The following is a 72,089-nucleotide window of genomic DNA, read 5'->3' as shown; positions in this document are numbered from 1 at the left end:
CACAGTTCGGAGTGTCCTGCACTGTAAAACGAGTGTGTGGAACAACTGTAAGAGATCAGCTGCTGCTGGATCCGAGGGAGTTACATTCCATTGGAAGAGGTATGTCTGTCAGTGCAAGAGAGACAATAAACTATATATTTTCATGCTACAGTCTAGTACCATAATCTGAGGCTACCCTATATAATAGTCAGAAAGGCAACGTTACCCTTAGGTTCGAATATGATTGCACGAAGAGCCACAGACACTTATTCCTCTCTTTTTCCATTTGCATGATATGGGTAGAGTGCCCTGGATACAGAATCTGAGAGCAAAATGGAACAATAGAGGGAACGTGTTTTTCTGCTAAATCTTTCTTGCTGAGTATAGAGGATTGGGGAAGTAGATACGTCTTTGTGCATTGAAAATAAACACAGTGTGGACAGACAAGAACATATAAATGAATCAAATTGCACGTAAATATGTTTTAAAATAGTCTTTTTCATAAACGGGATGTCACTTTTATCTGCACTATGATGTTAAAGGATACAGAAGCATGGAGAACTTTTCCATATTCATCCATTTCATTCATCTCTGAAATGGACAGTTAAAAAGGGCATAAAGAAGAAGAGCTGGCTTAGATGCTGAATTATATATTTATTTTCAAAAAGAAAGATGTAGCTGAAATCAGGCCTAAAGTGTCTAATAAAAACACTTGGTTTCTCAACTTTTAGATGGGGCACTTTGATCACATGCTTGACAATGAAGATCGTTCTGTGGAGGTAAAGAACAATTTGCTGATTTAAGTGTATTCATTTTTCTCATATCGTTAAGTGTAATCTTATAATCATGAAGAGTGAATTTCTAGGTGTCCTTTGTCTCTTCCCTTCTTTTTCATCTGCTGTAAAACAATATGAAAAAAAGAGAAAAGAATAAGAAAAGATGGTACACGGATTGAACTAAAGGAAACCAATTTATTTATTTCCTTAGAAAATAAGGCTGCTGCTTAGGATGACATTTTTAGTTTTGACAAAATTGTCAAAAGGGATTTAACTCCTCTGTTTCCAGATCATAAGATTTCTGTAAAAGCAAGAGTGCCCAGCAAAGGAATTCCTCTGACTGTTATTAAAGACAGATCGGATTTAGCTAACTCTGTGTTATTTTGAGATAAGAAAATTGCACAGAAATAAACAACTTGACATTTTACTTCCTCTTTACACTCTGCCTAAGATGGAAACCACATGAGTGTAGGCATATTGGTTTGGGAATATGAAACATGACAAATCTTTGTTTTGCTTTGTTTTCAAACTTGAAACCAAAGAAATTGTACACTTCCCAGTGAATTACAGTCAGGTTTCCCTGGGTAACCTATGATTCTTCAGAACCTATTTATGTGATTTAGAAAACTGTTAAGCCAAGCTAGTAATTGTTTATTAATTCTCAGTGTACAGTTCAAGGCAAATAATTACAAACATACCCATTCTTATATCATCTTAAAACTACTGATCCTGAAGGGAATCTGTTTCCCTTTAGAGAAAAAGGCATACTTTCTTATTGAATGGGACAATGAGTGATAGAAAGGGTGACTCCATTACAGTCAGTGGAAGGTTTGCCCCTGACTTAGTGGAACACAGTTACATCCACCTGGCTTATATATCCATTTCTGGACAGTGCCAGTTCACTGCACCACTTGCTGGAAGCAGGACATTAGGGCTGAGGATATCAAGACATCACACACTGAGAGTCCCAGTCCCTAAATGTGCCCGTTTTCCCTTTTGAAGTAAGATTTTGAAGGATGAGAAGAAGTAAATTATGATGGAAAGATCAAAAAAAACCTCTGTCATTGAGGTGCATGTGTTTTTATGAGTTATCTACCTTAAAACTTTACTGTCCACCAGCTGATTTTTGCACAATTAAATCAAGCTACTAGCTATTCCATTGGCAGGATTTTCTACCAGGGTAAAACATTTCTGGAAACTAATCAGTAAATCAGATATTACTTCATTATGTGCTGGAAAAGTATATGTAAACTATATTTTGGGAGAGTTCCCAGCCTTTCTTTAATTCGTTATTGCTTGATAATGCTGCTCAGTGTTTGTAAGCAGTTTTGAAGGTTTCCTACACTTGCATTACCAAAGACTGCTTATTTCCAAGAGGATCTAAATAGTTTCTTGAAAAGCTAGGAAAGAAGTGTGAATGAAGTAGGTGTTAGGCCTGAAAATGCTGCAGACAGCTCAGGCTTGGGTTGTACTGCCACTACGGGTAAAACTACAGATCACCCCTGAGCCTAGGCTTTGGAATCACTTTAAAGTTGACATAACCCATATGCTTTACCTAATTCATTACACCAAGCCCCTATGAATTTCATCTTCTAGTCCTCATTTCTGATATTAGCCCTTTTGTATTCTTTTCTGCATATGAAAAATTGAGATAAGTTAATTCCCAGCCAGAGGATGGATTAGTTAATATTCAAATTACATTTTGCAAATACTGAGTATAATACCATGGAAAAGTATGGATAAATACAATTTAAGAACCTAAAAAACATCTGCTTGATGTGGAGAACTATTTCAAGACATATAGGAACAAAACCAAACTAAACTTACTGTATTTTTTATGATGTAAAAGTTAACTTTGTGAATAACTGAAGATAATAGTTCTAAGATTAGAATATTTTGTGTCTTGGATAAAATGAGAAGGACTAGTATTTGTAGGCCATTACTAGCCATGATAGTATTGGCAGAAAGAATGTGGCATGTGAAATCAGAGAGATATGATGGACTAAACTTTTCAGGAAGTCGGCAGAGTGATTTTGAAAAATGTAAAAATGCAATTATTTTGGCCTTTAAATTTTTAAAGTATTGGGGTTTATCTTCTTTATTATCCATATTACAGTGAATCTTCACCTTCTGTAATAGCCAATCATTATGTTATAAAGGGAACATGCCTTATATTAGAAACCTGCCTGGAAATGCTGAACAATATGATGTTCTGTTGGATAGCTCACTGACTTGCAAGCCTGAAATTTCATTTAGGAAACTTTCAGGAAAATTTTTCTGATGCCAGAATATTTTTTATCTAACCATTTTCATTTTAGTTGTAAATTTGACCCAAGTTAATTAAGTATTAAGCTACATTCTTGATAAGAATTGTAAATTAGGTCTGCAGTTTGTCCCATAGACTTGTTTTTGGAGACTGCCCTGCTCTTCCTATAGTTCAATCATGATTCTTTTTTACTTCGTTCAGTTATACGTCATGAGTGTCACAACTCTGAAAGCCAAGAAGAACATATACCCTGGACAGGAAACCAGGTCTATAGGAGAGAATGAATATGTTACACATCTAACTCTAACTGCTATGAAATAACCCATGAGAATGCAATGAGTTTTAGTTTCAGAGCTGGCCACCAGTGAAGCACTTCAGATTGATTCCTTAAAATGCATGACATGCTTGGGTAGAAGAAATGCTCAAATGATTGCTTTAAGTTAAAAAGAAATATCGAAATGGATGTTACTGCTCTTTCCAAATCTTTTTTCTTGACTTATGTTCCATGGTTTGTAACTCTTAATTTCTGAAAGTTTGCCACTTCCAGCTAAAATGAGAAGAAAGATGTAGAAATTGCAGTTGATCATGCTCTGAATTCTGCATTTTGCACACCTTTTCTACAAAAAAGTTTGTAGTCCTCCACATATTGCTTCATATAATGTAAGCAGTCCTTACTGACTCCTGTGGCGATTGACTGGGTGATAAATACTCTATCCACAATCCAGCCAAGCCTCCAGATTAGTGATAATGTTTGACTTTGACATCTACATGAGTTGCTAGAAGTGTGCTAGAGGCTTAGCTGTGTTTAAATGGGAAGGATGGTCTTTTCATCCCTGGTTGTCTGCACACTTTGCTATTTTATATTGGGTTGTCAATAGAGAAGGGACTGGACTGCAGCTTCAGCTATCCCAACTGAAACCCTTCCTCATTGAAGTATACCTTTGTAGATCTAGACCAATGACCCCTATTTGTTTTTTTCATCTGCTACACAGGATAATAGTGCTTTTCTTTTCACAGCATTGCTCTAAAGGTACATTCAGTCTCTTTGTGTTCAATACCATATGATTGCAATCTGTAGAGTGAAACAATTTAACAATCCATTTTTTTATAATCAAGACATCTCATGTAAGTGTGTAATGCAGTGTGTTAAGCAAATGCTGACTGTATTAGCAAACTCAGATATCTGAGCATGCATGAGCTGTCTGTTAGAATATGCACAGCAGACAGAACCCAACCCTGTTTTCCCATTAAAAAAAGCAAAATTTTGCCATTGACTGTAATGGGAGCAAGGTCTTTCTTCCTGGCGCTGTGTGAAGGGTGGAAAAAGACTTTTAGTGGTAATGGACCAAGACACAATGAATTAATTATAGTAAGAAATCACTGCTGGGCCTAGTTAGTATCTTCTGCATCCTAACCATGCACTCTCAAGAGAAAGAGACAAACTTGCATGTTAATCATTTATTGTGTCTGATGGCAAAAGCAAAGCGGAAAGTACTGGCAATACTGTATTTCTTCCAGATTTATGATTTCTTCCCTTTTCTGTAAAGTTTCTATTTACGCTATCGCCTCCATTTTCCTCATGTTCTGCCATCATTTACTAAGTTAGGAGACAAATTCCACTCTTTTAACTACTTTATGAAGCTGACGAATTTTTAAAAGACATAGTGCAACTTATCATACTATTCTGGAAGCTGAGCTTTTCCCATGCATTCCAATGGTGATCTCCATTTCCTCTGCTCTAATCAACACCATCAGCAGAGGAAAAAAGAATCTGCTTCCTATTTGGTTTTAAAGTCTACATTTTTATATATCTAAAACACTTTGAAAGCAGTTTTTTAATGCCCAGCCATCAAACAAACCTTTGGTTCTGTGGATGAGCCTTTTCAGAGAAATTGTTCCATTGAATTGAGTTTTGCTCTGAGATGGGAATAAGTGTGATGGAGGGGCGGAAATTGTTCCATCAGCAAGAGTCAGATCAAACCCAAGAGTGAGATCAGACCCAAGAGTTGCTCATCTGGTGCAGCATGTCAGGGTTAAAGCACCCCTATGAGTTTCAGTCAGGTTTTTCTAAATAAGTAGCGTTTATTTTCTTGAGATCTGATCTCTGGACTTTAGTATCCTGAATACAAGTCCTTTTTATTTGGGAAGGGGTCCTGTGAAGTGCCAAAACATCAGTACCTGATTAAGGATGACTGGCAACTCTCATGAGCTGTGGCATTTTATCGAATCAATTCAATAGGCCTAAATTAGAGGGATATTCCACTAGAAACACATGCATAAATAGAGATTACTTATGTGAGTAGTGTGAACTGGCTTTTCCTTTTTTTTTTTGTCAGGAAGAACACTTGATCTTATTCAATTGCCTAGCGTACTGTGGTAGAATTGAAATAGAATAGAGTGTCATTGCAGAATCATAGCAAGGTATTATGGTCACGATCTCTCCTCTGACTATTTGCAAATTAGCATTTTACTAACAGGGGAAACATATGCTAGATTAAAACAGGGAGGGTTTTTCTTTTTACTTTTTTTAAAAAGAAAAAACAGAAATGGCAAAAATTATGCTCTTCAATTTCGTTGTGAAATATCTCTCCTTTTCATGGAAATATGTTTTCTGGATGGATTGCCACCTGCAGAGTATACTATACATCTTTGTTAAATTATTTTCTGTCTCTGCAGAAATAGCAGTTTAGTTTTGTAGTATTTTTTAAACAAAATGACTGAGCATTTAGCACAATTATGTTCAGCGCTATAATCTTTTTTTTTTTCTTCTTTTGTCAAGCCATCCTTTAACAGGGAATAAAAAATGAGACACACTGTAAGCTATTTTGCATAAATGAATAATTATGATTGCCACATATTGCCAATTGTAATTAGAGATAATAATGCTAGGTTTTGGAGCTTTTACTCATGCATTGCTTTTCCAAACAAAACAGAACTTTTGTAACGTTCATCCACTTAAGTGAACAGATTGGGTTTTCTTCTCTCACCAAGGATGCATACATTTGTGGGGGGGGGGGGGTTTCCTGCATTTTTTTTTTAATGATAGCTTTAATTACTTGAAGGTAAATAAGTAAATAAATGGCACACTATAAATAGTAGGCTCTTAGCAAAATTAGAGGCACATTAAAGATAACACACTTTTGGGACTTGCAGATCAGTTAGCAAGTCATCTGAGCATTAGAGGGAAATTGGCAGCTGCTTACAGTTAACAACCAAAAATACTGTAGGTAGTGTATGCATGTGCAGATGATTTAAAGGCTCAGTTTACCTTATTTACATTCCAGCACCTCTGGGATTTGAGTACGGGTTGCATTGCTTTTGTGGGGAGACAAGGTTGATTTCTGAAAACTGCCGAATTAAAACCCAGTGTTAGGCATACTTTCTTGCAAAGCAAGTTGCTCACTGCGGCAGTGGTAAAGCCTGCAGTTTATGCAGTTCTCAGATACTGTGCATCCACTTTGACATGAGAACTTGGCGTGGTGCTAGACTAAAAAATAATGCTGTTTAATCAGGTGTGGACTGCCGGCTTGTTACTTTTGCCGGCAGCTTTGTTTTACTTGGCCTGCATAGCCTTGTAAGAATTCAAAGCCATTGCAATATTGCTGAAGAAGCTTTCTGAGATGTGTAGCTAACCATAATGCTGTATCTCCAGGGTACTGAATGAATGCGGCAAACAAACTGTACTTCGCAACTGTCTCTTTTTCCTAGGAAAAATGGACCAAATTCTGGAATTGTTGTTCAGCTCCCAGTCTCAGTGGGAGTTCTGTCTGAGCACAGACAGGCTAAAGCCTAAACAATGAGCATTAAATTTGGTCCCTTCATCTCAGGATCTCACAATTCTTTTGGAAATGTTAACAAATTAAGGTTCACAACCCCCACCCTGTAAAATAATACTGTTCCTCTTTTACAGATGGGCAAAGAGGGTCATGAATCAGGGATGACAAGAGCTACAGATGAGAAATCTGACTCTAGAGCAGGCTGCTCCATTGTCTTGATTATTTTTCATAGCTCTGTAAGATCCCCGCTCTCTCATTACGCTTCTCAAGAGTTTTCGTAACTGGAATTGACGGTGTTTGGACATGATTTTCCACATGGATTATTCAGTGCATTTTCCTCACTCTACATATCCTGACTTGATTTTGTCACTTAAACCCTAATTGGAAGGGTGCTGCAGCCATTACAGGTTACAAATCCTGCTGTTTTTCCTACCATGGAATGATTTAAAAGTGAACATAATCTCCGTTCCTTGCCCTGCAGAAGATTTCATGTGGCGGCACATCTCACAATTAGGCCACACCTAGCTGAAATCTCCCAAAGGAGTGCTGCAGAAACTATTACCCTCTTTAGGGATTGGTAACCTGGCATAGATAAAAGTAGGGGGAAAAAAAGACCCAATGCTCTCTTAAAATATGCACTGATATTTTTATTTAACGTTTTTTTTAATGGGATTTGAAAATGATTGTACTGTTGCTGCTGCTTTCCTTCCTAGACAAGTGATGTATCAAAATGTTTTCCAGGTAGTTTGTTCTTACAAATCGCAGAGCTTAATTTTCTTCTCTTAGAGCACAAATGCTGTGGTACCTTCCTATACTAGATAGCATTTTAACAGAGTTTTACAGGCATATGTATTACCACCTTCTCACTATTTAAGATCTAACAGAAAGGTTGTGGTAAAAGCAACCACAGCTTTTGAAGAAAGTAGTATTAGAAAAATACTTTCTGTATTTGATTTGCTTTGATGTAGTGTGTTTACCGTCTACATGAATTCCTTGTTGCCTTTTCTATTTCTCTCCTACTAGCTGTTCTCCATTCCCCTTGCTCCCTAGTCATCTTCTTCTTCCCTGAGCACACACTTCCTGAAACCTCATTCAATTCTTTTTCTCTTAGCTGAATATTCTGTATTCAGCTGTATCATTCCTTTCTTTGGCTTACTCCTTTGTAAGCAGATTCACCGCATGGTCATCTTCTTTCACTTGATTTTCTCTCTCCAAGGTCCTCCTCAAAGATATAAGTTTGCTAATTTTCTCAATATAACAGCTCAAAATCATGTGCTTTCCTTTTGTGAAGCTATTAACTCTTGTCTGTGCTGTCATCATGTGATGATTCAGTAGCTTTTTCTCTTTTTGCTTCTGGATAAATATGCTTCTGTGCTGCTACAACTTTTCAAGATAATGCTGCAAATACTGATTTTCTATCAATTCAGTTAAACCATGGCACCCCTTTTATTTGCATTGCTTGAACAAGTATGTTCACTGTCAAGGTTTCTTAACTTAAGTTCCACTGCTTTTATGCTAATTTTCAAACTATTCCTATACCTTCTTTAGCTCTCCCTTCCTCTGGAGGAATAATTCAAAGAAACTTTCAGGGCCAGCCCATTTCCTACCTTTCGAAGCATCCTTTAAAATTCTCCTTGCCTTTCTATATTTCCCCAAGTTTCACATACATAAGTCTATTGTCCACTGCGATCCTTCTTACTAATATTTTGTCCTTATTTCCTTTTACTTTCTGGATATAGATTCATAGAATCATAGAATAATAGTTAGGGTTGGAAAGGCCTTGAACACTGCATTCACAGCTTCCCTCGGCAACCCATTCCAGTGCCTCACCACCCTCAAAGTAAACAACTTCTTCCTTATATCCAATCTAAACTTCCCCTGTTCAAGTTTTACCCGTTACCCCTTGTCCTGTCACTACAGTCCCCAATGAAGAGTCCCTCCCCAGCATCCCTATAGCCCCCCTTCAGATACTGGAAGGCTGCTATGAGGTCTCCATGCAGCCTTCTCTTCTCCAGGCTGAACAGCCCCAACTTCCTCAGCCTGTCTTCATACGGGAGGTGCTCCAGTCCCCTGATCATCCTTGTGGCCCTTCTCTGGACTTGTTCCAACAGTTCCATGTCCTTTTTATGTTGAGGACACCAGAACTGCACACAATACTGCAGGTGAGGTCCATTTGTTAACCATTTGTTATCCATTTAATATCCACTTGCTAACCATTAATAACTTTCTTTATATTGAATTTTTTTTCTTTATATTGCAGTTTTAACCATCATATTAATCTTTGTATGATGCTGAATGCCATGGAGATCTCAGTCCCAAACTGGCTGTCAAACATCATGGTAACACAAGTAAAATGTTAATGCCACTGTGTCTGTTATTCTTTGCTGCAGTTCTCATGATCTGGAACCAAATATCTGCATATCCAGAAACCTCATTATAGAGTTTGTTTAACTACTTTTTACTCCTCACTTGCAGCATGACAGAGCCATGCAAGGTTGTCTAAATAAACTGCAGTCTTACTTAGTTAAGCTAACACTTTACATTTATTATAACTTTTACATGCAAAGGTCCCTGGCAAATAATTCATAATGATTCTGAGGATTGTATGTGTGAGGAGCAGGGTGAAGGGAATACAGCACCACAGTGATCACTGGTTCCTGTCATTCATTTTAGGCCACTCTGTGCTGCCAAGTCACATATACTAAAGCTCAGGTAAATGAATTGCTTTATGTATATATTCAAGGATGAAGACATGGAAGGGCAGGCAGAAAAGAGGACAATGGGTCAAATAGGGGGTTCACTAATTTCAATTATTTTAGGGAACATTTCAAAAGGAAAACCAAACCAGGAATGGAACCAGATTACAGTCTGGTAACCAGATTACAGTCTTTTTCCCAGGAAAGAGGGGAAAATGACTCAGGTCAACCCAAATGAAAAAATGTTTCCTCACTCAAACAAAAGATATTTTATTTTATTTTAATGACATCTTTCAAATGCTGAATCACAGAATTACATACTGGTGGAGGTTGGAAGAGATCTCTGAAGATCATCTGTTTCAGCCCCTCTGCTTAAGTAGGGTCATACAGAACAAGCTGCCCAGAACCATGTTCACAGGCTTTTGAATATCTCCAAGAATGGAGACTCCACCACCTCTCTGGGTGACCTGTGCCAGTGCTTGGTCACCCCCGCAATGAAACTGTTTCCTGCTCTTCAGAGGGAATCTCCTGTGTTTCAGTTTGTACCGTTTCCTCTGGTCCTGTCATTGGGCACCACTGAAAAGAGCCTGGCTTCATCTTCTTTATACCTTCCCTTCAGGTATTTACGTAATACCCCCCTGAGTCTTCTGTGCTCCAGATAAAAACAGCCCTAGCTGTCTCAGCCTTTCCTCATAGGAGAGATGTGTTAGTCCAGTCATAATTTCAGTGGCCCTTTGCCAGACTCTCTCTGGTTGGCTCCATATCTCCACTGTCCTGGAACTGTTGTGAAACACTTAGCCTTTCCTCTTTTAAAAAATATATTTCCAGATGAAAACATCTGACTACTTCATCACAAATGTGTAAATAGCTTTTGTCAACTCAAATAATTTTCCAAATGACAAAATATTGATTTTGGTTTTTTTTTTTTTATAGTTCAAATTACATCAGTGGATTTTTTATTTGTTTTTTACAGACTGAAGATTTCACAGGTCAGCCTTTTTGTGATATACTGGTAAGATCCTTAGATAACTTCGATAAATTAATACAATCACTCCGGGTTTACAGAAGTACAAATCTACTGAGATTTTAAAGTTTATTATATTATCATGTAAATAGATTGGGTTTCTTCTTATCTGGAATTGAATTTAAGCTCTCATAATAATTTATTTTTCTTGGTGTCATTAATGAATTTGAGGCTCCTAGTATTTATAATATTAATAATTACTATTAATTATTAGCACTGTTGAGGAAAAAGCATTATGATTTTGTAAAGCATGGAAAATGCAAATAAGCACCATAGGAAGAGAAAAAACTTTAGCTCACTAATGTTGGTGCATCTTTTAATTAAAATATGCGCCCCATCCTCAGTTTCTTGCTGCCTCAATAAACATACGAGTAAGAGATCATGTTTGATGGGAAGCTCATGTTTGCCTTTATTCTCATCTTCTTAAATTAAATTTAAAGAATCTCATCAAAAAATGTGGATTCAGTATCCTCCTTTTTCTTATTTTCTGGTTAGCTATATTTTTTTTTTGCCTGCAATAACAAAGCCATGAAAAAAGACAGCAATCCCCTTGCTCATGTGATATAATTCCACACTCTGAGTGTGAATACTGGCAGATCAGCAGAATGAGCCATCTGCAAGCTATAAGCTGTGTCTTTGCATGAGTAGATTTAGGATAAAAAAAATTGTCTGACCTGGAAGCCAAACATTACTTGGCATCTTTACGAGAGATCCCTGTGAGGCCAGCCACTGCTTGTGCTGAATTTGTGTCCTTTCTGAAATATATGCCCTCCCTCTTGCCTTCATATTTTGTAGTGCGTGTACGTAAGTGCACACAGAGAAATGCACACACAGAGCTGCACCACAGGCCACCTCAGAGATGCTGTGCTGCAGTTTAATGAATATCAGACTTCATAGTTAGTCTCTGTTGGATTGCCATGCTTGTGAATAATGAATATCATACTGCAGGGTTAATCCCAAGTGGCTAGTTTTCTGGGTTTAACAGGCTGGGTGTTAGTCCTGAAATGCTTGTAAATGTCTACAGTTCATGGACTGTACTATGTAGGAACATGCACCTCTAAATCCTCACCTTACTCAGGCCAGTAACTCTCACCACAGTCAATGAAGACAGTCAAGGACGTATCACAAGATGGATTTGTTTCTACAGTCTTCCCTTCCTCTGGTTATTATCTCCCAAACTGCTGAAGTCCTACCTCAAACAGGAGAGTTACGCACGCTGCCAGTTTTTCCATTTCCTGAGTTGCTGTCTCCCTTCTGAGCTTGATCTGCTGGCTCTGACATCCTCCTCCTCTGAGTTATAGCTTACACCTTCAACTAATGAAGTTGTTGGCAAAATTCCCATTGACTTCATTCAGCTGAACAGTGCTGAACTCTGAGAGCTCCTGAGCCCTTGCGGAATAAATGCGAGTTGCAGATCCACTGGATTTATAAAGATTTGGCCCTAGATTATAGAACATTTGGGACAGGTGGAGTCTATCTTTTCAAACGGTTTGTAAAGTGCCATTTTCACCTAAAGTACCTTAGAAATTATTAAGTGACAGCAACACTTGTCAGATGACACAAAACCTCAAATTTGTGGTGGGAGCAGAGAAAATAGAGTAGCCATTTTCTTTCACTGCAGTTGTGGAGATGCATGTAGGAAGGAATTAAAGCAATACTTTTAAAAATAAATCCCTTTTCCCCCTCATTTGTCTGTCTCCCTTCTCTATTTACCTCCACTGGGAGAATTAGAATTGGATCAAACCTTCCCACTTATTCTAGCTAACGGCTAATGCCTACATAAGCTACATTTTCTGTGCTCTTATACCTACTTTAAAAAAGACCTGCTTTGAATTGCATTGAATTTTTACCTCCCATTGACTTCAGTGGCAGCAAACCAGATTAAAACAAAAACAAAAGGAAAAATCTTCTCCAGCATTAAAATACATAGAGGTTCATTTAACTTTAAATACTTTCTTGCATGATCCTTCTGCAATTTCAGTGAGCATAACTGCTGCTCATCTGCTCTTTAATACAACCTAAACCAAGAGATTCTCAGTCTTGGGACTGTAGATATCCTTCTTGCACAACAAAAAGAAGAAACCAGTGGCTGGCCATGCTTTTGAGGTGTGATATAGGCATAATAGGTACTGGGAAGGAAATATTGGGTATCTAAATCTGTGAACATATTGGCTGCAGAGAAAGGACCTTCAAAAGGAGATTTCATCATGCCAAGGTAGGAGATAACTAAATCTGTGATGGGAAAAGGGTAGTGCTCTGAAGGCTGATACCGGTGGGGGTGGTACCTGCTTGTGTGTGCCTGGGAAATAACTGGCAGTGGTTTAGAGGGCAAAATTCCTTTCTTTATTCTTTTCTCCTCCACACTTTATAGTGATTCAGAGCATTTCTCTTTAAACTGTGTACACTATTGGCCATCTATAGAATGAGCCCTTTTCTTTGCCTACACTTTGCCTACCATCTTTGTGCCTCATGACATTTAAATGACAGCGCTGGACTGTGGCTCAGTGTGATGAAGTGGTCTTTGTTCTACCTGCCCTTTAGAGTCTGGGGCCTTGTTTTGAGCAAATTTGCCAATTACTCTATTTAGGGAGAATTGGCAGAAATACTACAACAGAGGCAGCAGCAATACTGTAAAGCACTTGTTGATCCCAATACCGCTCTAGCTTCCTCAGCAAGCTAGCAGCTCCATATGAACTCTTCGCTTCCACTATGCGTGGTGCCTCACTCACTTTTTCCCTTCAGCAGAGGGCGTTCAAAACAGCACGCACGTTTCCAAAACCAGAAGCTAGACAGCGGGTATCCAAGTAGGTATTTAACTGTATGTGCACTGTGCTAATTTCCTAGAATTTAATGCTAGCCGCCAGCCCTGAAGTTTGAGCTCAGGCATGACAGCAGGAAAGGCAGCCACATTGAGGGTCAAGGCCCCCAGGAGGCAGAAACTTCTGCCTGTTCCTGACTCATCTGGGTAAAACAGTGCTTACCAAGAGTTGAGAAAGCTCATTAAGGTGAGGAACTACAAGAGAAATGTTGGCTTTAGAGCAAGGGGCGCTGCAGCATGGGAAAATGGCCCCTGCAGCCCATGTTTTGTGAGAGATTTTTTCTTTTCCTTTTGTTTCTTTTTTTTTTTTTTTCTTTTTTTTTCCTTGAATTAATAGAGTGAGCCTGAGGGAAGAGCCTGAAAAAGATTTTGGCATGATGTTAGTCCTTCCTGGGTTGGGGAAACAAGCCAATAGCCTTACAGGCAGCTGACTCTTTAATCACATATTTAGTATCTGGGAGGAAAATATTCCAAGGTGGCTAAGTGACCTCTAGAACTGAAATCTATTTTAAATTTACTCGGTGATTTAGAAACCAGGGCACCCTGTAAAGTCCATCATCTTAACCCTTCTAAGGGCTCAGAGTTGTAAAGGTGTTTTGGTCCCTAAATGTTTTGGGATTTTTTTTTTTTTCTGGTCCTATGCCATTTTTTTAACTCATACTTTGGCGTCTGCATGACATTGTCGTGTTTGAAAATACTAACCTTAATTTTCTATGCCCAAAGCTCCAGCTGGGCTCAGTTGATTTCACAGGTATTTGGACCTTTAATGACCTTTTAAAGTATGTAACTATGAATTTAAGTGGTTGAATAGACTTCTCTCTCCAAGCTTAAGTCAAGGTATGAACATAATGAATGAAAACAAAACGTGTTATTTTCCTTGTTAGTGAGCTGTCTTCAGGCATAAATCCAGACTGACCCAGCAGAGAATACTGTGTTCCCTTCTACAGCTTGTTCCATCATTAATATGAGAAAGTCATTTTCAAATTAACAAGGACTACTCAGTGCTCCACACACCTCTGAAAATGCTTTAAAGGGCTGCAGGAACATGGGCTATATGGTCACCAGAAAAAGAGGAAAAGTTGTGAACCAGAGAATGCGAATGCATGTAACCATGTGCTGTATTTCTTAACCTGATACCCATACTACCTGTAATCACTTTTCATTTACAATCATGCTCTCACAAGAAAATGGGTAATTACTGAACACAGTTCACCAATTTACCCTAGAGTGAAGTTTGATCCTACAAGAGAAAGTTGGCTGAGACTACACCTAGGAAGTTTCTTCTTGCTCTTGCTCTGGGAGTAGAGCTTGTTTTGAGGCTGTGAGGTGGTAGTAACCATCGACTGTTTGTTTAATTTGATGAAAAAATGGCCATATTTTAACTCTTCTCTTTGTTCAGCTGAACTCAAAAGTCTGAAAATTGATAATTGCTTTCATATACATAGATAGAACTTAAAATGGTGATGCTAATACATCCACATGTGCCACTTCAAAATATGTAAAGGGCCTTGTGGGCAATGCTAGCAAAGTTACAGAAAATATAAAAGAAAAGCCTTTGTAGTCTTTTTAAATCTGGAGTTCAGCAGTTTAAGTTCTGACCTAAAGGAGGAATACAAGTCATTCATACATTGCTTTTGGTTCCGAATTTAAAAAATTTCCTAATTACCTGAAAGTGCTGGAAATTAAATTGCCTCTTTTTTATTTAATTATTAATAAAAACTTTGGGAAAAGTGGAAAATTATGTGAAATCTCTAATAAGAGACCTTGTTGGTTTCTTTTCAGCAAAAGTAATAAAGTAATCTGCTGGAGGAATTCTCTGATGAGGCAAAAGGAAACTGAAATGACAAAGCATATAGTGCCACCACAGAAATTTGGAGCATGTTTTTAAAAAGGGAATATCTCTGGACTTCTCTTATGACTTCAAAGCCAGGGATCCATCTAATCACAGGAGCAGAGAATGTAATGCACTGGTAGCTCTCTGGGTTTTAGATTTATTTATTTCAAATTTACATTTGAAATTGTTTGAAAGGATGAGCCAGAAAATTGTGTTGCAAAACCCATGCCTTCAGTGACTAGTACCCATGTGAAAATCAGACAAGTTCTGATCACAGCTTCAAAATACTAATGCGTGTGGCAGAGGAGAGGGGAGAAGGAAGCAGACAAGCAGCTGCTGATTCAGAGAGAGCACAAAATTCCAGCACAATTAAGAAAGGAGTGGTGGCAGAGAATTAAGCTAACTGCACTACGTGCATTGAGATGGGGCAATATCAGGTTATCATATTGTAGTTAAGCCAGTTGCAGCTGCTGCCAGTGAAATCAAACCTAGCTTGCTCCTTGGCTGAAAACTTAAATATCAACACCCTTTAATTATGCATAAAAAGATAAACAAAGCCAGCAGCTTTAAAGTACTGTTATTAATTGCGCCAAATGTTAGTGAAAGATTGAATTATTCATAGTTACAGTTCTCAGGGGTTTCTTGATTAAGGAAAATAAGGAGAATTTGATGTGAATATCTCGTTTCGCATAGCTTTCTCAGTTTGGCTAATCCAAGAAACAGGGATATATTTTACATGTCAGATCTGCGGAAAATGCATGTATCTGCTAGTTCCTTAGCAACCTACTGGGATATGCCTGCATCTACTCCGATAAATCCTGCATACTGGAAATCATCTCCAGTGGGTTTCCAAGGATCAGTGGATTTTGCCACACTAATAACACCATTCATGTGCAGTTAAATAATTTAATTTACTTACAGGATCATTGCTGTGTTTTGGTTTCTTTTGAATCATGTCACTAGGGAAATAATATGTAAACATATTTCATTGAGAGCCCTCTATGTGAATGAAGAGGACTGTAAGCTTTTTTTTTGCTTATATTTGCTATATATATATTTTTTAGTAACTGAAAATAAATAATGCTCATTTAGAGCTGCAGCTGTACTCATCATGGCCCTGGTCCTCTTTCCTCTCTGCTTTCTAGCTAGAGATAGTAGCTAAAATTAAAACAAACTTTTGGAAGTGAAGATTTTAAAACAATGTATCTTTATAGTTTCTCCATTTTCCTCTTCAAAAAAGGAAATCTTCACACTTCAGTTATCCTTGCAGCATGTGTGCATTAAATTTTTCACTGTGATATAATTTATGAGCAATATGAACCTTACCAAAGAACCCTGCACTTTGTTAAATTGCATCTAGTAATAGACAGTAGCCAAGGGATTGCTCAGATGAGTAATTTTTGGTCATGTGAGTAGTGGATACTAGCTGGATCAAGGAATAAGGGTCCCTTGCCTAGGACAGAGCTTTCAGGATTCAAATCAGGCTTAAAATTTTCACTGAAATCAGGAGTATGTGGGTCTGATCCAGTAGCTCACGTGGTTCATGTGAAAGTCTTCACTGGATCCAGCTGAAGAGCTTCCAATCAGCTGCTCCTGCATCTGTGCCTTATTGGTACTGCTTTGCTGCTGAATGCATTCTGGTATTGGTATTTAGAGTACGCAATACTCTTCCAGGAAGAAGGGCTTCGTGACTGTGGACCTCCTTATTTCTGTTGAAGTTGACAGAGTTAAGCCTATTTGAGGCAAATGAAAATTTCATCAATTAATTAATTTTAATAAACAGCTGGAAAAATCTTGTCTTTCAAAGTCACTGAAGGCTTTATTATTACATTCACACCAAATATTTTTTTGATTATTGATGATGATATGAAAACTATATTTATCCTTAACTTTGGCACATCCTAGTACTTTGTTTCATGTTAAGACCTAGAAAGATGGAGCAAAAATCAGATAGGTCAGATATATACGTAAATAAATACAGAGACTGTCTATAGAGATAGAGATATGTATTTATTAAGATATTTAAACATATATAATGCATGTATATAGATATGTATACTAATTTCTATAGTCATACAAAACATGTACATAGAAATAAATATCACATCTAATTTTTGATGTGATGAATGCTCTAGCTGTCCTTCGACACATTTCTGTAATAAAAATGTAATTATATTCATACTTTCCTTATTGCAAGTTAATAGCATGCTTAATAGCATGTAAATAAAATCTGTAAATGTAAGTAGTTTTAAAATATGATAAGTTTACTTTTCATGTGTTAGTTCCTATCCAAAATAAAGATTTAATCCAGAGTTGCCTACTTTCTCAACCCAGGAGTTGATATTTCTGTGGCTGGGATCACGAGTCGTGCCTGAGAGAAATTTCCTGATGTGCTTCATGAGCAAGAAAGAGATGACATAGATTTCCACCAGTTACCATTCCTTTTATGGTGATGCCCAGCTGGGCATGAAGCTGGATGCCCAAGCGACCTAGACACTGCAGCTCCTGGTAGCTCACTTCAACTCGATCTGCAATCCTACTTACCCTATTCTTCACCTGAGGAGTTGCTTCATCACCTTTAGTCTAGCAACTGATTCAGAGGATGAATCTTCTTAAAATAAATGAAGTAACAAATAACTGATATAGGTAGGCTTGGGCAATAAAGGACAAATATAAGAGATGCAAGAGTTTTCATGAGCTTTGATATGTGGTTTGATTGTGCTCATGATGGGGTTCATCATCCCTTATGACATGCTTTTCCCTTGCACTGCTGCTGAGGGCTTCTCAGCCATGTAAAAGTGTCTTTCTATTCAGCGCTGTGCCAACTTGCCCCACAGTGACTTTGTTGGCATGTCTGTGATGTGAAATGATGTGGTGCAAGGGCATCAGGTTTAAATGTGCCCTGAGCTGTTATGTCCACACTGTGTATTGCAGTGTAACGTGGAGATACTGAGTCCCATCTACAGTCTATTGCAATGGTGCTATTCTATGACCAAGCTGTCTACAGTTCTTCACTAGCTCTGAGACCTCTTCTCTGTATTTTCTGTTATAGATCTAGTCTTCATTATTCACGTTTCTAGTTATTGATTATTTCAGCGTATAACTTCATTTTAGTTGTGACAAAATTAGAACTTCATGAGACATGCTAAAAGTTTCAAAAATTTTAAAAAGTCTCAGTTGGAGACAGGACAAGAACTTTCAAAATACACTTTGGTATTTGTGCCACATGAAGAAAATTAGAAGGATTGTAAGTTTTTGCATGTAAGATCATATTTTCTTGTTCAAAGACTACTGAGTATGACTGACTGCTGGACTGTGACTCTCTCCAGTCCTACAATAAGACAAATCATAGTAACAATAAAACCTACAGCTTATTACTATGTGTGAATTTACTGATGTTCTGAAATGCAATGGGATCAATATATAATTCTTTTCCCAAAGACAAATTCAGGCCAGCTGTTATTCTAACATCAATGTCAAAGTACAAGCTAAAGGAAATAGTTACTGAGACAATGAGTAGCAAAACCTGAGCTCCACACCAGTACTTGGAAAAGCATAAAAGTTAGCCAGAAGTGTGGTTGGCAATCCTAATACTGTTAAGTGGAGTGTTTGAATTAGGGTTTCTCCTGACTGCAGTTTTGCATTTTTTGCAGTGTTACATTGAGACCAGAAAAGAATCTTGTTATGGAATTACTGTTTCTACTGAGTCACTGGAGCTCTTTGCTTTCAAGGATCATGCAGTTTCAGGATAGATACCCTCAGAAGTGAGTTTCAGCTGAGTGAAGACATCCTATGTGCTCCCTCATAAGTCAACCACAGTCTCACGCTGCTGCACCAGGGGAATTGATACAGGATTGATTGACCAGCTTTGCCCTGAATAGGGATAATCATTTGCTTCTTAAACTTCCATCCAGAGCTTTGGCAAGCAGAAAGCCTGCACTAGTGCCAAATCTGTAATTACTTTACTAACAGTGATGACATGTATGCCTGTTCTGCGTGATCCTATTTTGTTGCTTCTGTTGTTGGCTATGAACAGTTCAGTACTTTAGATAATAGGGAACTCATCCCTGCATCTGTCTCTCAGCAGGATGAGCTTTGAGCAGGTTTTGAAGAGGAAAGGGAAAAATACATCAAAGCAACAAAAAGGAAAAACACATGAACAGGTACTGACTTGGTAGATATTGCAGAAAAAAGAACGGCATATGCTGTCTCAAGGATAATATAGGCCATATGTATCCACCATTGCAGGGTGGAGGCCATCTTTGCTGTGACAAGTCATCCCAGTTCCTCAGTATGCTCTTAAAACATGTATTATGACACATGGTATAGCAATCATCAGTCCATAAGGGTCTGGCTTCTGCTATAATGTTATTCTATTCTGTTCTATTCTGTTTTGGTCACCTTTGGAACACTTAATAAACAGTTAAATAGTGAAAATGTAACAACAGGTTATTTTTGCTCTCTCATAGGTGGAAAAAAAGTGTATGCAATCTTATTTTAAGAAGCTTTCATTTATGTCTTTTGTGCCCTTATTTTATAAATGTGCATGGAATTAATTAATTATCTCCAGATGGATGATCTTCAGATGAGGACTCCTACTTTTTTTTATATGTTTGATTACAATGTTATTGCAATTAACAGAATTCCTTCTTAATCCAATTCAGCTAACTGCTTTATTCTAATTTCTTCACAGGTTCCATTTACTGGTTGTGCATGTTTGTGTACACTTCTACAGACATATGCACACATACAAAATGGTTTGAGTTAGCCAAAATATTCATTCTCATGTAGAAAAACGGTCAGTGACCTGTAGGTGCCATATGTAAGTTATTTAGAATTCACTCAGTGTTTATCTCTAGTATTTTCTCACCTGCTTTATTCAGTAGAATACACATTTTTAAATGGACAAGCAGGGAATATATGTCCTTTTTTCTAAAACTTTTTTCCCTTCTGTGCAGCAGCAGCTGCCTGCCATGTTATTGTTTTTGTCGCTAGCAGGCTTTTTGGGTGAGTGCCAGTGATCTCGTGTGGTGAGCGGGACAATTTGCATCTGAATGGTGAATGGCAAGGCTGGGCGTGGGTACAGTCAGCCACACCAGGTGAGATAGAACAGCTGCTTTCAGCTCACCTGGAGTAATTAATTCAATAGAAAGTTAATTAGAATGAAAGGGAAAAACAAACTTCCATATAACAGATGGCAAATTTTTAGTGTGATGGAAATGAAAAGGAATTTTTTTTTTTTTAATAACAATATGTTATGCCCTAAATGTTATACAAAATTCTCTCCTTTTGGTATATACCTAAGCAATTGCACATGTTGTTTCTGTATACTTTCTCTTCTGTGGGTTTTGACACATATTTCCCCAAGTTTCAGATATGCATGGGTTTTTAACCATAAAACTTTTAATCAACAAATAGTTTTTCTGGCAGATTATGTAGTGGCTTGAGTCCTGGAGGGGCTGCAGATCTTCTGTGTCCATCAGTTACTCCTCTTCTAGAAACCTTTGAACCTAGGATTCAGAACATCAGCCAAATTGCTGAGGGGAGCTGATGCCTCATGAAAACTGAGGCTAGGTAGTGAAGAAAAACCCTGTCATCTCCTCTACCCACAAAAAGCTGTGTCCTTTTCCTAAGTTGTGCCAGGGGAGGTTTAAAATGGGTATTCGGAAAAATTCTTCATCAAAAGAGTTGTCAATCGTTGGAACAGTTGCTTAGGGAAGTGATGGAATCACCATCCCTGGAGGTATTTAAAAGACATGCAGATGTGCTCAGGGACATGGTTTAGTGGTGGACCTGGCAGTGCTAGGTTAATGGTTGGACTCAATGATCTTAAAGGTCTTTTCCAACTTAAGCAATTCTATGATTCTATGGCTGACCCAGCAGCTGAGAAGCAGAGACTGGATAGCCAGCTGCCATGTAAGTAGGTAGCTGGGAAAATTTACAGTGGATGGTCCATATGTACCATCTGCTTAGCTGAAAAAGTTGATAAACCTGAGTGAAGATATGGAAAAAGAGAGAGAAATATATGCTGAAGATGGGTATAAAACTCTATTCCTTTATAAAGTTAGACACGCATGTTGATTGTAGGGTGTATAAAAGGTAAGGGGCAGAGCTGGGATTTTAGTGGTTAGGAGTATAGTGGAAATAACCTTGAGGAACTGTTTCATGAATTTCAGTGTTTGTATAATAAACTCTTGCTTCATAAAGAGAAATTTTGAATGCAGACTAGAAATTAATGGTCCTAGAATAATACTAAAAAGATTGAACACGAGTTTCCTTGTTATCGTGCAAGCTAGCAACCTTTTTTTAACGATTAGCTGTTCAGACTTATCCAGAAATGAGAAACATGTATGACAGCATATCTTGGAGGGATCCTGATTTTTTAGAATTACTGAGTCTCCTTATGAGAAAGCAGAGATACTGACTTCAGTTCTTTCTGAAATAGTGCTTCAGTGCTCAATATTAACTATTGCAACTAATTAATTATTTAAAGTATTTAAAAATAAGAATATTGTGGGTGCTATTTTTTTCTTTCGCAGAACTTCATCATTCCTAGTGCACTTTTGCATTACTTCCCTTTCATTGCCTCAAGTAGGAGGTTAGCTTCTTTTCAAAGTGCCTGATGGTATCAGACTAAACAAAACTATGTTGTTGAGCAGGCAGAAGAAGAAAACCATTGTGGCTCTTAGAGACAGGTCTGATCCTACATCAGTTTCATGTTTTCCATTGAGACAATGCATATAGAACATTTGATCAAAATTTCAGGTTTTCAGCTGGAAGAACTCTATTCAAAATACTATCAAAATATTGCTTCATTTTCAGGGCTAGACCCCCCATAGTAGGCTGAGGAAATCTTGGTCCTATTGTTGTCAGTAGGCAGACTTGGTGTCTTCTATTGCATAATGGAAAAAGGGAAGGGAGGTGATGACTTATTCTACAAGATAGCAACTCCCACACACACTCCCACCCAATCTACAGGTAATTAAATTTGCTAGTGTAGTTTAGCACTGATAGTGAAGACAGTCTTCCACCACAGACCTGGGTGGCAGTGTTGGCATCAGATGGCACAGTCCAGGTGCATTTAGCACCCTCCTGGGTATCCTTCTTGCCCCCAGCTGTGGCTCCAGGCACCCCTGGCAGCATGAGGGCTCTGTGACAGGTATCAGATGAGATGTTCTGCTGTTTAAGAAATAGCAAACGTAGAAACATAGTATAGCAGAAAGACACGTCGTGGCTTTGCCATGAATTACATGCTAACTGATTTTGGCGTAAATGCCTTTATTGACACATACAATGAGAAAACTAGTGACATTCTGCATCTGCTGTCTCCAATGCAGGTCTTCTGTTCTCCATGGAACGTGGCCATCAAGAAAACCTCACACAGTGATGTTTTATGTGCTCCGTAGCAATCTTTCTTTTTGATAATATCTTGCACTAAATTTAGGGAACATTGTTTGTTTTTTGTGCAGGAGCAAGTAAATCTGTCAGTACTTTAACTTGAGCTTGTTTTCTATGCTGCAGTGAACATTCCTTAAGCATCTTTGTTTGATATTATATTTGGAAGCTCACCTCATAATTATAGGTGGGGCTGGAGGGCTCCTTATTATTTAGGCTACTCAGTGCATGGGATGGGCCTGTTCTGCGACTGAATCAAGGTTGTGTAATGAAGGAGACAGTTGTCTGGGTGACCCTTTCTTGATTGTCTGAGAGATCTGAAAGATGCAGGTGCATAGAGCAGAGGATTGCGTGTAAAAGAGATTAATAGTAAAAGCATTTAAACATTGCCCAGATCAGTAGGATTCTTTTTATGTCCTTACCATCAGGTTCTCAGGCAACTTGTTTTCAGCGATGATTTCTGATTGTGGTATCTTGCTTCTTTTGTCTACCCAAGATGAGAGGTTAGAATAAGTTCAGAAGAAATATGTCATGCTTAGAGATGTAAACGGTAGTACTCTGCACTTTAAAAGATCTATAAAACCCAGTGGCATCTCAAGTTGGGCATCCAAAATGAAGTTGCACTTTAGACCTCAGTCTTTCTGTGTCCCACTTCTTCATTTGTAAAACAGAGACAATAAATTGCTATCATCTCATGAGGATATTATTAATACCCATAAAGCATTGGGGTACAACAGTGATGAAGGCACAAGAAAGATTGTGAAAAAGTATTTTAAGATCTAGATAGGGTGCCAACTGTACAATTGGGACCACACACTGAGTAATAAGGAGAAAGAGTATTGCAAAGTCACTCATTAAACACGCACCATCCAGTCTGCTCTGGAAAAGGTGAAATTCACTTGACAATAATAGTCTTTAATTACTCACATGCTGTTGTAACACATACAAACAGTGTGGCTGAATTAGATCTGCAGAGAAAATCTGAACTTCCTAATTTTTGAATGCTTGATTTTGTAATCCAAGTTGTACTGTTCTGGCACAGGAAGAGGGAGGGAGATAGGGCTGTTTGTAATAGAACATAGATTCTTATAATCACATGTATGGTTTCTAGTCCCTATTTTTTCCCTGTGCAATACTCATAACGTTATAAGTGGATGAAACGAGTTGAAAATAGCCTCTCGGTTATCTAAAATACTGTAAAAGGGAATAGAATTATACCCAGATCCTACATTTTTAGTATGATGAAAACACATTCTAGGAACGTCCCCAGGATCCCTTGAATTAGACATTTGATGTGAGCCATTATATTTATTTTATTACGAGTAATCATTTGGGTTACAGAACTACCTTGCGGCACTGATCAAAAGCTGGTCTATATTCAACAGGGCACCATGCAGGTATATGACAAAAGACAATCCTTACTCCAAAGGACCTTTGAACTAAATAATAAATTTTCTGGATTAGTAGAAGGGCAGTTTCTCAGGCTGTCACAAGCCTGTGCTGTGCAGACAATGAGATAGCTAATTCAGCGCATACACCTACACAGCACAGCACAGTACAGTGATGTGCAACCCTGTTGGGCCAACTTGAACTCTAGAACAACCAAACTATCAAGGTACCTAGCTAGAGTTAATATCTTCAGCTTCCGAGATCCAGCTCACCTGCGTAGGCAGAACTGAGCAGGAGCAGGAGGCAACTGATGAGGGATGGGACAGGAAAAGTAGCAGAGCCAGGGTGGACAAGCCTACTGAGTCAGCCTTGCTGCTTCTATATCATCCTATGGGATGTGTGATAGGTTGGGAAGAGTGAAGAAAATTACAATTGCTACCCAGATGTTTGTCTTGGTGTCCTGGAAATCCCATGCATCCTGACTCTGCCTTCGCTGGTGGCAGAAATTCTGGGTTTCCAGGGACTGGGAAAACAGGCTAAATACGCAGCTACTGTGCTGGCTGCAGCAGCCTGCTGCCTCACACAGCTACGTGCTTTGCTGTTGCAGCAGGGCCAGGAGGAAGCAGTCCAAGCCGAGAGCTGTTTTTCATATTTGAGCTGCTTTCTTCAGCACTTGTTCTCCAAGTAACTGGAAAGCAGTGCATTGTGACACAGCTGAAGTACCAGCTGTACCTCAGGACCCTTAGCCCAACTCCTTTTGCCTCTATAGCTCAAAGGTCTGCTCAGTAAAGCCTGCCTTGTGTTCCTCTCCATTCAAAAGGGACAGTTCTTGGTCAGTCAAATATTCCCTGCAAGTGGGAATTTTGGAGCTGAAGCTGCTTCCCACTGCCTGAAGAGAGGTATATAGTCTTTTGTTTCTGTTTTGTTTTTACTAAGCTGTTTTACTCAGCAATCTTATCAGTGTTCATGAAACTTTAACTGTAATGCATTTATTTCTGCTTAAATGCTTTTTTGCAAAATGCTGTTTTGTTTCTGCTGCTTGAAATTATATTTAACGGTATCCAAGTTAATTTATGCACACACATTTAAAAAGAGTCCTAGATATAGCGCATTTTTAACTATGTTAAATATATTAGTAATGGTACTTACAAAGAGAAAAAAGAAATTATTTTAGCCTGCATTAGCTCCGTCTTTGTGGTATGCAGATAAGTACCATACCTTTGACAGTGTAACTACATTAGGTTTGCCTCAAAGCTAACAGTCAGCAAGCCTAGTGCACAACAACCATAACAGGTGCCATGTGTGAGAGATGCTATTCTAGCAGGAGCTATGCACACTTACAGCATATTTTCTCCCACAGCTCATGATGATCTACCTGAAAGTGGGAGAGAAAGCATGATAAGCATCTCACTAACTGTAATACTTGAGGAGTTGGGGTATTGTTACCGTTAAGAGAAGTACCCACCATGTGTTTTCTGTGTTAGAAGGAAGCACCTAAAGGCAGAAATGCATCTAAAGGTGCCTGAGAAAAATATTAGAGAAACAAAGACTTTTTAGATTGCCATAACAGCAATGGTAATGAGAAAAGATATGGTAGGCTCTCAAACAGAAGTCTATTATTAAATGTAAACCAACCAGCAAGGGTTGGAAGTAGGGCTGGAAGACTTCTTTACTTTGTTAAAATAAGCAAGCTGTTGTTTTTAGGTTTTCCAACTAGATTCAAACAATTTATTAGCACAGATAGAAAAATGAAGCATTGTTCTGACAAAACGGATGATGCTCTGCATGGCACTTGAAAGCCGACAGTCAGGATTCCTGGCTGCCAGGCTGGTCCATGGAGGACCCAGCCAGAGTCACTTCCCAGCTGCTGTGGGGAGCATGTGCAGCCCTGCATCCCAGTAGCATAGGCAGCCCCTCCTGCACTTGGCTGGGTCTTGCTGTTCAGGAGAGATCAGGAAGGCAGCAGAGCATTTTGGGGATTATGAGTAAGGAAAAAGGTCTGGGGGCTGTTGCCTACTTCACTGGGTGCCTCAGGCATGTTGCTTTAGACCTAGCCAAAGTCCAAGCTTTCTGCTTATACAGTATCTAAACATGGGTGCTTTACGCTATCTCATCTCCAGTGCTGACAGGTCACACTTTGTTCATTGCTAGAAATGCCTCAGCCTTCCTGGTAAACCCGTTCCCAACCCCACCAGGAAGTCAGGAATTACACATCCAGGAAGTTCCCCTGGAGATCAGCCTGGTAGATGTCTGTGAAACAGGTACAGGATGCAGTCCTGTGAGCAGCCAATCCTTCCCCAGCCAGTGCTCTGCGATGTTGTCTTCTGTCCAAGGGTCTTTGAGCACGTTTCTGTGGAGCAACATGTGCTCTCATGTGCCTGCCAGCATTGCCATTGGGCCACTGGCTTAGACACCCAGAAGCAGGGTGTGCAAGCTTGCATTCCCTCAGGCAGTGGGGGAAAACGAAGCAAGGTCTCTTGCATTCTGGATGAGTGTTTTGACAATTGCAGAAATGTGTAAAGCCTCTGTGATGACAACTGTGTGTCATAAAAATTAAAGCTTGAACCCTGTTCTGTTTCTGAGTGAGGCATGAGCTGTGAGCTCGGGAGCCAGAAGAGGTGGGACACTGCTACAGAAAGCCAGGGAGGGAGAGATTTAAATTCTAACTCTGCCCTCAGCTCTTCTTGCTAGGCTGAGTCTCTTGAGTGCAGGCATCTTTCCTTCCATGTGCTCTTGTTTTCAGTGCCGTTCTGCAAAACCTGAAATAAGGGAAAAGGTGGAAGGACAGTTTACACTGTCTAGTTGTAGGCATCTCACAGCTCTGAATTACGCCGTGGTAAAATACCTGTTAGATATCTGAACTTGCCTAAGGAAACTTTCCTGAGTACTACCACACACCACACAAGGAGCCTAGGTGTTTCACGAAGACTGGACTTGTCCCTGCGTCCGGCTGCTGCTGAACTACACCTATGGGGATCTTAGAGGTTTTGGTGTTTTTTTTTGTGGGGGGTGGGGGGGAGGGGTCGGGTTGTGGTTTTTTTTGGTGGTTTTTTTTTGCTTTCTTTCATCTAGTGCTTATTTAACCCATTTTTGTTCACATTTTATACAATGTGAATAACTCTGTGTGTCCCTGTCCTAGGGGGTCTTAGTAGAATAAGTACAGTTAGAGGTTGTGAGGCACATGGGTCCTGTGGAAAGAGGAGGTAGAGCGCAGCGATACCACAGAGCCACACACATTTCTGGCCTTGCTCTCAGAAAACACTAGTTCCACTTAACATCAGACAATATAGTTTGCCAAGCAGATACTTTCCCCCTGAGAAAATGTAAAGCTATAAAAATAGTCATCAAAAATACAAAGTCCAGATTGAGGTAAAATTCTTGCCAGTGACAGACAGTAGTAACTTCGCATGCTTGAGAAGAGCAAGTTGGGATCCAGAAATTACTTTGAAAGATTTCTTGTATGGGAGAACATTTTTAAAATCCACTGAGCCCAGTTTGTCACTGTTTCAAAGAGGAGAACCTGGATTCCAGCACATTTTATCAATAAAAGATCATATGTAGTCAGCAGTATGTTTTGCTTTTTATATTTTATTTTTTTTTATTGCTTTACATCATCTCTGGGGAAAGTATTTACCTCAGGAACTATTTTGCCAGATGATGAGTAGTACTTGTACTTATTTTGGTTGTGTCCAAGCCATAACTTTGCCTCATTTGCATCTACCAGCTAAATGGTTTAATTAATTTTGCGTTGTGCTTACTGACTAGTTTTAATTAGCAGTTAAATCAGTTCAGTTAACAAAAAAATGTAGGTGTTTACATGAATGCAAATCATGATGGGTTCTCAGGGCTTGATTCGAAAAACAGTTCCACACCATTGCTGCTGAATTTCTGCAGGCTTTATTTGGGAATTGCGCGCTTCTCCTCCACCAGCAACAAAGTGTAGGGCTTTATGGTTCATTAACTGGCCCAGGCATTCTTTTTCTCTTTCCTTCCTTGCTGATGTGATGAATGAGGAATGGAGGTAGGTCAAGTGGGGCTTTAGTGCATACACTCAATACTTGTGCAAGAAGGGACAAGAAAGTGTCTTGATTAGTGTGCGCAGCTGTGTCTCCCTCCAGTGTCTGATTCCAGCCATTATTACAACTTGCACTATTTTTAGCCACTGATTTTTCCGTTGTCTGGGTGTTTGCTTACATCTGGTGAGGGCAGAAGTCATGAAAAATGGATTCAATGAGAAGAAACTTCTGCATTTCACTGTCAGCCAGACTCTGGTAATACAGGCACAGTACTATGAACATGATATACATCCTTATTTCTGTTGTCATTGTCCTTGTGTACCCTGAATGAAATCCATATTGGAGAAGCCTTCCTTCTGGTGATGCTGGGACAGCTGCCAATAGTTACTTCATTGACTTCTTTTGAATAAAAGGAGCAGAAGAAGTCAAAAGCAGAATGACTTTAAGACCACACAAAATTCACATACAAACTGAAAGAAAAATCTCCTGATTGTTGGTATAAAAGGTGTTGTTTGCCTGTGTTTAAACATCTATGTCTGCACAGTCTCCTGTGTGTCATTATGTTGAGTTCTTCCCTACAGGGAGTAATTGTGCTGCATCCAGTCTTTAAGGCAAGTTACAATAGACAAGGATAAATTTGTCCTGAGACTACAGTTACCTTACTCAGCTTTCCCAACAACCTTACTCAAAAGGGAAGATCACAGACAAGAAGATAATTGGTGAGATCATCATAAAATGACTTCATAAGCCCAGGCCTTTCATTTGAAGGAAGCTGGCATTCTGCCTCCCTAGGAGAAGGTGTTATTCCACAGTAACTACAGATCAAAGTCAACAGGGGTAATTATTTGAGGGGTTAAGTAGGTAATCAGTTTGGGAAACAGAAAACAAAAAAAAAAATCCCCAAACCCTTAGTCCTTGAAGCCTGAAGAAAAATGAGTTGGAATGCGCTCTGTCTGTAGATTTGTTCTAAAATTAAATTTAATTTCATAAATTTAATTTTGAAACCTATTTATGAAATGTCTTGTAGAGGGACCCTGTGCCAAGCTCATGTGACACAACTCTCTTTCCAAGCCTTGGAAGGGGAATAATTGTTACATGTTGTTCCCTATGCTTGACTTATCCCATGGAAATGGAGCCCAGTCCTATTCTCATTCACAGGCATTCTGCTTGCAAATCCCCAAATGAGATTAAACTTCTTTTGGTTAATGATGCCAGTCTCCAGTGCCACCCATCTGACACTGTTTTGTAGCGTTTACACTTACCCAAGCCATGAAGAGAAAATAGATCATATAAAGGAAACATTTTTCTCTGCAATTCTGAGAAAACATGTCTTGCTCATCACATAAACGCAGCAATGTAGCTGTGATTTCATGTTTCAGCCAAAAATTAAAAAATTAGGGGGCCTAATTCTGGTCTCTATTACTTTGAGTGGTCTGAGAGAAGAAATGTTGTCTGTTGACTCTTGGGTTTTCTACTTGTTTATTCAAGTATTGTGGATGTACGATTGAAGTGTTGTTCCTTTATCTTTCCAGAATATAAATAGTTTTTTTTTGGAGCTGTTGTTTTTTGAATCTGTGATTTCACACTGAGATTTCTAAAGAGCTTTGTACTGCAGAAATATATTACCTGGTACTTGAATTTTTTAAGTGTTACAATGCAAGCTTGTTGTCTAGACTATATCACATGAGGGCACTGCATAGCATCATTTACAATGATGCAGGAAGTTGAAAAGAAAAGCTCAATCAACTTCCAAAGCTACCAGAGCTTTAATAGGCCAGCCCTTCATTAAGTGAATTCCTAAACGTTGACCAAATTCTTTCAAATGTAGGCAGCTAATGGTTCAGGATGCATGTGATGCACTTGCCATTATACAGATGCTGATAAAAATCCTTGAAGCTGCTTTTTTCCCAGAAAGTTCACATGAGTAGAAGGGAGGGGAAAAATAAAAAAAAAAAAAGAGACTTCTTTTCAGTGATTTTGTTCATGTCACAAGAAGAAGGGTCATGTGTTTTTGTTTAACTGGTACATTCCAATGAAATGATTTTCAAAGGGACAGGATAAATAATAGGCATTTTACATATGGTGGCTGGTGCACATCAGATGGAGCTACTTTTTGCATACGCAATATATTTGTTATTTTGCAAGCTGGTTATAATTAATTTAAAGTCTCTATTTAATTTTACCTAATAAACTAATATAATGGCTCAGTGATGCTTTTATGGCTGGTAAAACTTTGATGATTTATTTTAGTCACTATTTTCATTAGGATATTAAAAAAAAAAAAACACAACAAAAAAACATGTCATTTTCCTGCACAATTCCTATTCAATTGGAAAAAAAAAAAAGTATCTGAAAAACAAGTCCTCTAATCTAGGCCACATTATATTTTTGTAAATCTAAATATCAAGATAACATCTAGAAGAGACTGATATCTCACTTATTTTATGCATGACATTTAAACTTGCTTACATAGTTATTTGCAAATAATTCTCTATATACTTTTCTTCCTGACAGAAAAATATGTTGCTGCGTTAAAGCAGTGTACTTTAGACTTGACATTTGTATAGCTGATGAAGTTATCTTTCCTTTACAGGGACTTTTAAAGTGAGATTCTCTTTGCTGTCTAGTCACTAGAGATTTTCATTATTATCCTCTCAAGCTAGTGCATTTATCACCTTCCTTGTCTTCTGAAAGGTGATATGACATCTCTACCTCTCAACAGTGTGACAAAGTGACAAAGCAAGCATCCAGCTGACCTCTGTATATCGGGGGCTGGAAACGAGGAGGAAAGGAGGGTACAAAACAGAACCCTCTCCCCCCCCCCCAAGAAAAAACCAAAACAGCAGCAACAAAAAAGTTCGTCATTCTGCTGCTTAATTAGCCGACAGAGCAGAGAAGCTTAATAGTCCAGCAATGGGTGGAAGGAGCTTCTCAGCGTCACAGGAAACAGTATGCAATTAGTCAGGGTCAGGATGCCCAAGATCAGATTCGCTTAAGGCTAAAGAGAGACAGAGCAAGGCTATGGCAGTATCACAGTCTGCAGCCTGGTTGTCTCCCTGCGGCAGGATGCCTTTTGCTTCAGTTTCTAATTAAACAACCAGGCAACCAAGCATGTCCACTTCTGGCTTACTTGCATATAACTTGTTTTGCATTCAAGGACCTGAAGTGCTTGGGAGGGTCTACTAAAGCAGGGGATTAAACTACAAAGATAATTATTGAAAGCAGTGGATAAACAAAATTGTCATTACAATAAGAAATCCTGATTTGATCTCCTAAAAAAAAACAAAACAACCTAGCTTTTTAGTTTCACTGTCTTAGAATTTTTATAAGTTCCTCAGAGGCATATTAATGCAGCCCAGACTTTTCTCTCTGGTGCAATATAAGCACAAGTGTCTCTGGCTGTGGTTAGTAAGAGGAGCCTGTGGAGTGAGGGTGACAACGTAATGAGCACAAAGCTTCTGGTGTAGCCTTCCAGGCCTGAAAATCTGCCCTGCCTGAGCTGGGTGTTTTATTTCTGTCTTTGTGTTCAAGATGTCCCAATGGATCTTTCTTTCACGAGCATGTCAAAGGATGTTTTGAACTCATTTATACTTTTGACATCCTATTGATAAACCATGTCTCTTGAGAACAAGCACTTTCTTTCATTTGATCTAAACCTGTTTCCTGTTGCTTTCAGTTTTGGTCTGTACTTTTTGGATCATGGAAAATCACATGCACACACATGATATACCTATAACTTAACATAAAAGGAAAATAATCTATATTATTTTTCTTCATGACCTTCATGATTTTATGAACTTCAACCACATTCTAGCATTTTAGTTGATTCTTTCACAGGGAAAGCGACTCCCATTATTTAGTCCTTCCACATACGGAAGCAATTTCATACTTCTGATCATCTCCACTGCTCTGCTTGCTACCATTCCAACTTTTCTACATCCCTTCTGAGATGTCAGGTATCCAGAATCAAATGCAGTATTGGACATGGCACAGTTATATAGTGACATATGTTTTTCCCATATGCATTATTTTGGCCTTATCACCAAGGTATTCCATCTGACATATTTTTCCCCAGTTACTCAATACCATGATATGCTTCTGCAGCTGTTCACAGTCAGTTTGATAACAACAGATCATGTTGTATCAACACCAAACTTAGTCACCTCATTGTTGACCCTGTCCTCCAAATCATTCATGACTAGGTTGAACAACTGGCGTTCCAGAATAGGTTCAGTGGAATCCTCATGTGTTCCACTCCTGCTTGTCCCACATAATGCTTTCATACTACTGAAAACCACTAATTTTACTATGAATATTATTAATTCACTATAGAACATGTGAATTGCTCATCATTGTCATAATGGTCTAATCTGAAAGTTGCTAGCCTTTGAACTATTTTGTTAATTATTTGTTCATCCTGTGTTGTGTCTAAGCTCATCCCTTTCCACAGTCCACATCTTTTTGCTAGTGCTGACAGCTATCCTTGTAGTAGGTTTAATGACATCTATTCATCTGGTTCTTCCAGAGCAACTCTCTTCAATTCCAAGAAAGATTGAATGATACACTATTCAATATATTTTCCTAATCCGTTAATATGAGGCAACATTCCTAGTGAACAGTTTCTTGCATGCCAAGCCCAGATGTCTACCTACCATATGTTCATTGCTTGCTATTTTTTTTCTTACAGAAAAATTCAAAACCAGAAGACTTTGTACTTCAGACTGAAGCAAGACAAATTCCACCTATATGTGGTACTATACAAAACTCAAAGAAGATTAGTTGATTTGGGGCAGAAAGTGATGGAGGTGTTGAAAAGGAACTCATTGAAAGGCCTTCTCATTTGATATAAGAGGAAATAACAGAATTCTAGAGTATTCTATGAATCCAGAAGAAAAAAAAATGTCATCTTGCTATTTCCTGGAGATCAGTTTGTGGCATATACAGTCGAGGGTGCTGCCCTTCCATCAGATCTATGGATTTCAGAATAGGTGGAAATGCAAACCTGCATTTCTTGAGCACTAGCAGAGAAGACAAATTTTTCTTAGACAATAGTCACTACTGTGTCTCAGTCTTAGGGCTGGTTTGTGCTTCTGTTTACTCCTGATACTTTGCATTGGTCTTTACTCTGTATTTGGTTATCTGGTAAGATTTTCCTCTGTACAAACACAGTGATCGTCTTTCTAATAGAAAGCATCATAATTTGAAGCATACTTTTATTTGTGCTAAAAGGCCACAGTCTCAAAGTATAATCCAAAAGATGGTTATGTGATAGATTATCCCTGACAGGATTTAAAAAAACGTCACGTGTCAGACATACAGGCCAACAGTATGTAACAGGACTGCTGCCTCTGGCAGCTTAATTCTAGCGGATTTCTAGTCACATGTATTCCAGGATGATAAGAGCCTCACACAAATTTTTTTACAGCTTTTGAGGGCTCCTTCAGACCAGATGAAAGGCACAGTTGATCATATTCTATAAGTCAGACTTTTTGTACAAGCAATCCTAAAATTTACTGTGTTAGCCCTTTTATTCTTCAGAGATTACCAGGCAAATATAACGGAATTGTTTCCAATGTGAAGTCTTCACAGATTTAACAAATTAGGTGCACTGTATCCTTTCCCTCTTTTTCCCCTATTAACACAGTGCTTTGTGACATTTTTGCAACCAGCACATTTATGCTCATCATGTTCAAGAATGTTTACTCTTCTTGCCTCCATAATCTATTGGCAGAAAATATGGTTCTTGGAGTCCATTGGAGTTTTGACTGCTTTTCCTCCAAGGCATCACTAGGAAAAACATAAGAGAAAAGCTTCTTAAAACTGATGCTTCATGCTGCTGTTTCTTCTCATTTTCTTAGCTTTGTTTCTTGATGTCAGATACATACCACACGCCAGAAGGAAGGGAGAGGACAAAAGAAAGGGAAGAAATCCCTTTCTACATGGAAGGTCTGTACATTAGACTCACCTCGTTAAGAGAACAGTACAACTCAACAACTTCTTGCTCTGCCAACATTAAAAATACTTCCGAAACCTTGCCAGGAGAGTGCTAACTTATCTTTTTTTTTTTTTTTTTTTTTTTTTTTTTAATGCAGCTTTCCAGACAAGCTCAAGGTTGCAGAATTGTTTGCAAGCTCTTAGGGCTTGGCCTGTGAGCCATCTTTTTGCCCAAACTTGCTAGTGAGCTAAACAGCTTAAGTCAGCTCTCTAATAAAAAGATACAAGCCCTCCTAGGAGCTCAGAGCATGATTATTTACTGGAAAATCTTTAGCCTGGATTGCTTCCATTTTGTGGCTTTCCAGTATGCTGTAGATGGGCTTGGTCCTGTCCTTGTGGAAAACAGAAGCCAAACTCTTCCACTGTGCTTGCTGGAATGTGTGGCTTGAGTTAGTAAAACCAGTATCTGCAATTTGTGTAGTCCGAGGCTCAGAACACAGGATCCACCAGTTCAAGCTACTGGTCGACCATGGTCATTATCACATTTCTGGCAGTAACTGCTAGCAGATGCTTCAGAAACAGAAAAGGCAAACAACATACTGCATCTGGCCAAACAGGAAGTAGCACCCAATAGGAAGGAAAATTATTTTCTGACATTTGTTTTGATCAATGTGTGCCTTGAAACAAACAATGCAATTTTCTTGTGTTTAAGAATAGTGTCTTCTGTGTTTTTGCAGAGGAGCTTGATATATTTCCCTGGAAGATAAATAATAATAATGCTCTTCAGATAATCAGAAAGAGAAATAACTCAGAAATGGAGCATGAGATATGGTGAGTTCCTTAAAATTCACTTCAATGAATGGTGAGAATTCAGTGGGGAAAAAAGATGTATTTTGTATTTAAAAAATAATGATGCGTGTTTTTTTCTTTTTTTATGGGAAAAAAATCAAAGACTTTTTAATTTGTCACTGTAATTTTTGATCGGGGTTGAGTTTCATCATATGTTGCCATGTGATGTTTCACAAACATAACCATAAGTACCAGGCAAGCATATGATTGCTTCTATTGACCTGCATGTCATAGTGCATGAATGGCTGCTCTGTTTGCAATAGGTCTTCAGATCAGGCTTGGATGCATTACCTAATTGACTGTCTGCATGTGCCCTTCTCTTTGGGCCTGCTGTACTTCTTGTACTCTCTCTTTCCTTCCCCAGTCCATAACCATTCCTCAGATCTTCATTTAAGACGGAATGAACATGAAGCTGCTCTTTGTCTGATTAACCAAACTGTCTGGGTTTCTTGGCTGGCTTCTTGTTATGTAGCAGTTTTGATTAGACCTTATGCATTTGGGGAACTACATATACAGTATGTCCTCTGTGGGGCAAATGAGCAACATTTTTGACTGCAGTTTAATCGGTGGGTCCAAGGAATCGGGACTGAAGGTTTGCCTTATTGAACTGACTTTGAAAATATATAACTCTTCTTCTAGACTAGTTTTCACATGCTCAAAAGTACAGGCTTCCACATCATCATCACTCAAGTACCTTAGTCTCAGTAAGGCAGGACCACTTGGAAGGTTACAGGATATAATTAATCCATCATGTTTAGTCCTCTTTCACTGAATTTGCTTCCTTGGTATTTTTCTCATGCTGTTACAGCCTGTCTACCTGCTATAGTTTGTCCAACCTTGTCCTTTACTCAGGCCTGTAAAGAGCAGGCATGTGATAACAACTTTCAGCCCCCTTATGGACCTGGGTTTGATCAGACGGAATGACCTGGGGCAGAGAGGTTCTTCAGCTTTTCATTGTATGTAAAGTCATGATTTCAGTGGCGAAACATGTCTTTAGGGACAGAAAAACAATAGAGAATGTGAAGGCATTTTTAGATAGAAAAGGGTCTTCATGATCCCTTCACTGGTAAAATTAAATATCTTTTTACTCATGGCTTAATGCGTAAATAAAAGTATAGAAGGGTAATACCTTCAATTTGATCAGAATCTCCTAAAATATTGGACTTGCTTATGTTGTTCTAAATAGAATTTACATATAAATCATATAAACCTGATGCTACTTATGTTCTTAGGCTATACAGATGCAATAGTATTGCTGCCTATATGCAATGCAACACTAGGATACATCTGTTGATAAATCAGAGGCAGAGATAGCTCTGTTGGTAAAGACGAGGCTTCAGTAGGTCCTTAGGGAGCTTTGCATTGTGTAGGAATCCCCATGTACACAATGACTGTAGATATTCTTTATGCCAACATCCCTGAGAGTCCCCTAACTTAACCATCCCCCCTAAGATGTTCTTCACTGTGAAGAAAGGCACTAAACTATAAAAGTTATTTTGTAATTCAAGCTGTTTGTAGGTGGAATTGAGAAACTGGCAATGGATAATACAGTCCAATTTTGGCATTTTTTCTTAAACAAATTATATATCTGAAATAGCTGTCAGTACTCTGCCAGCTCTGTATAGAGGAGATGTTGTATCAACACAAAAAACCACCATATACTGTTATGATAAGACTGAGCAGGTAGAAACTTGTTTTAGTGAGCCTAATTCACCCACACAGTCAAGATGCTTTCCTCTCAGAGAGAAAATTTCATCATTTTTGCCACTATAGTATTATAAGCATTATGCAATGAAAGCAATTAAAAGCAAGGCTTGCTCATGTTAAACTCCTAGATCCTATGAAGAAAGTGACAAAACTTCCATGAAGACTGAATGCCTCAGGATTTTTCTCTGAGTTTTTACTCAAGCAGAATTGTCTTTGAAGCTCAATATTTGCCAGAGGATAGACTTAGTGTGATTCAAAGGTTGTTCCTGGACTACGAAGGTTGCTACCCCAAGTGTGTAGTTTTCTGCAGCTCTCCTGTGACTGTTTTGCGCATATGGATGAAATACAGCTCTTAGAATACACGTCTGTACACTTCTTACTTACCTAAGAACCCTATGGGTCAGGAGTTAAACGCCATACAAACTATAGCTATAAATAGAGCGGAAAGTGTCCTTAAGAGAAATGTTCTTTTCCCTCCCTTATTCCCAACTGAGTCTAGGATTTGTGGTTTGGAGTTTGTTGGAGCTTTTTCCTGTCTTGGCTTCTTTTTTTTTTTTTTTTTAACCTGAATAGATGATAGTTTTCTTGATTGGAGTGGAAGGGAACAGCCATTTTGCTCCCTTGACCCTGTTCTGTGCTGATTTCCACTTGGTGTGCTCACACTGATTTCACTGAAATGGTATGAACAGTCCAGCACCTAGCCTCCATTTACAGGGATACTTCTCTGTGGATCAGCTCCAATGTAACTTGATGTCGGTAGGACAGGGAGCTTGGCTCATAAGCACACATCTGTTTCCCTGTGATATCCCCTGCCCCCACCACTCAGTTTGCTCTATTCATAAAAGCCTGGCTTATGAATTTGCCTGTTAAAAGTATGGTCTGCTTTTCCAATGCACTGGTTTTACTTTCTGATTCATATAGAAAATATGTTGTGACAGTGCAATATGTACTCAAGGTTATTCTTACTGGTAGTAAAAAGCAGATTATCTCTGGAAACATATGGAGTCCTGCGCATATACATGTCTCCTGCCAAACTGGAGGAAGCAAGTGGAAACAAATGCCAGCAGCACTGCAGGAAAGGAGTAACTGCAAGTTTTTCCTAAACCAGGCACAGCAAGAAAGAATACTGTTGGGCCAAAGCAGAGAAAAGTTGGAAGGAAAGAAAAAAAATCTTAATACAGTGTATGCTTTGTCATATGTTGTATCCTGCCTCAGTTACAACTCCATTATACACTAAAAGATTCAAGAATGTATAGCATGGAGGAGCCTACATCACAACCAAAAATGATGAATGAGGAAAATGGGAAAAGATTCAAAGTGTCAAGCTTAGTTTAAGGAATATAGGTGTAAATTAAAACTCCAGCCTAGCAAACATATCCAGCCTACCATGTAACCTGTCCCTGGTTTCACCAGCTGCCCAGGTGGGGGAAGATGCCTTGTGTGGAATGGCATTGCACGGACCCTCCATAGCTCTTTCTAGGAATTTTTTCTGGGATGAATACAATTTGTGATCCTTTCTGGTTTGTAGCTAAAAGATGAGATGACGAATTATCTTCAGGGCAGTGGAGAAGGGTTGCTGGTTACACAGAAAATTTAGTTGTTTTGAGAATCATAAGAGAAAAGAAAAAATGCTGGTGCCTAGAGTCTAGGTTACACAGTAAAAAGAAAGAAACAGGAGTTTGATGAGTGATCACTTTGCTTCCAGAGAAGGTATTAAAGATCCTCTTTTTGAAACTGTGGAGGGAACATGACCATCCTGCAGCTGGGATGCTACCAAATGAACATAAAGAAACACATGTGCTGTACAAGAGAGGTACTGAAGTGAGAGTCTGTGAGTCTCTCCTGATGCTTTTAACACTTTCCCAAATTGCAGATGTGTATGAGCCAGCGGTGTTTATATTTCCTTTGTTATCATTAAGTGAGACCAAGCAAGTCCTGGAGTATGCGGAGTTATTTGCAAGGATGAGCCAGAATTTATCTAAGGGATGCACGAAAGGTCATTTCTATCACTGCAACAGATGGCTGTTTGGGTACTCATACCTGGACCTGGTATTCCTACAGATTTTTTAGGTTGCTCTATCAGGACTGTTTCCTGCCTGAGTCAAAGTCCATAGCAGCACACTGCTGTGTTCTTTTTCAATGGACTCGGAATGGGTCCTTTTATGTCTGCATGCCCTTTGCAAGAGCACACAAGGTGCTGTGAGTACCACGGTGAGTGCCAGGGCTGTAACTTCCATGCCTGTGTAGGTTTTGTAATGGAACTTGAGGGAACCCTTGCAAACTCTCAAGTCAGTGGCCCCAAGGCAAGCTTCCCCGCTGAGCCTTTGTTTGAAATGGGGCCAGTACTACTCTGCTATCTCCTGGGACACAGGGACACATCCATTAAAGTGTGTGTGGTGTTCTGCTTCTGAGACATGGGAAACAACAGAGAAGTTAATAAATAAACACAATTAAAAACCAAATCAGGTCTCTCATGAATGCATTGTCTTCTCTCTTTGCTCAAATTCTTTGCATTCCGAAATCATATTGGAAAATGGGAGGCAAATGCACAATAAATGCTGTGAGCTGCTTTTTGGGCCATGCTGTTTCCATTTCTATGGCTATTTGAAAAGTGCATGAATGCAAAGCACTTTTAAACACTCTAAAAATCAATTCAGAAGAAACAATAGAAGAACATTTATTCTCCTTTTATTCAGTGTTAGTATTGCTGAGTTTTGCCTGGCCAGATGTTGCAGAGTTTCAAATCTGTTCAACCATAGCTGTTAACAAAACCGTCCTTCTTTCACCAAAATCAAAAAAATGTACACATTCATTTTATAAGACATTTTTTGTTGTTGTTTTTGTTTTTTTGGTTTTTGTTTTTTAATAATGAAATGAAGATGCGATTTATCCATTACTAGTGCCAATACTCTTTGTGATCTCCGGGAGTAACAGTCGCAAGGCTTTGTGTGCATGCTGCTTGCTTGGTATTTACACAACTATTTGTAATTGTGGATGCCCAGTTTTAACTCGGTGATACTGTTCCTGCAATTTAGCTTTGTTTTTTTTTTTCTTTTTTTTTAAAAGAGCACATGTTCAAGATAAGTAACGATTTTTCAGATAGAGGCTGGAAAAGCTTAAATCTTTCCTCTCTGTGTGGTAGTTTCCCTTTTCTTTCTTTTTCTGGACAGAACTGACAAGCAGGCATTGTCCCTCCAGTGAGCTCTGCAGTATTACTTTGACCCTAACCCATCAATCTGCCTCAATTGGATAATGATCTGTAATCACTTTCTTTCAGGGGAGTCTATAAATTTGCCAAGGCCCCATTCTTCTCTGAAGGCCTCCTTATGTTCACTTCCATTTGTGCAAATGCTCTCTCTTTTACAGCACTAAATAGCCATGCACATGGCCCTTTCTGTTCAGAGGCACCAGGCTGTTCACTGTTGATTTTCCATGGCTCTGCTCTATAAAAGGAGGCAAAGCTCTACATGCCAGGACTCAGCAGGGTGCAAGACGAAGCCACACCACTTCAAGAGCAGCCGCTTTTCTCATTAAGACTGACCCATCATTAGGCTGCTTTGTGTTAGCCCTTGTAATCGATGAGAGTACTGTGTAGTGTGAAAAAGCTAATAAAGATGAGCATGAGGTGGTAGAGAAGGGGTCGGGGTTGGGAGGGGGGTGTGTGTGTCAGAAAAGACACTAACCCCTGTTATCATGGAAGCCCTCCTTCCCCACAGCTTAGCCACATCAGTGAGGGGCAAAGCTCAGGATAGCTGGCAGGGTGCAAACTCCTCTCAGTCATTTCTTTGATTATCTTGCACTTAATTCCCCAGGCATCCTTGTGCTGTCCTTTTTATTGGACCTAAGAAATAGAACAAGCATGAAAGAAAGTTCATATCCTCCTTCCTTAGCCGACTTCTTCTTCTGACTAAAGATCAAAGGCTGGATGGAGAGCATCTAACTGAACTTGTGTACAGCACCTGAGAAAGTCCACACGTGTGTGTGTAGCACTGAAAGTTGTTTTTTTTTTCATATTGTCATGAGAGTTTTTAAGGTACTGAGAACATCACTGAAAACATCTAAGAAGTTGAAAGATATTAAATTTACTAATATGCCTGGGGAAGCACCAGCTGTATGCTTGCTCTGTGACATGTTGAATACATTCTGCAAGCACTGTAGGGAATAGAGAGAATGACCAAGAAAATAAGTAAGCTTTAACAAATGTGCAGCGTTGAGAGAGCATTGGCCATGACAAAGATGATATTCTCTCTGTCTGTACCGCGGAGACAACCACACATCTCTAGAAGTGCTGTGCATATGGACATCACACAAGACAATGTGCTGTACTGAAATTAAAGGATCCTCTTGCTTGGGGGAGGAGGAATGGTGCCTGTAACATTGTGTACACTGGTGAGAAAACATATGTAGAGTGAGGTTACAAAGGAATAGTGTCAGATGTTGTACAAATGTGGGAGAGTTCAGTAAGAGACAATTTCTCTCTTCTGAACAGGTGGCCTGCAGAGCTCATACCACTCTTCAGAGCAGTGCTGTCCATGCCTTCACACATACTCTGTTTTGCTTTGTGTGTCTCCATGGACAGAAAACACAGTCAACACCTCATCTTCTCTCCACTGCACCCCTCCCCACTTCTCCCAAGGGCAAAGAAGCAGAGAGAGGGCAAAGTGTGTCACTCATCCCTATAGCCTGAGAGCACATTTGTGGCTGACTTTGTGTGAGAAGTGTAATGGAAAGGTGACCACTTGCATTCTCGCTCATAGCTGTCACTCAAATGAGTCTGTGGTGAATGGTCAGAGTTTTTAATATTAACTTCAGCTTTTATCTTCTCAGACATATGCAGAATTACATAGACAAGATCTTAAGCTTGTGAATTAATGTTTGCATGTCAAAAGCTAAGTCCTGTTCATCATAGTTCTCAAAATAGTAGGGAGCTGTTGAAAGCTTCTTATGCGCCTAATCAGCACATTGCTGATATTATTGAATGCCACAGCAATTTTTTGTTTATAACTTCATCTTGTTTAGAGAGTTGAAGCCTCTCAATTCCACTAAACACCTTCATCTCAACCCTCATGCACCATTTAATCCTTTACGTCAGCTGAGTACTACAAATATAGTATCTGTGCCAACACCAGAATTTTAGAATTGCTGTGAATAGGCTGTGTCCAAGTGTGGCAGTATCCTCTGAGTTGAGAAATGTTTGGGAATTGTGGATTTTGTTTGCTGAGGCTTCTTTTCTTTCATTCTTTGACAGAAGCACATTCTAAGAGAACTGCATAACAGGTACTCCAAAACAAAAGCTGCAGTATCTTCTGCTTGCATTCTGCATTAGCTGTGCCATTCAATGTGTTTCACATGGCATTTTGTGTTGCTGTCAAAGAGAAGCCACACATATTTACTTGATTTGAAACATAGATGCCTGGCAAGTTATGGGCAATCTGGATGAATATTTGTTGTCATTTGCCTTATTTTCATTCTAGTCAATATTCCAAATGATAACCACCTCAAAGGTAACTTGTTTCCATTGCATTAAAAATTCCATTGGAAGGTTGCTTTTTATTGTAGCTTGTTAAGTGCTTAATTGATACATATATATCATATATAATAAATATATAAATATAAATAAATATAATAAAAAGAATCATACCCACCCCCTCACCCCCCCGCTCCCTCTCAGGAGCTGAAGTTAGCTACAGAGGAGCCAGATCTGTTGCCATTTACAAGTTCTTCTGTAGTGATCTAGCAATTCATCAGTGTCAATGACACATGGGAACTCTCATGTTTGTAAAAGCCTGCAAGGGATCCATGTCCTACATTTCAACAAAAATCACAAAATCACATTTCAAGGTGGTCAAAGTTAGAGAAACATCAGGCACATAATTGTTAGCCCTTTTCTGAAGTGAAGGGTAAAACATAGAGAAACATGTAGAAGCAAGAAGTTAGCAGCTGCAACAGAAAGGTGAATCCTCCTTTGAAGTACCTAGAAAATTGGAAATGAAGCATATTGTCACTATGCCAGAATTATTTGTCTACTGCAGGAGGAGAAGTGGTATGAGAACCTAAACAGGCAAATACATTGATACATGCATGTCACAGAAATCACAGTGGAGCAGTCATTGAGGGGCTGATGAAGATCTTATGTGATTCATTGCTGTATCTATCTTCACTGGCCTATATCATGGTGGGGATTTTTCCCCACCCACTCTCTACATGTTCCTACCTGATTGTTTGTGTTCTTGTCAGTAGTTGCAATGGGCTTGCAATGATAAGCTTGAGTCTGCCACATACTTCACCACAAATTCCTTGCCACCACGCATTGTGTTTTATGGGCAATTGCCTCAGTCTCCCACCAGTTAAGATGTGACAGCATGAGAGCGAACACACATAGTTAGTGTATTTTCATTTTAGAGCTACTAAGATTTTGGAATACTACAGTAGGTGGTCTTATATCTATATATGGCAAAGTTGTAGCCTGTAGTTGTACAGCCTTTATGGTGATGTTTCATACAATTTCATTTTTTTATGGTCTTTACTTTGCAGGAGATAGTCTATATTATCTGAAGCTGATCAGGCAGCTTTGGGTTGAAAGTTCAGACACACATTGTTATAAAACTGGTTCTGTAGAGTTTGATAATTGAAGTATGTGAAGTGCTGGGGACAGCACCTGTACATATAAAGCTATTTTACTTATTTTCATGTCTTTAATACTCAGAAACATGGCAGAAAAAACCTTGGTTTTACAACTTACTGATCAAAAATACCATGTGTTAGCACAGATACACATGTTGGATTCTTTCAGGGCACAAAAATTAGAATGTACATGACATCCATTCACACTCAAAATGAGGACTGTAATGAGGAAATTCTTCCCTGTGATCCATCAGCGTGCTCTATGCATGGAGACTGTATCAGTTCCTTGACCGAAATCTTGGTTGGCAATTTGCTCATGATCTGACTGGAACACTGAATTTTTCTGATTTATCTGAAAAATTCATGCCGCAAAAGTGAAAATACTGAAAATGTGCTAAACACTCGAGTGCTAAGATATATTTTGAATGCTCAGCAATTGACTATGTTGCTACTGTATTCTGCCTAAATCAATGTCAGAGAGTTAAAATAGTAAGCATTTGCTTGCATTGTGAAAAAAACAATGTTCAGATTAACTTCATAAAGACCTGATTTGTGAGATCTTGGGTGTCCACTGATATCAGTTGCTATCTTCCTGATTTTCTTAATTCCTAATATCACATTACAAACCTGATTTCTGTTTGTAGCAGTTTGTGTTTCTGCTTTTTGCCTGTTGTTGAAGTGGGTGCATGTGTAATGTACTCTTCTTACTCACAGGATCTTTACTTAAACTGGTTGTTCTGAACAAATCTCTCCCTGAAGACATCAGGACTTATTCATATGTTTGGAAAAATGTATATTGTCTCTTCACGCTATCTAAATGTCATCTGCTGGTCATTGTTTTTCCTTTCTTTTTTTTCTTTATATTTGTTGTTATTTTAAAATAGTGCTAATTCTAATACAAATTCTCATGTTTATGATAACACATCTAATAATAGGAAAATATTAGAAACTCATGAGCAGGAAATATACTTGCATCTGGCATCATTGGTTACAAAGGATCGAAGCTATCCAGAATCTAGGGATGCTGTCTTATATTCATGCCTCAGAATAAATTACTGTAGGTGACTTTTTTCCCTCCCAAAGTTGTCTTCTCCTAGTCTAATAATCTTAGTTAATAAAATGTTCTGTTCTGAAATCTATCTAATTCCCACCAGGAGTTGCATGATTCTGTTTTCTCTTTAACTGGCTAATTATTATTATTGTAGACATTTTATTTACTCCAAAGTGGTTTGAGGATAATTGATTAGGTTGCACCATGTCATGAAAGAACAGATGGCAGGCTAGTCTGTCAGCTCATCCACAGCATATGAGAATACTAAGAAAATTAAAAGGGATGGGAAGAAAAAGGAAAAAAACAAAAAGAAAGAAAAAAGAAGGTGAATAAGAGCTGGGGAGGAATAAGCTACGCTGTGCTTGCAATACAAAAAAACTTCTTGTAGTGGGTGGTCCTTTGGGAAGGTAATTGGAGATCTGCAATATGTCCACTACAATCAACAAAAGGGTACAATACTTCTCTGCAGGGAATTGGATAGGGAAGAACTTGTTTAAATAAAATTGCAGGGTTGTCAGAATGTTAAACTAATTCTTTAATGTTCTGTGCATTGTCTGGGGAATTTTGGCTTTGCATCATTTGCTGTACTGGAGTTCTGAAAAAATAATTTAATAGAAGTGTTTTGGATTGTGTTAACATGTACGTTAGCTTTGAAAACCCTGACTGTGTTTAATGACAACTAAAAACACTATTAGACAAGATGCACTCTCCCATGTTCTCTCTGCATCCCCTCCCAGATTTTCCATTCTTCTTCACTTAGTAGAATTGTTTATCTCAATACAAAGGGAATCTACTTTGCTGTTATTCTGATTGGGTGGCACCAGCATTTCTGTGTGTGTTAATTATTTATCAGTGATGGATTACCATGGATAAAACTCTACATGGGTTAATTGCATATAGAGGAATGTAAAATCTTGGACAGATCTCACTTTAGCATTTATGTATGTATGGATGTGGCAAACGGGCAAACAGTAAGAACATGGCAAAAAGCAAAACATATGCTGTCCATCCCAGAGATCACCAAAATTATTAATCATTATATCTCCAAAAATCCCAAAAGGAAAGATCCAGAAGAAAGTAAGGGATTTCTGTACGAAGGTTAATCTTTCTAGACCTGATCCTCTGTTATGCATTAGGAAGTATTTATGCCTTTGCAAATTAACATTAAGTGCCAGCAAATCAAAAAGGCAAGACATCAGCACCATCCTTCCGATAAGATAAAAAACAGGGAGCATATAACTCCCAGTCAAGAGGCACTCTGACAAGGCCACTGCATCAGCTGGAGGGCTGAGCCCAGCACAACTAGCTTCCCCAGGTTAAGCTCATTTTCTTCCCCTCAGCATCCTATCAGTCATCAAAGGATCTGCCATGGAACTCCCACAGGCCAGCAGGGAGGAAGACTCCTCTCACTGTCCTCTTTCACTTGTCTTTAAGTAATTGTGTGTGAGGACAGGACAGAATAGCACTTTTACAGGAATTTCCTGTTAAGTAGCAATACAAGCTTAGATTTATGAGAAACCCCCTCCTGTACAATAACTCCAGTGTTTTAGGTGTTGAACAAATAAGTTTCTTGCTCCTAAAATCTTACAATCCTGGAAGGAAAGGAAGTCACAGGGATTTGTCATTAAATGCAGAAAGGTACACAATTAAACCTTTGCAATCTAAGAGCTGCTCAGCCCAAAGTCCTTCCCTCCCTCAAGTGTATAACTGTGCTTTCACTTAAGTAATTCCAGTAGAAACTACTGATTATATTTTACTTCCATGAGGTAATCTTCTCCCACTACTAACTATGAACCAGCAAAGTCCTGCTTGTGATTCTTCTGGGTGTACTGGGCTTTCCACACATCTGCAACAGCCGTCATCCCAGTGTCTGGCTTTTCTGCTGTCTGCACACCTTCCCCAGCACTGAGCAGCTCCAAAAAGATCTGTTCTCATCAACTTCACAAACTTTTGCTGTTCAGAGGAAGAAAATGACCAGAGTTTGTTTGCTACGTAGCTAGTTTAAGCTTCCCCTTTACCAAAAAGTGTCACTGAAGATCAGTTCTTAACCGGATTGAGAGTGAAGGATTAATTACACTGACCACAGATGGGCATGATGCAAAGAATATCAGTAAACTCCCCACACAGCTCTCCAAAAGTACTTTAATTATGGCCTGCATAAATTTCTACTCCAGTTTTTGGACTCCCTTAAGCAGAGACTACCAACTGTCCTAAATTGCTTGGTGGTTTGTTGAGGTAGAAAAGTATCCTCAGTGGATTAAACTCATTACTGGGAGGTTTATTAGTGAGAAGGTACTGTAAGTCCATTAATAAATGAGGAGTGAGGCAAAATCAATTATGATTTTAATATGACTGAACCACTAAGTGCTTTTTTTTAAATCTATCATTTAAAGGGAAATAAAAGAGCACGGGCAATTAAGAAGCAATGAAGTACATAGTTGGCATGGTTCTTGATAAATGCAGGTAAGTAAATACCTGAGAAAATTAAATGCACAACTGAGCAGAACACAGTAATGATGGTTCCTTCATCTTAAGAAAATTTGTGAATATACCAACTCATTCAGAGCTACTTTTAAAAGCTAAACCACTGGCCCCTGGAATAAAAAAAGAGTATGTAAAACACAGAGGGTAAACTACGGGAGAAGTTAGTGGGAGGAAAGAGAAATTGGTCATTTAGCATCTAGTAAATGTAATGTGTCTGCCCAGTAAAATGGTGGAGCTACTAGGATGGAAAATCTGAAAATCAGTAGCAAAGAAGGGTACTACAAAAGTAGCAAGTGCCTACTCCAAACTGTGCCACAGCAACTTGTGTACTGTGGCTGCTCTCAGCTGAATGACAGAAAGAGCAGATGAAGGGAAGAGGACAGAGGTAATATTTCTGGATCTTAAGAAAACATTAGGTCATATGCTTTGCAAAATTTCCTTTGGAAAACAATGCCAATTGGCAGGGATGGGAACACTGTTGCAGTAGCTGAAAAAGGCTAAATTTTTCTAAAGGAAAACTTGAGACAAATGACAACAGGTTTCTGATGTGGGAGTTTGAGTTTTTGCAGGAATTGGCATATGGCCTGGTTTTCTACAGAAACTCTTCTAACAATCTGAAAGATGGAATAGAAAATATGTGAACACAATTTGGAAATAATAATGATATTTCAACTGTAGAGTATGATGAGGGTCTGGAAATACTAAAAGTGCAAGAGGAAATGAGTAGCAGAAAGACTACTGATGCACTGAAGTGAAAGGGAGCTACAGCACTGAAACATGCAACTTGTCACTTGGCAGTGCTTATATGGCAGAGCACACTACTTTCTCTGGAGCAAGAAACAAAACAAAATGAAACAAAACTCATGACTCATGTGAACTAACAGCTGTGGTGGGAGTACAGCTCCAAGTTGACTAAGCATTGAGGGCACATGATGAGTCTATGTATGTGTAGCTGAAGGCTCGGCTAAAGACCAACTGTGACCAGATATTTCAGAAAAAAAGAAAATGAAAAAAAAACCTAATGAACAAAAACCAAGTCCCATGGGTGAGATAGAGGTGGAGAGTGGATGAAAGGATTTAAATACCACTAAGAAACGCAGATGCCCTGTTTCAGCCAGGTGTTGCTTCATTATCATATACATACAACGATTTCTTCCTGCTGGGAGTATTTGTAAGCCTGTGTTTGTCATTTTCAGCTGTCACTAAGTAAAGTTACATTGCTGCCGTATTTTTGTACCTTCCAAATGTTACATTTAATAAGAGAAGTCAGATTTTTTTTTTTTTTTAATTGTTTCAAGGCCTCTGTGGTTTTACACAGTGAAGGACTTTTTTTTTCATGGACTTTGAGTATTTTCTGTGCACTCTTTTTCAAACTATTTTTCGCTTATACAGTTCCCAGTAGTTTAAGACTGACAATATGTATTAATGGAAGCATATATGCCCAGTATCAAGCAGATAAGTATCAAGCAGATAGCTATAATTTAATTTATTCTATCTATGCCCTGGTTGGATTGCTGGGCTGGTTTTGAGAAACAAACTTGACTAAGTGAGGATTTGATCCACTACTGTCACACACCAGAGAGAAGGCTCGCATTATTTTCAGTCAACAGGGGTCAGGCTTGGAAAATTCTGCTTGACTTGAAGAATAGTAATTTATGGGTTGTTTTTTTTTTGTCTATTTCAGGAAGATCATCGTGAATAATTCTGTAAAAGGCAACATGTCTTTGATTTTTATCAGTTTTTGTAGTTTTATTAGAAGGTCTTCTTGAACTTCAGGGTAAGAGTTTACCTTTTATATCTATACTTCAAGATGAAGAAATGTGGATTGCTGACATTCTTGATTGCTTTATAAGAAAATGTGAACAGCTGTAATTAATGGGATGACATGCTATATTAATTTTCTCTACCTTAAATATTACATTTTCTTTGTCCTGGTTGAATGATTTCATTATGCTGGCTGAAATGTTTATCTTCTTACGGTAGTGTTTTGATAAATATTTAGTTTAAAAGATTACTTCCTGGAACAATTTCTACTATAAAAACTGGTGTCCTGAAAATTTGCTAAATGTATATGCAACAATTATGGCTAAACAGAATCTGTTAAAAAAAAAGTTCTGTTATTGGTTTAGTAATACAAAGGGGGAAATTCTTCTGGCTTGAATTTTGTAATCTCAGACTTTTCATATGAAAGAGCTTGCTACAGCAATCAGCTGACTGCTCTTCATGTCCATAAATACAGTCTCTATGGAAAGATGAAAAATCTGAGAGTTTTATATTGAATTTTGCCATCAACCACTTGGATTCTGAAAAGCATAAAACTGAATTAATTTCTATGGGAAGGGGTTAGTTTCTCTACATCCCAAGTTAAAGCCAGTAGCAATCTGTCCCTAAAAATCTGGAAATAAACTAATAATACATCAAAAGTAAAAAAATAAACCAAAACTGGGAAATTTCATTGAGCTTTTAAAAAGTACATTGGTGTCAACAGCCTTGGAGATAATAACTGAAAAGAATTATGTAAATTAAGCAGCAAACCTCTTGAAAGTCTGTGAGTTTGAAATATGGCTTACAGCGATGCACATCTTTTTGAAATTTCAGTACAAGCATCCATTCCAGCAAAAGATCATCAAGTATAGTTACACTGTACTTGAGAGATTATCACCCAAAGAAACAACAAAACACTGTGAAGTCACATCTCATTCTCCAGCAAAACCTCATGAATTAGGTGCCTCCATACAGCACCCAGAATTGTCCGGCCTAGGGAGTACTGGTGCTGTACCCAGCCAGCATGTTAGTAATACCTATAATGAGCCACATGTTGTCTGGCCTGTCATTAAAGACTCTAGCACACTTTCTGCAGACCTCCAGTTTGCCTTCTGGTGGTACCAATGCCTATTTCACAGCCAGTTGCTAAATGCTCTTTGCCCGTTTTCTGACATGCCATTGTATGAACAGGAGAGATTGAGGGGTCTGCTCTTTGGGAAGGGTTCTCCCAGTTTTGTCTCTGATGTCAATATAGAAGGACCTCTGGTTTTTATTTCTATCTTTTTAAGTGATGCTTGCCATTTTTAGATGTACTTTTGTGTACCATCTACCTTTTTTACTAGCATATTGGTGAAACTTCCATCTTTTTACTTCTTTCTGTTTTTAGTCACCTTTAGAGTTGACACATGATAACTTAAAAGCTTGACCACTCCCGTGGCTGTGCACTATCAGAATGATGCAAACATATGAATGCATCTAAACACCCCAAGTGAGGGGGTGATTTACCACAGACCTAAGATATCTTTTTACGTTATGCCCCCAAGATGAGTAGGTGCTGGTATCTGTGGGACAGCAGAGCTGTAAGGACCTGTGCTGATCTGCTTGCCACCTTTCTCAGAGAACCCACAGTGCAGCTGAGCAGAGGACCCAGCTGTCCTAAGTCTTCATCCACTGCCTTTACTGAAAACTGTGGTCCCTTTTGGGAATATTCAGATCTTACCTTCAGATCTTTAAGTTCAGTAGTGTGGCAAGAAAGCCACTAGATTAATTTTATCTTTCATTTACAAATGCCTACAAAACAGTTCACCATAGGAAGTCAAGCACTGTAATTTTAAACAATTGCTTGAGTGAGCTCTGTACAACTTAATCATGGGCTGGAACGAAACGTGTAGGAGTAGCGTCAGACACAGGGATGAAAATCATAGAACACCTTGCTGGCTGTAAATCAGCACTGACTTTTGGAAGTAGCAAGAGCTTGAGCTCCCACCATCCAACACACACTGACAATATGTGTCACTTTAAAGTGATCACTGGGAGCTTGTATGTGCCCTACTGTTTCTTATATTCTTCCAAGATGTTTCCATGTTATTTCCACAGAGATGTGACATTGCAGAATGGAAGAGACGTGGGGTCAAGAATCTTGCTAAGGTAAGACTGAACAAACTTCTCCTCATCCAAAGGTGCTCTTGTTTCTTTTTCAAAAGATATATAGAACTAAGTATGACAAATCTATACCCTTAAGTAAATAAACTGAAATCCCTTTAAGCCAATTAAGCTAAAATCAATTAAGCTAAAACCACTATCCTGGGGGAATAAACTGTTCATGGCTTTCCCCAAATGTACTCTGCAGAATCCAAATAAGTAGACAATTCGGGAAACTGCAAATCCCACTTCCACCTGTTGCTTCTTTGCTTGTGTTGCTTTGGCTGAGTTTGTTTTTTTGTGTTTTTTTTATATTTTTTATTTTTTTTTTTATCTTGGTTGGTTGGAATTTTTTGGGGACTGGTTTTTTTTTTTTTTGTCGTCATAATTCTTTTTTTTTTCTTACTTGAAGTACATTTGAGAGCTTGTTTGTGCTCTCAGAGTATCTGTTGACTGTTAACTAGTGTCTGTCTTATATGGAACTCTCATAGGGGACTTATATGCCATCTCTTACAAAATAATGCAGAAGCTGACATTGATGAAAGAAGTTGAAGCAGAAATCTAGAAGGGATAAGGAGGAGTGTTATAAGGTCAAGCCTGAATAAATGTCCTGATGTGTCCTCAGAAATCCCATGTACATTAGCAGGTGAGCAGAGAGACCTTTTCATCTTATTCACAAATTACGGAATCATAGAATATTTAGAGTTGGAAAGGACCTTAAGATCACCCAGTTCCAACCCCCCCTGCCATGGGCAGGGACACCTCCTAATAAACCATGTCAACAAAGATTTTATCCAACCTGGCCTTGAACGCTGCCAGGGATGGAGGATTCACAACAACCTTGGGCAACCCATTCCAGGGCCTCACCACTCTAACAGGAAAGAATTTCCTCCTTATATCGAACTTGAAATTCCCCTGTTTGAGTTTGAAGGCATCACCCTTGTCCTGTCACTACAGTCCCTAATGAAGAGTCCCTCCCCAGTATCCCCATAGGCCCCCTTCAGATACTGGAAGGCTGCTATGAGGTCTCCACGCAGCCTTCTCTTCTCCAGGCTGAACAGCCCCAACTTTCTCAGCCTGTCTTCATACGGGAGGTGCTCCAGTCCCCTGATCGCCCTCGTGGCCCTTCTCTGGACTTGTTCCAACAGTTCTGTGTCCTTTTTATGTTGAGGACACCAGAACTGCACACAGTACTCCAGGTGAGGTCTCACAAGAGCAGAGTAGAGGGGCAGGATCACCGCCTTCAACCTGCTGGTCACGCTCCTTTTGATGCAGCCCAGGATATGGTTGGCTTTCTGGGCTGCAAGCGCACACCGAAGCCAGCTCATGTTCAGTTTCTCGTCAACCAACACCCCCAAGTCCTTCTCTTCAGGACTGCTCCGAATCTCTTCTCTGCCCAACATGTGGCTGTGGCTGGGATTGCTCTGACACAGGTGTAAGACCTTGCATTTGGCTTGCTTGAAATTCATAACGTTGGCATTGGCCCACCTCTTGGATTGCCACACTCAAATGACTGTTTATGATATAAACGCATTTATTGATACAGTCCGAACGCAGGGATTAATTTGCGGGGACACGCAGCAGCGGTGCCCAGCGTGTGGCTGCCATGGGCAGGGACACATCCCCCTGGGCCTCCTGGGCACAGGCACTGCCTCAGGGCCAGCACCCCAAAGGCCTTTCTCCAAGGCACGCTGGGCAAAGGGGCAGCAGCAGCAGCAGCGCTGCGGTGGGCAGGGCTGCAGGGGCCCCAGCACCCCTGTGTCATAGTGCCAGCACCCGCCAACACAGCGTCACAATGCCCTGGGGCAGTATAAGGCCAGTGCCCTCCGGCAGTGCATTCCTTTGAGCTGCGGTGCCAGGCACTGCAAGGGTTCTTGCTCCCAGGCTAAATGAGGCCAGCGGCATTTTGCTGTTGTGGGAAGCCCCTGAGATGACTGCAGGTGGAGGCATAAAGCAGGTTCAGTGTCCCCTTAGAGGCATAACCAGCCCGTGGACCAGGAGCAGGTCTTGCTCACGTGCTCAGGGAGTAGCCGATCGCCAGCCCTGGGGTCAGGAAGGAATTTCCCCCCGGGGCAGATTGGCACCGGTCCACGGGGGTTTTTTGCCTTCCTCTGAGCACTGAGCACCACCACTTGCCAGGGCTCCTGTGGTCCTGGTGCTCTGGGTTATCGCCTGGTGCTCATGCACCACAAAGGTGGCCCCTCGTGTCCTACAGCTGGGGGGGGGGAAGGCTTTTTTGCCCCCAGGCTGGACTAGCAAGTGTCCCCGGGGTTTTTTGCCGCCTCTGCAGCCCAGCACAGCCCCTTCACGGGTCTCCTTTGGGTCATTGTGGCCCAAAGGCAGCGGCTCGTGCTCCACGCAGCTGGCCCTCGTGCCCCGCATCCGGGGGGAGGCAGCCTTCAGCATTCCCAGGGTGGCCCCTGCGTGGCCCCGGGGACTTGCTGCTGTCCTCTGTAGCATTGAGCACCACCCCGAGTCAGGTTTTCCCTGGCCCCTTCTGGCTGGGCTCTTCCACTGCTCTCGCCCCACCATGGAAATGCTCCTGCCCCGGCTTTCCCTTCTCAGGCTGCGAGGGAGGGTGTTTTCCAGCTCAACTGAAGGATGCATCAGCCCGCTGCTGGCTACGCTTGTGCATCAGGTTAAGGCTTCTGGGCATCGGCTTCGAAGGACTTAGAAAAAGAAAACCTAATCTAAACTAAGCCAGACTAAAATTAACTAAACTAAACTAAGGTAAATATAAACACTTGATTTAGGAATAAATGAAATGCACTTACCACCTGTAACCTGGCTTGTGTCTGCTTTGTGTCTTTGAAAGTGTTTCTGGTGTTGAAAGTCCTTGGCATTTTAGGTAAATAATGGTCACATCATTATACAAATCATCAAGAGTGCAGGGAAGGGAATGGAATGGAATGGAATGGAATGGAATGGAATGGAATGGAACGGAACAGAATAGAACAGAACAGCTATGCTATGTCATGCATCTAGTTCTGCATGACAAGGTCTGATGTAGGTCTGAGGGGCTATGTGCCATGCAGGTCCGAAAGGGGGGGCCAGTCCCAAGCACTGAGGCCTATAAACAGCCCCTGGACCCTGACAGAAGTAGACCTGCACTCCTCATCTACTCTCCTTTAGACACATATGGGGTGCCACTGCAGGGAGAGCATTGGGCCAGATGGACTCCTGATGGAGCATTGTTGTTCCCAGGCTCTTGTCTTTTGTTCTGTTTCTCCAAAAGAAAAAACTCGGGCATTTTTAAACACTAGCATTTGGGGGAGGGGTGGGGTTGGGAGTGGGGGGAATCACAAGGACATGAGCAGGTACTGCCCACATAAACGAGGTTTGCAACCAATGGAGTTCAGGAGCACATCCTGCTTCAGGCTGAGGGCTTGATCTTTGAGCCCCACAGATATCAGAGACGGGGTCTTTTGCTATGCTGCGAAACCCAACTAAACTGGATGAACAAAGAAGAGTTTCAAAATCCAGTTCACACGTATTTTTTGCAAATCTGTTCAGATGCCTCAAATCATCCAGAGACAATCACCGTCTCTCACCTCCATCAGAAGGCACAGGCCTCCTTCCCACAGAGTGACAGAGCCAATGCCTGTGACTGGACATGATTACTCACTGAATCCCTTCTGCTAGTGCAGGGCTGGGAAAAAATGGCATCCAGCATTTCCTCAGCATGCTCTGTTTGGGTAGGAAGGGAGTAGGGCGTAAAAAATTGGGAGTTGGAAGAGACCTACAGTGATCACCAAGTCCAGCTGCTGGCCCACTTTGGTGCTGGCCAAAAGTTAAAGCATGTTATTAAGGGTGTTGTCCATGCCTCTGAAACACTGACGGACATAGGGCATTGGTCACATTTCTAGGAAGCCTGTTCCAGTTAAAAATTGAGGTGATAGGCAAGATTGAATTCTTTATTTATTTTTTTTTAGATATTTTTTTGCATTTAAAGAAGTCAGTATTTTTTCTTTAGCAGCATATATAGAAAGCTTGAAAGTGTGAAGTGAAGCTATTTATCATCACCACTTGTCTTTACTGTCAGTGTACTTCATGCACTCTGTAACAATATGTCCTGAAAATGGATATAGTCCAGAGCAGTTTGCTAAAGGGAGAGAGGATGCTGCAATCCCACAGGTTGTAATATGTTACACCTTCCTCAATTAAAGGTTAAGTTCTTACCTCTTAACCTTTTGGTCATTCTTTTTAGCCCTTCCTTTAGGTTTTGCCTCTTTCTCTTTCAGTTGATTAGAATTGTGTGTTGTATTAAAAAAATATGCGACAAAAGGGGTACAGCCTGACAGTTTTCGAGCTCCTTTCCTGGGTTCCTCAAAGTCACTGCCTTTTGCTGGTACCCACGCTTATAATAAATGAAACTTAAGGGGTGTATTTGTATTTAGATGGTGGGAAGCATTCCAGTTATGCAGATGTTAGGAGTTGTCCTGTCTCTGTTTTTTTTGAGATGGGTTTTCATCCAGTGAATTTCAGGGAGAAAATCCATCAGCTTCCATTGAGCTCACTCTTTCTCAGCGCTTTGTAGCCTCTTCTGAAAACAGCTGCTGCCAGTATCTAGACCATCAGAGTCCTCGTTATGATCCTGATGCAGAGATCTCTGAAATCCATGGAAAATATCCCAGTAACTTCATGGGGTTTTGTTCAAATCCTGTTTCTGGAAAGTCTGAGAGACTCTGGGCTTCATTCTCCTCCTGTCATAAATTAGGTGAAGCACTACATTTTCACTGGTCTAAATGGAAGGTGGGGTATGTCATAGAGTTGTTCTTTATTCTTAGGATTTGACACAGGGAAAAAGAGTTATGTTAAACCTAGAAAAGCTAGTTTTATAGAATATAACAAAAGAATGTTTTGGGACATTTTGGGACAACAACTACAAGCTACAAAAGGAAGAAAGACGGTATGTTTGTCTCATGGTGCAACATCTGGAAGACTGTAATATAGTAAGAATTTAGCTACACATCCCACGTGGACTATGTTTATTGCTTAATTATTTTATTGTAGCAGAAATTTTCTTGCTTTTCAGGCCATGAGATATCATGGACAGTAAAAGAAGAAATAAAAATATTTTCCTGAAAACATTATTATGTGGTGGTTTCAGAATTTTAGAAATCAAATCTTTTCTAGGTGTGGACCAACATGTGGATTCTGAGGGAAATCCTGCCTAAAATGAAATTAATAAATTTTCAGGAAATGGGCAGTAGCTTGAACAGATCAAAAAATCATGAAGGATTCAACTTGATTCATAGTGCAAATCAGAACCCATGTGTATCCTTTCTCAGTTTGTTTTAGAAGACCTAAAGGCTGAAAAAAAATAGCAGAATTGTGCTTGTGTGAAGGAGAGTACAGTGATGGAGATTTCTGTGTGGGAAACAATTTCTTGTCTTCCATCACCTAGATAAACTAGTGGAGCTCAGACTAGAGGAGAAGAAGTAATGCAAACAGCAAAAACGTTTCTACAACTGATAGGAGATATTTTTTATTGTGACCCTGAAATGCTTTAAAGTTGTCCTAAACGATTGCACTGTGTGTGCACACAGAGGAGTCAGTGTGCTCATCATGGAAGAGTAATTCTTCTTGAGAAAGAAACACAGCTACTATTTAACAGTGCATGACCTTTCAAAAATTGCTGAAATCTCTCTTACATTTACTCAGACACCAGTCACTAAATTAACCTCTCTGGTAACTACGATGAGGTCAATTGAGTTGTTATCTGAAGGATAAATTTCCATAATAATTTTTCCAGATATTGACCAAGCATTCAATATTTCTAAAAGAGGACACAACAAATTAATTAACAACAGATTGAATGTACTAGAAAAGAAAGAAAAATAGAAAGAAGTATTAAATATTTATTATTTTACTATCCATAAATATCTCATATATGTTGATTTACATAGTATGTGATGTGCACATATATGTACACTAAGAGACAAACATGAAACAATTCTGTACTTTTATATGAAAGATCAAACCATAAGTTTGGTTAAAACAAGTGCAGGGCTAAGACACAGCAATTCTAGGAGCTACACAAAGTCTTAATTTGGATGCAAAAAGGAGAAGCAACTTGTCTAGTATTTAAGCTGATTGTCTATGCAGAGGCATGTGTGTAGAGTATGTTGGAAACTTGATTAGCACATTTATTTTGCAAATAGTTGCATGAAGCTAGGGACCAGGTTAGGAAACCTAAGGCCCAGTTAGAATTAAACTTAGCTAGAGGTATTAAAGATAACAGGAAGGGATTCTACAAGTACATAGCAAATAAAAAACAGACAGGGGAGAATGTAGGCCCCCTCAGGAAGCTCTTGGGAGAACTGGCTACGCAGGATTTGGAGAAGGCTGAGGTTCTGAATGACTTCTTTGCCTCGGTCTTCACTGCCAAAGGCTCTGACCAAACCACCCAAGTCTTGGAAGGCAGATGCAGGGACTGTGAGAATGAAGACCTTGTGCCCACTGCAGGAGAGGATCTGGTTCGAGACCATCTTAAAAATCTGAACGTGCACAAGTCCATGGGTCCTGATGAAATCCATCCGCGGGTCCTGAAGGAGCTGGCAAATGAAGTTGCTAAGCCGCTGGCCACCATATTTTAGAAATTATGGCAGTCAGATGAAGTTCCTGATGACTGGGAAAAGGGAAATATAACCCCCATTTTCAAGAAGGGGAAAATGGATGACCTGGGGAATTACAGACCTGTCAGTCTCACCTCTGTGCCTGGCAAAATCTTGGAGCAGATTCTCCTGGAAGTCATGCAAAGGCACATGAAAATCAGCAAGGTGCTTGGTGACAGCCAGCATGGCTTCACTAAGGAGAAATCCTGGCTGACCAATTTGGTGGCCTTCTATGATGGGGCTACAGAACTGATGGACAGGGGCAGAGCAGTTGATGTCATCTACCTGGACTTGTGTAAAGTATTCGACACTGTCCCACACGACATCCTTGTCGCTAAATTGGAGAGACATCAATTTGATGGATGGACCACTCGGTGGATAAAGAACTGGCTGGATGGCCACACACAAAGAGTTGTGGTCAATGGCTCAATGTCCGGCGGGAGACCAGTAACGAGTGGCGTCCCTCAGGGATCGGTGTTGGGACCGGTCTTGTTCAACATCTTCGTTGCTGACATGGACAGTGGGATTGAGTGCACCTTCAGCAAGTTTGCCGATGACACCAAGCTGTGTGGTTCAGTAGATACCCTGGAGGGAAGGAATGCCATCCAGAGGGACCTCAACACACTTGTGAGGTGGGTTGATGCCAACCTGATGAAGTTTAACCATGCCAAGTGCAAGGTCCTACACCTGGGTCGGAGCAATCCCAGGCACAGCTACAGGTTGGGCAGAGAAGAGATTCAGAGCAGCCCTGAAGAGAAGGACTTGGGGGTGTTGGTTGATGAGAAAATGAACATGAGCTGGCTTCAGTGTGTGCTCACAGCCCAGAAAGCCAACTGTATCCTGGGCTGCATCAAAAGGAGTGTGACCAGCAGGTCGAAGGAGGTGATCCTGCCCCCTACTCTGCTCTTGTGAGACTTCACCTGGAGCATTGCGTGTGGTTCTGGTGTCCTCAACATCAAAAGGACATGGAACTGTTGGAACAAGTCCAGAGAAGGGCCACGAGGATGATCAGGGGACTGGAGCACCTCCCGTATGAAGACAGGCTGAAGAAGTTGGGGCTGTTCAGCCTGGATAAGAAAAGGCTGCGTGGAGACCTCATAGCAGCCTTCCAGTATCTGAAGGGGGCCTATAGGGATGCTGGGGAAAGACTCTTCTTTAGGGACTGTAGAGATAGGACGAGGGGTAACGGGTTAAAACTTAAACAGGGGAAGTTTAGATTGGATATAAGAAGGAAATTCTTTCCTGTTAGGGTGGTGAGGCACTGGAATGGTTTGCCCAGGGAGGCTGTGAATGCTCCATCCCTGGCAGTGTTCAAGACCAGGTTGGACGAGGCCGTGGGTGATATGATTTAACGTAAGGTGTCCCTGCCCATGGCAGGGGGGTTGGAACTAGATGATCTTAAGGTCCTTTCCAACCCTAACTATTCTATGATTCTATGATTCTATGATTCTATGTGCAGTTGCTTCAATATTCAGCTTTCTGGTTTGGCTGCTCAAATGAGGTTTTACATCTTGCGCTGTCAAGACACCTTCTGAAATTTGGTCTTAAATTTGGTAAACTTCTCTCCAGAATTTAGGGTCTTTAGCCAGTGTTCTCTTATAATTGAAGCTGTGCAGATCCTACCTGGAATGTCAGACTATGCTCTGTGATGATAAACTTGCTGATATGTGATTTCTATGTCTTCTAGGGACACTTTGTAACACAGGGCAGGACTGCAGGTTTAAGTTTAAAAGGAACATTTTTAATCTCAGGAAAACTCTTTCTTTTTCTTTTTTCTTTTTTTTTCTGCGGGTGATTAAAGCAGCAGAAAGTGCTCTGAAGCTAGATCCCTTTCAGAGCTCTAAAGAAGCTCACCACTGGATGAGAATCATTTCAGGAACAATTAGAGAAAAGGTCAGCATAAATTCTTCCTGTATCCATGGCATTAGCATCACCCAAGTGTCTCTTGCTTACAGTACGTTGTGACAAAGTAAAAGCTATTTCAGTTGTTATATTGTGATGGCTGTTATTTATGGAACATAAAAGGATACTGAAATACAAAAGGGTTTGAAAAGACCAGGGTAAGATCAGATAAAAAAAAAAAAAAGAGAGAGAAACAGGCATCTTGGGATGGTAACTACCCTGCCATGTACTGACAGGGAGGTTGTATATTTTTAGAATATACTGAAAGGAATGGTGCTTTTACTTAGGTTTTTATGGTTTACCATGAGATGCAATTTTCTGGCCTTATATGCAGTTGTAACAAAAGTCAGAGAGATTTTATGATAGCTGCCAGAGTTCATAAATGATGGCATACACTAAAATATTTATAGAACTGTAAAATCTTGATTTCTCTCTGGTTTAGCAGATGGGGTCCTAAAACTGGTTCCCAGATTGTCACATTTCTTTACCCTTTCATGACAAAGAAGCCTGTTATCACCCTTTTTTTTTTGCTCTGGAAAGCAAGTTCACTAGTGTAATCAAGTTCATACTTCTATCCAATTATACATACCAGGATCTCATGAATTAAGGTGTGTCAGCATATAAGATTTGTAATTATTCAAGGCAAAGGGCCTATCATTAAACAATCTGAGCAGCCTTGCTATGCCTCTGACCAATGACCATAGGCTCATGTCAGTATAACTGCTTTCCTATATACTGGTGAAAATCTGTTGCCTGATCATTATACTGAATCCACACAGCACAGATAAATACTAGTTATACACCAGAAGTCATGAACTTTGATATCTGCTTGGTACAAAGCAGCAATATAGCACAGCTATTGGTTTCTCTTCAGGATGTTTTGTTGTCCTCAAAGTAAATGAATCCCTGTAGTACTGCTAAACTCAGTTGTAATTCAGAATTAAGACTGGTGGTTGAGGGTAGCAGAAGTAAAATAAATAATCTGTGAAGCAGCATTTTTCTGTTGCCAGCCAGGATTTATTCTATATTAAAAAACTTTTCATTAAAATTGAAGTTGCTGAAGAATAGAAAGCATCAAGCCATGTAACTGTCCTTGATCTATTATATTTTCATTAGAAAGTTTCTAGATTTTAGCAGATAATCCATGAATGAATGTGCAGTACTTGCACACCTCTACCATATTTCCAATATTCATTGAGCCATATTATATAGCCACATTTTGTTGCAATAATTGTCTAAATAATTCTAAATTAGAAAAGCAAAACAAGCTTGGGGTCCCATTTTTCTGAGGAGTGTCCAAACTAGAAATACCTCTACTGCTGAGACTTAGTGTATCAGGCAAGATATAAATTATTAAAACAAGGAATCAAGGGTCAATAGAAGAAAAAAGGGGTTTGTAAAACCATTTTTTAAATCCCAAAATTGTCTTTTATTGTAATTTCTCTATTTAAAATCAATACAAAAATCTAAACACCAAAAAAAAAATGAATCTAAATGCATTTTGATTTTGGTATAGTGCTTTGGTTTATTGTTAATTAGGGTTGTGTACTTGCATTATGCCTAGAGGTGGAACACGTAACAAGCAGGCACACATATCAGAATGCCACGGTGAATTGCAGCAAATCTGAGTATCAAACTTCAGAATTAGGTCTTCTACTGAGAGATCTCAGGACAAGGCACAGCTTCACCCACAGAGACAAATTCATTTATAACGGCTGTGAGCGTGTTCAAGGTCATGGGTGGGCTAGTTGTGGGATTTCCTTAGAATGCCATTTCTCTTTCTAATGCAGTAAAAGCTTGTTTTCTTAGCTTACAATTTGTAGCTGCCTGACTACCTGCCTTTGTTTGTTTGTTTCTTTCTTTCTTTCTTTCTTATTTCTATTAGGAAAACAGAAGAACAAATAAATGACAAATAAAAAGAATGAGCAAGTGAAACACAGAAGTTAGAGAAGCATCTCTTATTCAGACTCCATAGGCAGAGGTTTTATGCAAACTGCAGTGATTAGTATTTTACTTTATATAGGAAACTTTTATTTCTTCAATAAAGTGACTCTTATTTCCAAAAAGATGGTATTTTCTTTCTCTCTCTCTCTGTCTCTTCTCCTCTCTTTTTGTGTCCCCTAACACCTTTTCTGAGTGTATCTCAAGATTTTTTATATAGATAAAATAACAATGTAATAATAAATAAATATCAATCCCTAATTTTTTTATGGAGTTTGGGAGAAGCATCTTAATGAGTATTTATAGAGTTTGGTTTATTTTTTTGTGGATATGAGAATTGCTTTAACCAGCTGGCCTTTATCTAGGCATTGTTTTGCTATGGTTTTAAGTGAATACTGGGAGATGATGTTATCTGCATCCGAAACAAAGACAATGTACTGCTAGAACTTCTGCATATGTTACCTCACCCTCTCATTTCATGATTTCAAGTCAGACATGAAAGAGTAAGAAGGTATTGAGGAAAGACTCAGCTGAAAATTTGGTGAGTGCTCCCTTGGCGATTGAGACCTGTCTGACTTTGGAATGCTGGTGAGTCTGATATGGGAAGAAAGACCTGAGATAAAGTTAATTTCAGTTCGCAACCTGTTAGCCAAAAATTTTCTTTTGGATGCAGAAGATTGTTAGATAATATGAAGCATTAAATGAGTTGCACAGAATATGTAAAGCTGTTAGTAGGTGGGTCAAGATTGGTGTTAGTCAGGTTTCTGTGATGCAGTAAGAATCAAGACCCATACACCTAGCTTCCATTTTTCCAACTGTGCTTACTTCATTCTTGGGCATGGACTCCGAGGTCATGAACGCATTTACCTGGCAGACATTTTTTTTTAATTGTTTAATTTGGAAATATGAATCCCAAGCCCCAAGCTGTGTAGAGCTTGGCATTGCGGAGTAGGCTTTCTGAGAGCATTATTTTTTCATGCTTGGTTGGGTCTCCAGTGAACAGCAAGGTTACTTCTGTGGAACTCTTTACTTATGTCCCCAAATACATTCTGCCCTCATCCTAGCTGCCTGATGAAGTAAAGTTGGTTGTACTAGTTTCTAGCCTAAACAACGTTCTCGGTTCTCCTAAAGACAAAGCTGGCACTGACAGATGATGACTCATGACATCATGAAATGCATCTTGTGTAAATTGCTTAGATTAGTTGATGGGCATTCAAGTAACTTATGTTAAGTAAGAAGAATTTTTTTAGGTCTGAGATGCATTGGAAAGCCAAAGTCTAACTTACTGAAATATTATATGATCTTTTTGTCATTATAGATACCCTGACTGCTGTGGAATTTACTGTGTGGTATTGTTCACTTGAGGCATTAAAAATAAAGGTGCTATGCATTTGAGTTACACTGGCACTCTTTTCCTTTCAAAGATAGATTCTGATATTTGGCTTTCTCTGCTTTTTGTCTTGCTTTGTTTAGTCTTTTGTGGGCACACAATAAGGTACTGATTGATCATTAAATAGTATATAACAATTAGATAATAATGAAATATATAATTATGTGGTAAAAAATGTATAATGTAGAAGTATTAAGTATATAATAATAATGAAGTAGTATATAATATACATTGTTCTGTGTATATCATTCTGGAAATTCTGTTACAAAACACAGTATCTGCTATCACAACTTTTGTTTGACCTAAGCTTGACAAAAAAAGATTTTTATATCATTTGGAATTTTGATCTGAGACACCACTGTCTTCTGCCATGCACACACACAAAAATTATGAAGTGCTTGATTTTTCACAATAAAAGAGTAATATAAATGGAAACCAATACTGGGACCTAAGAAAAGTCCACAAAACTATCTGGCATACACATACAGGTAAAACCAGTAAAAACACTTCTAAAGTATTCAGACTAACAGTGCAGTATGTGAAATACAACATGCTCTTTCACAGGAAGTACTTATATACCCTTTTCTTTAAACTGTAGTATAGATGCCCTAGAACAAAACTTCTCTATTGCATGATGTTTTATATGGTTCTGCTTGTGCTCAGAAGTGTACAGACTGTGAATTCAGCCCTCAGTGTGTGTCTTGATAGCATTTGTTAGCATTATGGAACTGTCATATAAGAAAAGCAGTCTCCCACAAAATTCTGACACATTTGTAGAATTGCTTTACATATTTTATTGTGGCCAATATGGTATGGAAAACTAAATAAAACGTTCTTGCTGGAAGGTAATGAGAAATTATGTATTTACTAGTGTGTGTTTCATTCCACTGGTGTGGCTTGAGGTTGGCACTCTTCCTGCGTTTTAGAGTAATCATGTTCTTTTTGTAACAAATTTGTAGGTTGTGAGATATTAAACATGATTTCGAGTTTGTTTTAAACAAAAATTTGAGGAAAGCAAAAAGCACAAACCCCTGCAAAGTGAGTCATAGGCATCACAGCTGTAGTCACAAAGTGACACTAGATTTGATGGGTGACACTTTGGTCCCAGTAGGAGTTTTATCATTGACCTCAATTGAGCAAAATTTTCCTATTCAAGCAAGAAAAGTAACTGGTAATTTATTCTATCTATCATCTGGTAAATTCCTTATCTTGAGGCAATACTTTTGAAATTTTGGATCATTCGCATATTTACTTCAGTTACCCCAGAATGCCTCAGTTCTGCCTGGGAATGCAAGCAGCCAGTGAATTCAGAGTTACCTGTAAACCACACAGGAAGGAAAAAATTGCCCTTATGTGCTCACTGACTCAATAACTCTCCTGTACACTTTTATTTTAGACATGACCAGAGGTGAAGTAATTACATTTCAACCTGCAATGAGGTGAAGCCCTCATGCTCAGTCTAACAGGAAACAAATTGCATAGGCAGAAGCATCTCTAATTATTCCAAACCTTTTGTATAGTTCAGCAAATCTGCTCTTTTGCAGTAAGTAGAGACCTTTTTTTGCCAATACTTCCCATCCATCCCTGGGAACAGTGCATGGCTGGTAAATCAACACAATTATTATCCTATTCCAGAGGATATACAGTGATTTACATTTATAAGCCAACATTTTCTTTCTTGTTGCCCTAGCAAGAGCTGGGAAATGATTTATAAGGATGCAGAAGTACTGGCACAGATGTTATACAGCCTCAGCATGGTTGCATTGCACAGCGTGGCAGACTATTCTGGAAGTGTCAATACACAGGTAGAGTGGAAGGCTGTGCATGTGCCAGCGGTGGCCTTCCAGCTCCAGCACGGGATGAACCCTGGCCTGGCTGCTGGCAAACAGATTTGGCATCCATCTTTCCAACAGGTCATTTCTGCACGCTGCATTTTAGGGAGGAGGATTCGTTTTTTCTCGTAATTAGTTGCTTCTGTTGAATTCATAATGGACTTGCAGATCATAAAAACCTTTCTGTTGTAGAACAGTAGGCAGCTTCATTTTCTGTATTTACTTATTTTTCTTCTCCTCTCCCCTGTATGCCACCCCCATAGAGGAGGCTTTGGGGCTGAATGTATGTACAGAATAAAAACATACTTTTCAATGGGAACTGTCTTTCTCTTTCTACAGAGAGGCTGACATTACTGGGAAGTTTGCTTTTTTGCTTTTAAGTATTATCAGAGGAATTGAAGACCTCCAAATCATTTAAGTCCACATTTCATATGTTAGCATTATGGAAGAATAAGCCATTGGAAGGTCAGATTGTGAGAGCTGTATTACCTCTAAGTGATTCAACTTAAGTAGCTTAACGATATGTTTCATGATATAGTGAACGGTGGGAGTCCACCTAGTCTAAACTAGTACAGTACTGATCCAAGAGCCTTCTTTTTCTGAGCACTGCAATTTCATAAATCTTGAATGTCTGGGGCTGAAAAGGGTTAGGTGTTGGGGACAGGTATGAATCCTGCTACTTTTCCTCATTTCACCTGGTTGAAGTCTGATGTGAGTCATTATTTGGTATTCTTTTCAAGCATTCCCCTGGGCTGCAAAACCTAAATCATGGCTTTGGTTTGTGGTTCAGCTTGAACAAATGTAAGATCATTCTGGTCTCTGCCTCTCTGGGAGGCCTCCTCCATGGGAGGGAAGCTTTGATTTTACAGGGGCTGGTCCCTAGGAGACAGTTTATGTCTGTGTTATCTTCTAACCTGCCTGGTCCTGCTGCCTCAGGAGCTGGTCTAGCCTTTATGTGAGGCTGAACTCCATGGCTACAGGTCATATGGCAGAATTGTTTTTGAGAGTGGTGCGTAGCACCCTATTTTGTCCAAAATTACCAGAGGAGGAATGAGAGAAAAAGCTCATATCTTAGTTGCACCGGCAGAAATGTGCATGGTTAAAAAGATGAACCTGCTCCTTGGATGTGCTGAAGGATGCAATGGACAAGATGATTAAAAAAAAATAATAAATAATTCTTTGAAAGACATAAACCAAGGCAAAATGTTATGTTCCTTCCATTAAGAGTATAAACAAAGAAATAAAGCTAAAGCATAAAGGCAAAGTGCTGTAAACTCCTGATCTGAGGAACATTTATGAGCTTGAGGAGACCAATCCTCTGTGGGTTGCAAAAAACAAAGGTCTAGATTGTGGGGGCACATATTGTCGGAGAAATTGCTGCTTTAATGACCTGGCTTCATCCTACTCTTGGCAGGGTATAATATGCACGGCTCAAGGCTTAAGTACTTTGGTAGAGGAGCAGTGACAATGAGGAGGAAAACAGAGGAAAAGGAATTATACCTTAGTCATGGAAATTACGGTCTACTGTGGCCAGAGTCAAACTTCTGCCATGCCAGGTTTTGTAGCTTTAACTTAGGGAAGAACTTGGGCCCATGTTGAGATGAAATCAAATAGTGCAACAAAAACGGGCTCATACTGGGGGCAAACCCTTTCCCTTTCTACTGTATAGGATCCCATTGCAGGTGGTAGATTGTGCTCACTTATATCAGGACTAATGTTTCCTTCTGATGGTTGGGTATACTGAACAAAACAGGCTTTAGTGACTCCCTATAGTAGTAAACAACCTCCCTGTGGGTCCTCTAAAGTACCCCAACCCCTTCATTCAGCATTGAGATCTCTCCAAACACTTAGTTCATAAACAACCCAAGCATTTTAACACACTTTCCTCCTTCTCCCAGGGGGTGTTCTTGGCTTGTGTTCTCTCCCTTTATTACAGCTTTAATCTTACAATGTGAACTGGGACTTGTTTACATTTTTATTTTTAAAGGCTTTTTTTGTGTATATGAGTGCATGCACTAAAGATTTAAATTGACAGATGCCTTTTTGTAGGACTGAAATGACATATCTAAGTTTTACTGCTCTCTTCTCTGTATTTGCATTTTTAATTACTTGCATCATATTTTATTAGTGTGCTACCTGATGAAGAGTTTCAACTAATTAATTTCACCTGGAATTATATGCTGGTATATGAAAAATTATACTTGGCCATTTGTGGAGACCAGCTGTGTATTAGGTATAGCTGATCCCCATCTGAAAGATTTAAAAAAAAAAAGGCAAGAAAAAACAGCTGATAGTAAAAGCTAGTCCTGTTTTTTTCTCAAGCCCTAAAGATATTATTATTGGCAGATATCTTTTATTACTCACCCTATATACTACGCATTAACTTAGAAGTTTGTTCTAACTGAACATCATTCAGTCAGATGACTTTTTCTTCAACCATTTCAGCTTTATTTTGTAGTAAAGCTAATGCTGTCGAGTTCCACCCATATGTAAAGACTCATTTGTTTCCATTCCAGCATAACTCGTAGAAATACAACTTCACTTTGACCACAATTTCCTTTTTTTTCTCCAATATAATTATTTTTTTCCAGGTGGAATTAAGAGAGGGCAAATATTGATTAGGAATGTAGGCATATTATGAAAAGTTACTTGTAAAGGAACAGGAAGGAAGAAAAGAGAGTATGAATTTGTGACCTGATCCTGCAACACAGCTGAACATACACACGTGCATGCACATGCACACACTCTTTCTCCCTCCATGGATATTTCTGGTTTGATTCTTTGTCTGCACTGACAACAGATGGTGTTTTAATAAAGTCCAGTAGGAATATTACTGTGAGTAAACAATCCAAAGCATGCCAATTTCATAATTGCTGGGTACTGATACAGCCTCTTACCTGATGAATCCAAATTGGGAGGAAACCAACTGTGCACACACCTACTGGCAGCAGCCAAATTCGCAGCTGTGGTATGCTCCAGTATTGAGCTTCACCACGGAAGGTAAATTGCAACTCCAATCATCTTTCTTGGCACCAGGCTTGGGGAACAGCTGCCATCTGGCTTGTCATCAAAGTATGGTCACTGAGTTTCTGGGAGATGAAATAGCTTGCTTTTTTACCTTGACATGTATGAAGATTGCAATCTTCATCTTTACAGGTATCTCTTAAAATAACATTCTTGGCTTCCTAAGCCAGAGATTTACCAAGTGGGATTTTCTTCTTTAAGTGATTCCCACGCCTATAGGGACTTGAAGTCTAAACCTGTTATATGCTAATTAAAGATTCACACCCACATGACTTGTCAAGGAGATAAATCTTACTCATTTGTTTTCATCATTAACAGGGAAAATATCGTAAGGAATACTATGCCTTACAATAGCAGATTTATGTGGAAACGCTTTTTTTTAATAGAAGTGGAGATGCAGTTAGAAGCATTATTCCCACCACTGTTGATACAACTCGGTATGGAAATTACAATCTGGCAGACAAGAAGGGGATGAAAGGCAAAAGAGGGAATTTAAATACTCAGGACTGGCATCCCAGCTAGAAGTGTCTGTATAGATAAACTGCACCCAGTAAGTGCCTGCCTATTCAGTGCATTACATGATCATTATTTATGTATTCAGTCCTTTAAAGCCAGTGGAAGATTAAGGCACAGGAGAAGCAGGTGAGTTCCCCTTTCTAAAAAGACTAATGTACAACAGTATTTAAGTGTTTCACTTCTGTTGGTTTCCAGAAGGCCCCAGTGATGCACAGTTACAGACAGGAATAACTCAATTTACATCAGTAATTCTTAGTGTTGAGAATTTAGTCTCCAGATTCCATGCAAAAGTCTAATTGTTTGAAATTTTCTTTCAGCTCATTCTGGGACACTGATTGAAATCACAGATAAATCTCAAATAAATTAAAATCCCACTCTGAAAACTCCAGTAAATGTCATTTTGGAAACTTATTTGACTCTATCAAATTGCCTTATGTTGATAAAAGCCAATTGCCTTGACATATCACCTTGTTGTCTTTCAAGATATTTTTACATCCCTGAATCTATGTTTCAGATAGAAAACTAACAGCCCTGGAAAATTTTCAGCTGTGGTACTATTCACAGGCCTTTGAAGGATCAAGATTTTTCTTTAGTGAAGTTTACCAGGCTCTTAAGCCACAAGCAGAAATACTTTGCTCTGGATTTTGAAATTCTATTGAATTCAGAACTCACGATTGCAGCACAGTTTGCCCACAGTAATTGTTTTGTGCAAGGAATTAAGTAAGAGAGGCAGAAAAGGCTGCTCCTCCTACTTAAAAGCACGCTTTGGAGTTGCAAAACTTGAAAAGCTTCTGCTTCTGTCTGAGTTTACAGTTAACGGTTGCCCTGTCTAACTAGAGGGAGTTTGTGATGAGGGGTCATTGGCTTAGGGAGTCTTGCTGCTCCACCCAGGTTTTTTCTTGCCAGCCCACAGAAGGTCAGCAGAAATGTAACTAACTTCTGTGGTACACAGCATTAAAGAAGTGTGCCTAGATGTTTTATTGACCCATCTACTAAAAGACCTGTGTTCTCAGTACCTTTACGATGAGTCCAGCTGTCAATGCTGGGCTGGATTAGTTTTGCATATGCTTTCTGCTTCATGCTGTTCTATCATAGCTGGACTAGACAACACTTTTAGTCATTTTAATTCACAGTTGACAATATATTTCTTAAAAAAAAAGTAATATTCTGAATAGGCGTAGATAACATCGCTAAATAAATGCACAAGGAAATGTTTTGGGAAGAGATACTGTGTTGTTCAGTGCCTCTAGCAGAACTGAACAATCTCTCTATGAGAAAAAGCCTTGGTGGAGCTCCAAGACACATGATCATGGAGGCTGCCTGACACAGCATCTTGATTGCACAGTACCACTGATGGACAGAAAATGAAGCTGTATGGAAATGTGTAACAATTTCCTGTTGGAAAAATCTGCTCCCAACAGAAGGTTAAGCAGAAGATGAAAAATTGTTCTCTGTGGGTTTCTCCAGTTTTGAGCTTGGCAGGCATGGTGATGTTGGAAGGTGCTGACCTATTGGTTACATCTTGGTCACACCCACAGCTGGGTGGCATTTCAACACAGTAGCTGCCTAGTGGTTCAGATTCTTGGCACCCCATAAAATTTCAGGTTTTCTGTGGAATTCAAACACCTTCAAAACATTTTAGGAGCTGTGAGATGTGGTGGCTTCAGCTGTAGAGCAGAATAGAATACCTATGACAGAACCACACTTCTTCCTTTCTTACCTTTCTGTTCCCACAAGCTGGGATCAGGGGAATTAGGAATTAAAAATCAGGCCATGTCAACTCCAGAAAATATGCCACTCAGGGTCATATGATGCAGTGATCCGTTGTTTAAAAGCCATGAGAAAGGGGCTGGACATGTGAAGGCAGTACGTGCTAGATGCTGACAAACACTGAATTCACAAAATTAGTATTTTTTTTAATTGAAAGAAGAGGTTGTGAAATCGCTTTCCATTCCAGGACCCGGGGCTCTAAACATTGACTTATAGTAGAACAACTTAATCTGGCCCTGAGCCAAGGCAGAAACAATGAGAGAATCTGAAAATGGATGGGAGAGGCAGTCATAAATCTAGCACTTAACTAAGGATTGATCCAGCATAGTAATGAGAGGTGTTTATCTCATCCATCAGCTAACCTTGAGAGCCTCTGACCTGAAATACATTCACTCTGGTACACTAGCAGTTGTTCCTGGCTTTACAGTATCTAATAACAGTTTTAGGCTTCTACATAGAATGCAATATTCAAGGCAAGCTTTGCTTTGATTTTCTGAAAGAACTGCCTATCATGTAGACAGTGATGTGTTCCTATCTCCCCACACATTCATGGCAACTTGTAGCAGATTCCTGGCATCCACAAGTCCTGGAAAAGGGTTAACATTTTTAACAAGAGCAAGTATGTCTTAGTTTTCCATAAGTCAATGCTATGCTGTCATCTGATGACTTTTTTTATTGGTCTACTGGACGCTGATGGGCAGAGCTGCTCTGGTAAGGAGACTTGTCAGGCTGGTCAGGGCAGCTTTAAACTGGATGTGTTGGGGGAGGGTGGTATCAGTCCAACCCAACACTCCCAGTCAGATGCCAGCACTTATAATGAATGCTCAGACCAATGAAGAGCTACTTCATCTGCTCCAGCCAATGAGTCGGCTTCATTTGGAGCTTGGTTCAGATGCCTCTATACAAACACCCATAGTATACTAGAATAAACAAGAGGAATTAGAGGTGTGCACGTCTATGGGTATATGATATCATTGTTATCATGGAAACATGGTGGGATGGCTCCTGTGACTGGAGTGTTGGAATGGAGGGTTACAGGCTTGGCAGACAGGGAGGGCATGTAGCTATTTAAGTCAATGAAAGGCTGGGGGTTATGGAACTCTGCTTGGGGATGGGTGATGGGCAAACTGAGTTTGTGGGTCAGGGTCAAAGGGAAAACTGTGTTGAGTGTCCTTACTGTGGGGGTCTGCTACAAGCCACCCAATCAGGAGGACTGTGTGGACGAAGCGCTCTATAGACAGATAGGAGCAGCCTCATGCTTGCAGGCTCTTACCCTCATCGGTGACTTCAACCACCCTGATATCCGTTGGAGCAACGGTATTGCCCTGCACAAGCAATCCAGGAGGTTTCTCGATTATGTGGAAGACAACTTCCTCTTGCAAGTAATAGAGGAGCCAACAAGGAGAGGTGCCATGCTTGACCTCATGCTTATCAACAAGGAGGGGCTGGTTGGGAATGTGATGCTCCAGGGCAGCCTTGGCTGATCTGAGCATGAGACAGTGGGGTTTGAGATCATCAGGACAGTGAGAAGAGCGTGCAGCAAGCTCCCTGCCCTAGACTTCAAGAGAGCAGACTTTGCCCTCTTCAGGAAACTGCTCAGTAAGCTTCCATGGGAAAAAGTCCTAGAGGGCAACCAGCAAGACTGCTGATTGATATTAAGGATCACCTGCTCCAAGCTCAGGAGCATTGAATCCTGACAAGAGGAAAATGGAGCAAGAAGGCCAGGAGGCTTCCATGGATAGACAAGGAGCTGCTGAGAAAACTCAAAAGGAAAAAGGAAACTTATAGAAAGTGGCAGCAAAGACAGGTAGCCTGGGAAGTATACAGGGACATTGTCCAGGAAGCTAGGGATCAGGTCAGTAAAGATAAGGCCCAGTTAGAATTGAGTCTGGTTAGGGATGTCAAAGATAACAGGAAAGGCTTCTATAGCTATGTTGAAAACAAAAAAAACAGATAGTGTGGGATAGGGATAATGTGGGCCCTTTCCAGAAGGAAATAATAGATATACTACTTTACCCTTCAATGCTTTAACCAGCACTTGGGCTTCAGAGGGAATGAAGGCTGCCTATTTTTAGTGCTCATTAGAACAATTCTCTGGGTTGACACAGAAACCTTCTTGAAGCCCTGACTTGGGCCAAACCCTGACATTAGCTGGACTCCACAGGTTAAATGAAATGAAAGTCTGTAACTCACAAGACAATATATTATTCCAATTATATTATGATTGTTTTCAGAATATATTCAGGGATTAAAAAGTAGTAATAGGCACCTCCTCTTTATATATAATGAAGTTCTCCTGTAGGTAAAACCTGGTGCTGGGACCAAATATTCAGGATACACATTTACCACATATGGTTAACGAAAGGATTGCATTCATCTCCCTGTCTTTAAAAGGGGTTTCCTCTTTATTATACAGTACTGTCTCATCCCAATGTCCTTTGAAGCAATGCAGTGCTACAGCTGCATATATGAACTGTTTCCTTATATTGTGAAAAATACCATACTTACCAGACACATGATAACAGTCAGAGCCACATAGCTATTCCAAGGAGGTGTGGGGCAAAATGCTGAAT

At 39.6% G+C, this 72,089-nt stretch overlaps 1 long non-coding RNA gene across 1 annotated transcript; it reads left to right on the top strand.

Annotated features, from left to right (window-relative positions):
* Positions 1 to 34,669: 34,669 nt before the first annotated feature.
* LOC130593823 (uncharacterized) lies at positions 34,670 to 50,542 on the top strand. The gene is made up of 3 exons (XR_008970884.1): positions 34,670 to 34,734; positions 46,528 to 46,597; positions 50,480 to 50,542. It is a non-coding gene; the product is annotated as an uncharacterized LOC130593823 (long non-coding RNA).
* The last annotated feature ends 21,547 nt before the right edge of the window (positions 50,543 to 72,089 follow it).

Source organism: Pezoporus wallicus, unplaced genomic scaffold, assembly GCF_028554395.1.
Source record: "Pezoporus wallicus isolate ANWC-B61680 ecotype Strahan unplaced genomic scaffold, APGP_CSIRO_Pwel_v1 contig_818, whole genome shotgun sequence".
NCBI classification, from domain to species: domain Eukaryota; kingdom Metazoa; phylum Chordata; class Aves; order Psittaciformes; family Psittacidae; genus Pezoporus; species Pezoporus wallicus.
Note: the sequence above shows the minus strand (reverse complement) of the source record. Positions and strands in the feature narration are given on the sequence as shown.